Genomic DNA, 72,089 nt, shown 5'->3' on the forward strand with positions numbered 1-72,089 from the left:
TCGTTGATCCTGTTTGCTTCAGCTGAATTCGGATAGTGGGCATTGGTAAACTCCTGAACTGCTTTCCATTTGACCAGGATGTTCTTGATGTCAGCAGTTGGGATTGGTTGATTGTTTGATTGTTGCTCCTCGTTATCAGATGACGCTTCCCTTTGAGCATTGTCCTGTTGCTGGATCAGAAGTGCTTGGAGCTCTTCAGTTGTCAGTTCTTCTTCGTGTTCCTCAATAAGCTCCTCTACATCCTCTTCCTCTACCTCTAATTCCAACCTTTCGGCCACTGTGATGATGTCCTTCACCACTTCCGTGTCATCAACTACTGCTTCTTCCTGGGTCCACGAAGGCACAAGCATCTTCCAAGCAGAAATGAGGGTCCTTTGTGACACTTCTTCCCAGGCCTTCTGTATAAGTCGTATTGCCATAAGGACATCAAATTTTTCCTTCCAAAACTTTCGGACAGTCATATTGTCTCCACCAAACTCGCATTCTTCAAACACCTTATTAAAGAGGGCTCTAGTGTAGAGTTTTTTAAAGTTCGCAATAACTTGCTGATCCATTAGCTGAAGAATGGATGTGGTGTTTGGTGGCAAATACTGCACCTTGATAAAAGGATAATTTTCCTGCAATATTTTCTCTAGGTCTTTTGGATGAGAAGGGGCATTGTCAAGTGTCAGAAGGGCTTTGAGCGGCAGTTCTTTTTCCAGCAAGAATTTCTTCACGGCAGGAGCAAAGGTTTCCAGAATCCATTCGTTGAAGATAACTTTTCCAGAAAAGACCCGTGTTAAGAAATAGTCGACACCGGCGCGGGAAAAATCTGAGACGCTTATAGAAAGTTACTTAAGTTGGGTGATTCGACTGGCACTGTAACGGGACGCATATGATTTAAATCGAGATATTCGCGCATAAATTTACTATACGCGGTCTTGAAGCTTTCATCCCGCGCGAATCTTAACTCGGAACGAGAAAAAGTCTTAACAGCGATCATATAAGAATTTCCCAGTTCACGCGGAGATTTTCGAAATGGTAAACGAACAATAAAACGTCCAGAGCTGTCACGCGAATGTAAATTGACGAAATCTTTCTCACAATCAATTTCGTCGGTAGATAAACACGGCTTAGAACTTGATTCTTCTTCTATCGTCCAGAACTTTTGCATTAAATCCGCGAATTCACGCGGATATTGAACACTGAAAACCATACGGGTTGAAGTTTGATTGTGATTGATTCGACAGTACGCCGGAAAGAATCCATCCAAACGCGGTTTGCTGAGCAATCAAAGAACCATCACTACTTCGTTTAACACCATTTTGAAGAATTTTAGAATATAAACTCACACCAAGAATCAAATCAATTCTTTTTGATGATGAGATATCTGAATCGGCTAACGGTAAATTCAGTAGCTCAATCGGTAACTGAGCAGAATATTTTTGAGGTAAATAAGCGGTTAATTTCGGCAATATTAACGCTTCCTCGTTGAATGAAAGAAATGGATTGAATTGCGAACTTAATTGAACTGTAACAATTCCGTTTGAAATACTTGTACGTTGCGAACCAATTCCGGAAATAGGAATACTTGCTGATTTTCGTGGAAGTTGAAGCTGTTGTACAAGTGACTCGGTGATGAAAGAAACTTCGGATGCTTGGTCAATAAGGGCTCGAACGATGAGGGAATGTCCACGCGATGATTCAATCCGTACTAAAGCTGTAGCCAACAGTACCGGAGCATGAATGTGGTGCGAATGTAAAAGATGATTCGATACGGTTAAGTCATTAGCGGTGATGCTCGGTTGTTCTTGTATGGGCGCGAAAACTGTTCCTGACTTTGAAGGTTCAACTGAAGATTGTATACTAGTTGAAGTTGAGCGTCGTGGCGCGTCGTGAAGAGACGTATGGTGAGATTTGCGACAAACGCGACATCGTTTAGAAACGCGACATTTGTTGACGGTATGTGAACCAAGACAATTGAAGCATAACTTCCGGGATATCACAAAATCCTGCCGTTCTGCCGGGCTTTTTGAAAGGTAAGCCGGACATGAAGAAATGTAATGCGCTGAGTTGCACATAACACAACCATTTACAGGAGAAGAAGCATTATGAGCTTTCACACTAGAGACTTTAGAACCCGTTGAAATGGAATGCACTTTACGGCTAGATTGAAGATTTTCGACAGCTTCCAAGGTGTGAATACGGTTCATCAGAAAGTCCTCAAGCTCATCGAACGTTGACGGATCGCGATGATTTCCAATCGATCTCTCCCATTCTTTAACGGCGTCTGTATCTAATTTTCGTACGATTAAATATACGAGAATATAGTCCCAATGCTGAATCGGACACTTCAATACTTTTAAGGCACCGAAAGCTTCTTTAATTTCCCCGACAAGACGTTTAAGTTCGCTAGACGAATCACTCTTTACGGCACGCGCGGAAAATAAAATCGATAATTGAGTCTCAATTAATAACCGTCGATTTTCATACCGGTCAATCAATATTTGCCACGATCTTGAAAAGTTATTACCCAAGTTATTACCCAATTGGCGTATTTACCGTCGAAGGTTGGAAGATCAATTTTCGGTAAATGACGCGAACGCGATGACGAATAACTGACGTTTGAAAAAACTTTTGTATCAACTTCCGGGGTCGGAGAGAGCGGAAGAGGATTTAAGGGGTCATATACGTTTTTCAACTTAAAAAAAATCGATTTTTTGTTTTATACATATTTTGAAAGTTACATCTTTTACGAACATTTTAAGTCTACAATTGAGTCGATATTTGAATTATTGACGAAGTTATAGCCGTTTGAACAAAACCGGTCGAATAACTCGTTATAACGTTATAACGTGTTACTGTTAAACACCGTGCGAATTTATTTAGTTGGTAATATTTTAGCTTTAGTGCGTGTGTTTTCAATTGATTTCAATCAATTTCAATCAAACGTCAAAAATGCCACGACGCGTAACTGTTGACCGGAAGGGTTCGCGAGCAGATAACAGAAGACCTTCTCGGTCCGTAAAAAGAGTTCCTCCATCAAAAAAAAGAATAGACTCCGAAAAAGCTACGATGAGTGCATCGACGAAAAAATTAAAAGTGGTTAAAGATTGCGAGGTGAGCGTAGACTCTTCTTTCGGCTACCGAATTTTAAACTTTGTCACCGTATTTACGGCTATTAGTGCTGGTGTACAGTGCAAAAAATGTGGTGGTGACGTAAATTTTATGGAAGATGACATTCGGGGCCTTGGATTCAAAATTGTTTTACATTGCGATAAGTGTGATTACGCGTATTCCATCGTGCCCTCAAATAGATAAAGCTTATGAAATAAATAGACGATTTGTTTTTGCAATGAGAATTGTAGGATTGGGGCAATCTGCTATGCGGAAGTTTTGCGGACTAATGGATTTACCAAAACCTGTAGGCCAGTCAACGTACGATGCCATTATACGAAGCATTCACAGTGCTGTAAAAACTGTTAGTTGTGTTTTGATGAAAGAAGCGGTTACTGAAGAAAAAATAGCGACGAAGGAAAAAGGAACCATTGATAATGAAGCTGGAATTGCCGTTTCCGGGGATGGAACCTGGAAAAAGCGAGGCTTCTCTTCTCGTTTTGGCGTGACTACACTTATCGGAATTTTGACAGGGAAAGTTGTAGATATTCTGGTAAAATTATCTTACTGCAAAGCCTGCGAATTTTGGGAAAAAAGAACTAACACCGCTGAATATGAGGAATGGAAACAAGAACATGAGTGTTTCGCAAATCACACAGGCAGCGCAGGAAAAGTGGAAGTGGAAGGAATGCAGGAAATGTTTCAACGGTCCGTAGAACTGCATGCAGTAAAATACCTGCATTATATCGGGAATGGTGATTGTAAGACGTTTAACTGTATTCTAAAAACAAACCCCTATGATATTCCGGTTATCAAAAAAGAGTGTGTAGGTCACGTACAAAAGAGAATGGGAACTCGTCTTCGTGCACTAAAGAAAAACACGAAAGGTCTTGGAGGAAAAGGTAAACTAACGGGCAAATGTATAGACGAGTTGCAGACATACTACGGTTTAGCCATCAGGAGAAATGCGGATTCAATGGAAAAAATGAAAGCAGCTATCTGGGCGACGTTTCTTCATAAAATTTCAACAGATGAAAAACCACAACATGAAAACTGTCCTTCTGGAGAAGATTCGTGGTGCTCCTGGCAACGAGCGTATGCTACCAACACTCTTACTGGCTATAAACATAAGACTGCTCTTCCCCAGAATATCCAAGATGCAATTCGACCCATCTATGAAGATTTGAGCAGAGACGATTTGTTGTCAAGGTCTGTTGGCGGATATACGTAGAATAACAACGAAAGCCTGAACGCTCTTATCTGGAAGATTGCTTCAAAAGAGACTTATTGTACTGCTGTAACTGTTGAAATAGCCGCATACATTGCAGCAGCAGTCTTCAATAAAGGTCACATGAGCCTGTTAACAATGTTGCAGACATTGAATGTGTCTATAGGTAATGCAGCCTATAACATGTGTCAGGAAATCGATGCCCAACGGATTTGCACGGCTGAACTTAGGACGCTGGAAGCGACAAAAGAGAGCCGAATTCGTCGCACACAAAATCGATTACGATTGCTGGACGGTCATACTGTAGATGAAGGTCAGCTTTATGGCGCAGGCATCGCCGATTAGTGGTAAGTAACATTTTTCTACACGTTTACTTTTGCAAAACTTTAAACGTATTTTTCTCAAAACACGACTTTTAAATACGGTGGGCACGATAACTACCTCACCATTTGTCCGATTAACTTCATCTTGTATATACGCGTTCCTCATATGATTCTTTATCGGTTGACGAGAGCTTTTTTTGAAAAGATCAACGATGTTAAATATGATCAAGAAATATAACTCCTTTTTCGATCAAAATTATAACAAGTTTTTCAAAGTACAACCCAAGCGCAATAATTTTTTTTTTTAAATCCCCTCGTTAACCGTGATGTAGGGTCCCAAAGAACAACAAAAGCTCAAAAAATTTTGTTTCAGATCAATTCTAGAAGCTGAACAACACCCACCACTCCTTCCTGCGCGAAAAAGGACGTCCTACCTCAATGCAGTTACAGACGTCATATTTTTCTGTATTTTGTTTTTTGTATGTTTCTCCATTTCTGTAAAACTTAACCTTTGTAATAGAAAAAAAAACAATTTAATTGATCTAATAATTTTCTAAGAATCCTCGGTGGTAGTTATACCATTTTTCAGAATCGATAAACGTATATGACTCCTTAACAAATCAAGCAATGTCCCCTTAGCATCGAAATAAGCTTCCTCACATTCAGAAGAAATGTCCTCGGTGAAATATATCGTATCCGAATACTTGTCGCGATATTGAATTAATTGTTTATAAGCATTATTAAACTCATCCCAATTATAAAAGCTTTGAACAACCCGTTTCATCGGCATTGAACACTTGTTGTGGGCAGTATCCTTCATCCTTAATAAATTTTTGAAAGTTAATAGAGAACTTTTCTGCTTCTTTCTTGTCTTGACTAACGACTGCCTGCAGCGCCTGCGCGAAGCTCGGGCGACTTCGTTGTGTGAAGCGAAGTTTGTTGTATGAATCATGAAATGAACGAACAGGAAGTTCGTTGTGTGCAGCGTTCGCTGTGCGAGGCATCACTGTACATTCATTTTCTTTATAGATGTCAATGAACTCTCTCATAACCTCCTCATATTTTTTTGATGTATTTCGCGACATGTTGAGAAAACTGATGCTTGACTCGAATAAATTAACATACGCATTCATACTTACCTTCGGACTTGCACGAAAAATCATACCTCATCTGATTTATTTCGAGCCGCGCCCGGAACTGAACGCGTGTTACCGTGGTATTTTTTTGTTAAAAGCAGACGGTTGGTTTGAATATGTTTATTTACAGTTATACAGCGTGTCCCGTATCTTCCGCATCAGAGCATTATACGGTTGTAGAATACATTATTCTGAAGCGATCTTTCTAATAAAATTTTTTCGAAATGTTTATAATAACCGCACGGGAACTGTTTAACGACGACCAATAACGGACAACTTTGATTAATCGAAAAAGTTTATTTCTCTTTCCATGACGAATTTATTGGTGAGTACACGTGGGAAACGAGTTATCATCGGCGTAGAGGACCGGCCGAGGGTGGCACCGATTACCTGAGTCTGATTTGCGATCTGCTGATTGGACGAAAAACAGTTCCTTTAAACAGTTCCCGTGCGGTTATTATAAACATTTCGAAAAAATTTTATTAGAAAGATCGCTTCAGAATAATGTATCCTACAACCGTATAATGCTCTGATGCGGAAGATACGGGACACGCTGTATACTAGGGATATTATACTATATACAGATACGGCGAATGACGACCATCAACGGAGAGCGTCGAAGGCAGGTGTCGTTTGAATATGAGACTTGTTTGACGTGTTGGATCTTCTTGACGTTGTACTGTTGTCGCTGTTCGGTTGGAACTGTCTTCTTTTTGCCCTCACCCTTCTTTTAACCCCAAGGGTGGCTAGGGTGAACAAAAGCGCGTTATCCGACCGACGATGGGTTGCTTCGAAAGCCCCGCTCTAATTGGCTGCGACCGATCTCGAACCCCAGGCGAACCGGAGAACGAATTTGACACTTTCTTTGTTCTCCGGGGGTATAAAGGCAGCCACAGAAGCCGTAGCCATCAGTGAAGAAAGAGAAGAGCTCAACAAACAACCGATTACGCCATTTTAATTTCTTTGTATATATTGTATTATAGTGTGTTAAATATAGTTATATTTTAAATTTTTTTATCGATGTTTCAATAATCCGACGACCACTCAAAAGCTCCGTCACGAGTTACTGTTGAGGGTCTAGAGGTAACCTCAGCCGACTTTCCAACCCGGTAACACGCGCTCTCAGTTTTAGGTCCTACACTTACTCGCGAGTTACGACCTGTGCAGCAGGGGGGTGACACGCAATGGTAAAAATTTATTCACGTATATAGTTTTTGTAAGCATTCACAGAGGCGCTGGTAAATTTAAATTTATGATATTTAAAATAAACTGTAAAAAAACAAATAAATGTATATAGTATTAAAAAAAAACTGTAATAAACATGAAATAAATGAAATAATAATAAATAACAATATATATTCAGAACTGTATACTCAACTGCCATCTAGTAGCCCAAGTTAATAGTAATAAATATGAGTAAGATTCTGGGAATACCAACTTCTACGCAGTTTTATAATTGCGTTGTGATTTTATCGTTGTGTTGTATTATCGTGGTGTATTTTATTGTTTGTGCTATATTTGATATTTATTTATTTATTACTTTTAAAGTAATGTCTTTAAAGTCATCGTATGATACATATCTGGTAAGTTTTAACTGGTTTGAACATTATTTAACACCTGTGAAAGTGTTAAGTAATCAAACAAAAAAGGAATACAGGAATAATCTAAAGAATCTTAATTTCCAGAGATGTGCTTATCAGCAATGTGTTACAAATACATTGCCTCCGGAGCAACGTGGAATTATGTTCTGTTTTCCAAGAACGGACGGACTTCGGAGGCAATGGCTTGAAATTTTGGACCGGCGTGAATTTTTTCAACGAACATATAAGCAATTGCTTAACAAAAAGATAAGGGTATGTGCCCGTCATTTCAATGAAAAACAATTTCAGACAATTGCAAAAGAAAAGTTGTTAAGAAACCAATTGCCACATGTTGATAGATTTGGTAAGTTAATATCTCAAGTAACTATTAAAGTACATGTTTATTTTAAATGTTTCTTTAACAATACCAATTAGATGATACGTTAACATCACCAGAGCCATTGGCTTCAACATCTGGACAGATGCCTGATGTAGAGGCACCTACTTCACACCCATGTGGTGTAAAGAGAAAAAATAAAGGTAAATAATATTTTATATTATATTATACATAATATTATAACAATTAAAAAAATAAATAAATAATAAACTGTAATAAACATAATAATTATCTAAAATACATTCCGAATGTTCCCCTAAAATACATATAATTTTATCGAGTAGTATGTAATGAGAAAAAAATTTAATTCTTGATTATTCGTAAATTTATCACCAAACAGATTTTATGAAATAATAGTTATTTATGTACCAAGTCGGCAAAGTGATGCTTTATCGAACGAGTTGAGTTTACGAGTCGAGCGAGCGAGGCGAGTAACAGGCGAGTTCGATAAAGACACTTTGCTGACGTGTTGCATACAACATTTTATCGCCAACCGCAAAATTTTACGATATGCAGATATTCTATTTATCAATATTATGACATATATTATTATCGAAGATAGCAATATGAGTTTCAACAGAAAGAATGCTATGCTTTGGAAACTTAATGAAATCAATTACATAAAGTACATTTGTACAGTACTCCATAAAACAACGGACTGTAAGGGAATATTTGGAAAGAGTTTTAATTTGTAATACTAAATCAAAATTATTTGATATTTAGGTCATTCCGTCCTCAAACAAATGGGTGTGAAGCGAAGGGCCGAATTGTCAACAAAGGAACAAGAGTTCTTGACAAGGTTGACAAGGGCGCAGAGAATTTTAAAGTACACCAGAGGACGTATGCAACAATTGTCAAAACGTCAAAAACTGCTACACGTTGATATCCGTTTTCCGGACACCATAAGTAACATAAAAAACATTCATTGTTTGCCAAAGGTGCTTCGATTATTTATAATAACATTGCTGAGGAATTTTACAAGAACAAAGAAGACTCGGCGCTACAGCAACGAGGAAAAGGCATTGTTTTTGTCAATCTACAAACATGGCCCTCGTTGCTATAGATACCTACAAAAAATCTTATGTCTGCCATCAGTAAGAACTTTGAGGAGGTGTCTCTCATTTTCTCTATCAGCAGTGGTGTTAATGAAAAACTGTTTTGTCACTTGAAGAATATTTCAAGTCAAATGCCGCTGCGTGAACGTTACTGCACACTTATATTTGATGAGATGGACATCGGGAACAATTTAAGTTTGATTGCAACGGACAATAGTTGGCATGTTGAAGGATTTGTGGAGACAGGGACAGAACGAGGTCATAAACTTGCTGATCATGTTTTGGTGTTTATGATTCGTGGCGTTGCGAAAATGTGGAAGCAACCAGTTGCTTTCTATTTTACACATGCAGCTGCGAACCAGTATACACTCAAAGCATTGATCAAGCAAGTTGTACGAGCAGTTCATGAACTTACTGAATTTCGCATCGTAGCATCTGTATGCGACGGCGGCTCGTGGAACGTAGCCGCCTTGCGTAGCCTTTCGGTAGAATGTGGTAGAGAGGGTAATCACTTCGTATACAGTATTGATGGCCACCAAATTATTCATCTTTTTGATGTGCCTCATATGCTGAAAAGCATGAGGAATAATTTGATGACCAAAAATATTGTATTCGAAGGTAAAACAGTCAGGTGGAGCGACATTCATAGGCTGTACGAGTTAGATGGGGATAGTGGAGCATTCAGAGCCACCAAGCTCACGATTGCCCATGTAAACCCTACTAACCGTCAGAAGATGAAGGTAAAACTTGCCGCGCAAGTTTTCAGCCGGTCCACCGCTTCCCTCCTACACATTCTATCGAAGTCAGGCGTTATGGATGCTGCGGGAACAGCGATATTCGTTAAGTTCATGGATGACTTGTTTGATTCAATGAATTCGGTTACTAGCTCCACAAAGCCTTTAGCGTGCCAATTAACTAGAACTTCCCAACATCTCGCATTTTGGGATAGTGCTAGGAGGAAGTTGAATCGTATTAAATTCTATTCCGGTGGTAAGTGTGTAGGAAATCCGCCAACGATCAAGTTACTGTTAGCAACTATAGGCAATGTACGATATTTATGGGATTCTTTAAAGGGGATGGGTTTTGAGCATCTCTCTTTGAGATCTTTAAATCAGGACCCTTTAGAGAATCTCTTTAGTGTTGCAAGAGGGTTATGTGGTGGTAATACGAAACCATCAGCCTCTCAGTTTGTCGATGCTTACAAGACAGTTATTCTTAGTAATACTGCTCGTTGTAGCATTGGGACGAATTGTGAGGATGATGGTGGGGATTTCCTTGTTTCATATCAAATCCTGCTGGACAACGATCCAGCTAACACCACTTCCTCTGACATTCCATCAACTACCTCCGCTCCTTCTCCTTATGATAGCACCACAAAATTGTCAAGCAACATTAAAAGTACCGTATTGTTGTCTGAAGTTGACCTTAATAAGTCAGCTTGTGTTGCAGAGTACTTTATTAAAAAACTATTAAATTATGAGTGTGAGTGTTGCGATCAGTTCTTTCGTTCTGATGGCATATCTGATGTTCATAATTTAATAGTTTTGTCGGATAACGACACAGACGGTAATTTGAATATGAAATATCCTTCGGCGACATTCGTGAATATTATCGCTGTTGCAAAAGAAAGAATTTTTATTAACATTCCAAACATAATCCGCCATCCCAATATTCTATCTCACTTGTCATATTCTGATTTTCCCCAATCCTTTTGCACTAAACATGGTACTGAGATAAGTAAAAGATTATCAACGCATTTAACTTTACTATTACTCAATCACTTTATTAAACTTTGTAATAACAAATTACATAAAACTGACCTTACACCTAACAATGTAGTTGACTCTTTTTTAAAGGATGCTGCTTGAAAGGTTTGAAGGTAGCCTTTATGTATTTTTTTTTTTAATAAATTGGTTGAGTAATACTAAGGATAATGCTTTGAAGAAGGCTTGGGACCATGTTTAATGCAAAAGACTTGGAGTAAACAAAATATGATATGTGAGACAGAATGTTGGAATGATGGATTCTGTTTGACTTTTACATACAATTTTTTCTTTTACAAGAAAGATATTATTCTAATAGTTTAGGTTAATTCACAGGCCGCATGAACGTAAACTCACACGTTATACAAAAAAGCCACCTAAAACAGATAATCAACAATTGGGAGGCCTAAAGGTAGCCTCACTCTGGGACGAACTTCCAGGTCACAGACAAGCGAAGAGAATGATAACTCCGTCGCAAAACTAAACCACAAAGGTTTTATGCCTCAGCAAGGGGGATCTAAGGACGCTCTCAGGTTACCTGACCGGCCATGTGCCCCTAAAATACTACCTCTTCCACATTGAACAAGCTGAGGATCAAACTTGTCGACTTTGCAACGACGAGTCAGAAACTGCTAAACATATACTGTGCAATTGCGTCGCCAGAGGCCGACTAAGGCGCAACATTTTCGGTCAAACTCCTTTGACACCTACCGACATAAACGCTCAAACCCTCAGGGCAATACTAAGGTTTATCAAGGACCTACATTTGCCCTATACCTTTGGAGGGCTAAAGTTACAATAGATCTTATAGGTCGCGCTAACGAGTGGGCCGCTCCCCTCAGCCCGGCAGCAATAATAAATAAGTAAAAGTAGATATACATATAAATTCATTATTTTATTACATGTACAAACGAGCACAATTTATTAAGTAAACTGTTCAATATTCATCTGTTATCTTTCCGATAGCATTTCGTACAGTACATATAAGTTCTTGGTGAGAATAAGTGAAATTAGGGAATAGTAATATGTTTTAATAGTTAACTTTTTATTATATAACAATATATAATGTGTTTTGACACAAATCATCTCATTTTGTTTATATTATCATCGTTATACTACTAATAGAGTATTTATTTTGTTTATGAAACATTTCGTAGAGTACATATGAGCTCTTGGTGAGAATAAGTGGAATTAGGGAATAGCAATATGTTTTATGTTTTAATAGTTAACTTTTTATTATATAACAATATATATAATGTGTTTTGACACAAATCATCTCATTTTGTTTATATTATAATCATTATAATTTTAATAGAGTTTTTATTTTGTTTATGAAACATTTCCTAGAGTACATTTAAGTTCTTGGTGAGATTAAGAAATAGTAGAAAATAGCCATATTTGTTTTTATTGTAACTATTAAATACTTTTTTAATTAAATAAATTGAAATTTAAAAAAAAATTACACCTTGTTTTATTTTTTTTTCTTATTTCAATATTAAATTAAATTTAAATTAAATTTAAAAGTCGTACGAATCACGAATAGTGCCGAACATTCCCGAACATAGCGACACTAGCGCCTCTGTGAATGCTTACAAAAACTATATACGTGAATAAATTTTTACCATTGCGTGTCAGCCCCCTGCTGTGCAGGCAAGTGCTAACACATACCTGCGCGTGTATAGGCCGCATTAGGCCCTCCGCACACGGTCGATTGATTTGCAATCGGAGTTTCAAATCGGTTACAAGTACAACCAGTTTGCAATCAGAAAACAATCCGTGTCCGCACACTAGCGCGACCGTTTCCAGATCAGTTGCAATCAATTGGTATTCTCCGCTTACTAGCGAAGTACATTTTTGTTACGAAGACGGTTTCAGCAAATATGTCAAGTAGCTGTTCTGACGAAGAAGACGTAATTGCTTACAAAAAATTGCTTAAAGGTTATGTCCTAATTTCACTGGATGTAGTTAGTTTGTTCACGAATATTTCTATTTGATTAGTAAAGAGCATTCTAACTGAAAGATTTGATTACATAGTTGAACACTTTGACATAGATGAGGTGGTTTTCTTTGAAACTCTGTCAATCGTCGCCGATAACACGGTTTTCACTTTCGACATGAACATTTACAAGCAAACGTTTGGCGTTCCCATGGGATCACCGATTTCACCCATCCTAGCCCTAATAACTATGGATTACATATTGGATAAAGTTATACCAACTTTGGGTTACCATCTGGATTTTATAAAAAAATACGTTGACGATATCATCCTCGCGGTTCCGGCTGATAAAGTTGATGACATCTTAACCAAATTTAATAATTACAACTCCAACATTCAATTCACAATAGAAAGGGAAAACGAAGGTGGTTGGGTACCATTCTTGGACACGAAGGTGATTAGAAACAAAGATAATGTCATAGAATTTGATTGGTACACTAAACCGACTTTCTCGGGTAGATACATTAATTTTCATTCTTTACATAAAACTAAACATAAAATTAACACCGTACTTGCAATGAAAACACGAATAGAACGGATATGCAATCCGAAATATCAGAAGGAAAACCTGTTAAAATTACGTGATAGATTTATTAAAAACAGTTACCCGAAAAAGCTATTAAATAAGATCTTGTTTTCTATGCTAGATTTTAGGAATGTCACCCAATTGGTTCAGAATAACGACCCAATAAAATACACTAAATTACGGTTTATTCCAGAATTAACAGACAAATTGATAAAAATTTTAAAAGACGCCAATAATATAAACATTAAAATTGTTGAACACTACCCGAATACCGTCAACAATATTTTCACCAAAACTAAGGATAAAGAAGACATAATGTTTACTTCTGGAGTTGTGTACAAAGTACCTTGTAACGATTGTGATAGATGCTATATTGGTCAGACAATTCAATGGTTAAAAAATAGGTTGAGACAACACAAAAATGACATAAGAACAGAAAAAAGAGCGTGTGCGTTAGCACAACATAGTCTGGATAATGAACATCATTTTAACTTTAACGAAACACAAATAATGGACGTAGAACGGAATTATTACAACCGAATATTCCTAGAAATGTACCATATAAACAACAACAAAACTGTTAACTTTAGAACGGATATAAACAACTTAAGCAACATCTATTCTTACATTTTCGCTATTACAAAATAAAAAAAAATTTAATTTTGGTTGAATTGTTTTTGGTTTTTTCAAATATTGTATTTCCTGTTAATTAATTGAATCCGTTGGCGAAAGTACATGTGTGTCACTCGTATTTTATTATGTATTTCTTGTTTTTATTCTTTTCCGTAAGGACTTGATATTTCAATCACTTGTGTCCGCGTTGTCGAACAAATAACATGTGGTGTCGGACAGGTTCTCTTTGTATAAGTTGGCTTATTTGACTAAGTATTATTTTACTCTAACTGACTTTAAACATAATTTTTAATTTGTTAATTCGTTTGTAGAACCGAATCATCCTGAAGAAGAAACAATATAAGTTTCGAAATATAGATGTTTTAAAATTTAGTCCCCTTTTTTTTTGATGACCTTATGACCTGAAGTTAAAAGGAAAAAAATTTTTTTTTTTTTTCTAATTTTCATGTAATTGCTTACTATCAATACCGCAAACTACGTAGAGCAGGACGAAGAAAATATTGGAGCCATCCTTACATACAAAAAAATATGAAGTCTAGGCTCTTCTTAGCAGCAGAGCAATTAAAACAAACGGACAGTAAATTCATAGCTTTCTATAGGATGTCCAAAGAGTCTTACCTGGAATTGGTGACGATGGTTACTCCTTTTATAAGGAAAATGGACACAAATATGAGGGAATGAATTAATAACTCTAAGGTAAGTATGTTTCTTTTCACTTTTGGCAAAATTGTCAGTTAAGGTAAATAATAGCGATGTAAATAGTAACCTTCTGTATATTAGCTTGTGTTATTGACTAGTAATTGCCCTGGTTGAGAGCCTGGCTAAAATCTCTATAAAATTGACTAGTACGTTCTGATGATGGCGCCGATAAATCTTCTAGAGGACCAGCTTCCGTTATGCGTGATTGCTGAGAATTGTACGATGCGTGTGTATTATGGGAATCGCCCGATTCTTGTGATACTTCTTCGCCATATTGCCAATATTGGGATTGTGATGGTGTTGATATATCATCAATAAGACTAAGTAATTTAATTTGTAAATCGTCCAACCCTTCTAATTCAGGGATCAAACTTAGCAAAAACATTTTGATTGCGTCTTTTCTTTCGTTTTTAGAACCACCAGTTCCGTCATCTCTACTTTCCAATCTCGCTTTTTTAACTTTAAAGTACTCGGCCACACATTGGTCTGCGTCTGCAGCTGATTTATTTCGATGAGAAAGGCTTCTTTTAGCACGAATGGACGGAGGCTGTACCTGAAAATTTCCGAATACTGGTTCCTAAAATTATAATTACAAACAATTTCATTCTACTGTTCTACTGGCCTGCTGCGATGCAGATGGTTTTTTCACTATGATTGAACCAGAATATGCCGGACGAAATAGTGATGTATATATTCAGGGCCAGTGCAATGAAATACTGGATGATCAATGGGGGTTTTGAGATCCCTTCGCCCAGCCCTTTGCGATACGACGAAACAAACACTCCATTTCCATACTATTTTGTGGGAGATGAAGCATTCCCACTGTCAAGAAATTTAATGAGGCCGTATTCAAAGAAAACCCTCGACAATGTGAAAAGGGTATTTAATTATAAATTGAGCCGTGGAAGAAAAACTATTGAATGTGTGTTTGGAATGGCGTCAGAAAAATTCGCGGTTTTAAACGGGCCAATACGATGTCGCAATGCAGATATAGTGAATGACATAGTAAAAGCTGCTTGCGTTCTTCACAACTATGTGCGTAAACGAGAAGGGATAGAGTACAGAACTCCAGTAATAGAAGAAAATGAAATGGTGGAAATACCTAACAACATACAAAGTCCTAATACGCAACTGTTCTTCTGCTGTTACTATGAGAAATTATTTGGCAAACTATTTCGTTTCTCATCGTGGATCTCTACCATGGCAATGGAAATACACAGTAAGTAATCCAGTAATCAATTAAAATTTTAATTAATTCATCAAATAGTTAGAATGCTGATTAAAATTCCTGTCTTATAATCACAATTATTAGGACCGATTTCATAGTCAAACATTAAAATTTTAAATTTCCCTTAATTTCCCTATGGAAATAGTGGAAAAATACAATTTAACATAACCTTTAATTTGATTATGAAATCGGCCCTTAATTAATAATATTATAATAACAAAAATAAAGGAATAACATAAGTATTTCACATACCTGACATATTTACTTTAGCCGCCACCTCCTGCCATGCTTTTTCCGTGATGTCTTTCCTTGAATATCCAGAAAGATGGTAATTATAAAGCACTTCATGCTTTTCTAGTTCTTTAACAAACTTAATATTAGTTTCCTGATCCATGCCGAAAATAAAAACAGCGTGAAAGAAACAAAAACGTGTTTACAAAACACGCAACCATACAACTGAAACCGTCTCGCGATACGGAAAAACAGTCGCATGCAACCGGTTGGATACTGATTGCAAATCGGTCACATTTTTATCGGCCCGCGTGTGGATCCCCGTTCTCGTATACAGACTATGTCGCCAAACGGTTGCATTCCCAACCGATTTGAAACTCCGATTGCAAATCAGTCGACCCGTGTGCGAAGGGCCTTAGAGATGTGTAAATTACGTGATTCACGATGGGTCATGCGTGACCCACCGTGAGCGGGCATCAATTTTTGTACCACTCACGTGAGCGTGCGTGATCGTGAGCAACTTTAATTTTGACGGGACCCGGCGTGACCCGATTGGACCGGTTTTTTTACAAGCTATCAATAATCTTTAGAAGTGTTTTTCTCCAAAATATCAAAATGTCACTTAGTGTGTTTTGGCAGTAATCGGACGATATTTATTGTAAAAACATTCTACAAACTAATGAAGAACAAATTAGAATAGAATAGAAAAAATAAATAAAAAAAAAATTTATTTAAATTTAAATTTATGATGAATATGCTAGTTTTTATTATTTATTTTAATTTTATTACTTTTGACTTTTTGAATAAATGAAAGCTAAACAAAACATAAAAAAAATAAACTCCCTGTTAATTCTGTCGCACTCACGTAATCAAACATGATTCACACATTTGATTACGTGAGTCTCGTGAATCACGCGTGAGTCACGTGATTCATATATAATATTCACGTGAGTGGCGTGCGTGACCGGCGTGGGATAGATCGTGAGCGGGCATAAAAAATCACTCACGCGCACATCTCTAGTAGCTATCTAGAGTTGCCTAGTAACTTAAGTAATAGGAAAAAAGGATTCGAGGAGCGATTCTTAATATTCGAAATTTAAACGATAATTTGTGTTTTATTTATTGTATACTAGCTTCTATATATAAAATCAACTCGATAAAGGCGCGATCATATAATTATTACAATATTGAAAAGATCTTTAATTTGCGTGGATTAGATTTTCCTCTTAAATTGTCGGATATTAGTAAATTTGAAAAACAGAATCCTACAATGTCTATTAATGTTTTTGGATTCAATGATGCTTTAGAACTAGTAGGACCATATTATCATACAAAACAAATGAGTGGTGTAGATGCAAAACTCACATTCTCCATTTTCTTAAGATATGGAGTTAAATATATCACCGTGTTGGTCTTGTTAAAGCGAATCAAATTCTGATAGCAGTTTACAGCAAAACTTACAGTTTAACACCACAAAACTATAATGAAAATCGCGTTTTGAAACAAAAGTCACATTATCCAACAGTTGTTCTGCTACAAAATTCACATTCTCCATTCCAACCAGTCACAGACCGTGTAGCAAAAACAAGTAGGCGTCTTTGCCCTCTGTTTATGTTTTCGTCGACCTCACAATTTAAATTAACCTGTTGCATTATTATTACACAAAGTTATATAGTGTATAATGAATGAACTAGTGCAACCATCAACCGGATTAACAAGAAAAAAGAAAAAGGCTCCTGAGAAGTGGAAACGAAACGAAACCAAATTAGCAAGGTTAGCGTTATAGTCCAAGGCTAGTTCAATGTTTTATACTCGGCTCTTTCTTTCTTTTTTAGGTACTTAGCAAACAGTTTACCAGCATTTCCATCTTGCAACCACAACGGCGGAAAATTTCAGTGCTTAAGTGTCCCTACAAGATATAAGGAGATTTCATCAGAACTTCTACTTCCAAAAAGAAAAAATTTGCCAAGACAACTTTATTTTAAAGTTTACTTCATCAGTTGATATTAAGAGAAGGAGATCAACTTCTAGACGCTACAAAAAGCAGTCCTTAAGAACCAAATACTTTATAGGCTCTAAAAACAAATCAATGATACCAGTATGTCTTAATACATTCTTAGGTGTTCTAAAAGTTTCAAGATTTCGAGTGAATGGTATTTTAAATCGTTTTAGACAAACAGGTCAGCTTTCTAAAGAAAACAGAGGGGGTGACAGGATTTCAAATAAATATATACCTAAGAAAGAGAATGTTATGCGTCTTATAAACACATTCAAATGTTCAGAGCCTCATTATTGCGCCAAACATACAGGTAGAAAATACCTTTCTGCTCAGCTAAATGTTAAAAAAATTTGGAAACAGTATAATAGTTCGCTCACAGAGGATCAGAGTGATTTAAAAGTAACACAATGGTACTTCAGAACTATTTTTAACACGGAGTACAATGTTGGATTTGGTTCACCAAGAGTTGCTCTACCTGTCTACAGCTAGATGAACAAATAAAACATACCTACTCCAACATTGAGGACAGACAGAAGCTTATGGTTGAAAAACGTATTCATAAATTGCGTGCTAAAGCTTTTTATGCAGCATTAAACAACAGCGACCCTAATGTTTTTATGTTAAGCTACGACTGTCAAAAGAACTTACCATTACCAAAATTGCCTGACCAAGCCACGTACTACAGTAGGCAAATATATTTGCACAACTTTACTGTAGTTAAGGGAAATTCGAAAAGTAGACTCAATCCAGAAAATGTGACAGCTTACATTTGGACAGAAAACGAGTTTAAAAAAGGATCCAACGAAATTGCTTCGTGTGTTTTTAATACACTGTTAACAACCGAAATGGAAGTGCCCATTGATATATTTCGATTAGTGTGTGATGGATGTGGGGGTCAAAATAAAAACTCGATAGTTGTAGCCATGCTTTGTTTCTGGCATTCCAAACATGCACCAAAAAATATCAAAAAAAGTGGAGCTCTTTTTCCCTGTAACAGGCCACAGCTGCCTTCCCCCAGACCGAGTATTTGGAATCACCGAAAAGGCTACAAGGAAAAAAGAAGTGATTTACAAACTATCGAATACATTGATATTATTAGTAAGCAATCCAAGGTAGTAAATGTTGATTGTCAGGTTTTTGATTGGAAAAAAGAAAAAGAAACTTTTATGATCAAACATGCTAAATTTCATTTTAAACTAGGAGCCTGCAAAAGAATAATTTTGACAAAAACCAATCAAAAGAACGTACTCGTTAGAGGAGAGTACACATACAAATCCGACCTTGGAGTGCCTAAATCTATAGCAAAGCCTGGTAAACAGTATTTAAATATGAAACCAACTATTATCCCTAGGTCAAACGCAATAAAGCAATCCAAAAAAGTTGACGTCAACAACTTATTAAAGAAACATTATGGGGATCAGTGGAGAGAGATTGAAGATTTGGTATTTTATAAAAATATTATTGATGGCGCTGAAGACAATGAAGAAGATGAGCCAACATGTGAGCCGACAGAAGAAGTCAACATGTTTAATATCTAAAAATATTAACTTACCTCTACTTCCAAATTATATTTTGCAATAAAGTTAGTTCATTTACTTCCTTTGTTACCAGTTGATTCCAAGATGTGATACTGTTTTGCTTCAAAACTAACATTATCCATGTGAATTTGTTACAAAACCCACATTTGACCATATTTTGGCTCAAAACTCACATTTTACCAGTTTGAAAATAAAATTATAAAAAAACCTCTTCAACTAAAAGGTTGCGTTCACAACGCTTACTCGATTCACCTAGGTTTAACCCTAGTAGTTCATAATGACATCCATTCCTACACTTTTATTCGGGTAAATCGTTCATGACAACATAGCAATTTAACACCGAGTTAACATTTTCTACACACCTCTCGACGGTGTGTAGAAATAACACCGCATGCGTAGAAACGTGAAGCGATGAATCCTCGCAATAGTTTAGAATAGTTCGAAGTGTCCGAAACCGTTGTTAAACATATTTGTAGGTTATGTATGTCTTTGTTCTATATTTTATACAAAAATAATAAGAAAAAATGGAAAACGACATTGTTTATGACGAACATCGTAATTGTATTACAAATGAAAACGGAGATATACTCGTGCAAGATAAGTCGGGTAAGTTTACAATACTTTGGTTGAAGGTATTAAAATTAGAAGTATTATAGGTATTCAGTTGAAATGGTTGCCAAGAGAATTGTTAAATACTGATCAAACAAATGAAAATAATGATATTAAGAATAATCCAGCTACACAATCCACCACAGAAACACGACGGACATATAATGGTACATTAATGTTGGTTGATGCCTATAAGAAAAATGAGCAATTGTTTCAATCATCAACAATACGCAATGACACAGTGTGGAAAATGATTTCGGAAAAATTGAAAGCAAATAATTTAAACTTTGGTGCTTCACAATGTGAAAATAAATTTAAGAATTTAAAAAGAAGATATCAGAAGAAAAAAGATAATATGAAGCCGACAGCGTCGGGGGCAGCAGTGATAAAATTCGAATTTTATAATGAAATGGAAGAGCTTTTTGGCAAAAAACCAAACATAGAACCACTAGCAATAGCTTCATCAAGCAGAGAGAATATAGTGCAAAACAACTCTTTAATTGAGAAAGATCTAGATAGCGATAGCAGCAGTAGTAGCAAGAAAAGAAAACGTGAGGTAATTACATAGTTTTCAAAATAAATTTTTTTTTTCTGTTTTTAAATATTAACGTCATTTTATATTAAGGGAAGTGAAAATACTAAACAAAAAAAAAAGAAAACAAAATCTGACAAATTGATTGAAGAATTAAACAGAATGGAGAATAATAGAGAAGAAAGAAGAAGGAAAAGACATGAGGAAATGATGAACTCTCAATTAAGAGTTCTAAAAGTGTTTGAGGAAACGATGAACAAACTTATAGAAAAATTGTAGATTTAGACTACTGAGATAGGAGAATTTCTTTTTATTTGAAGATCTCTTTTTCTGTGTTACTAGTTTGTCTACATCTTATTATTTAGTTAATATTTATTTTTGTTTCATTTTATTTATAGTTTATTTTTGTTCAAAAATATTTAATATTGTCTCCTTGACTTTTTTTTATTTAATAATCTCGTTTTTTGTGTTACCATTTTGTTTACGACTGATTATTGAGTTATTTTTGTTAAAAAATGTTTAAAATAATTTTGTGTTATTGAATAAACAAATATTTGTTAATGTTGAAAAATAAACTTTTTATTAAATTACGATTTTAAACAGTACATTAACATAGTCTGATCATTGGCAGTTTGTTACCGACTATTCCACAATTCTTCAGCTATTAGATTTCTCTTGTGTAAACCATTTTGAAGAATTTCTCCATTAAATCCTTCAATGTCACCTACTTGTTGTTGAGCCTCTACTATATATTGTTCAACAAGTTGATCATTAAACATAATGGATATGTTATGTAACACACATGCTGCCAATATAGTTGCGGGGATCAAATCTGTTCGATTCATATAGAGATATTTTAAGCGACGGAACCGTCCCTTTAACAGAGCAAATGCCCTCTCAATCATTTGCCTTGCTTTTGCATGCTGACTGTTAAAATATATCTGCTTTTGTGTCAAGTTTCCCCGGTTAATATACGGCACCAAAAGCCAATTTAACGATGGGTATGCTTTGTCCCCTAATATATGTTCCCCATTTGGAAAGAAGTTTTCTGGATTATTCCTTACGTCTGCATAAATGTGCGAATTTGAGAATATTCTTACATCACTCACTGAACTTGGATATCCCACATAACAATCCATAAATGTTAAAAGAGGGCTACATATTGCTTGTAACGTTATCCCATGAAAACACTTTCTATTGATATAGCATTCGGGATCTTGTTTTGGTGCTTTGATTGATATGTAAGTACCATCTATCGCACCAATTGTATTTGGGATTTTAGATAGGTCACTACATTTTCTTTTAAATGATTCTAACTCATTTCTCTGCGGGAATTTAATATGTTGGGGTGCCAGGTTGCAGAGGGCTTTAACAACTCTTTAAAACATTTGGACAATGTTGATTTACTTAAATCGAATCTTTCACCAACTGATCTAAATATTTAAAAAAAAAACCAAATGATTAAAATAGGTTTCTTCACAGAAAATAAATTTCTACCTGTAAGAATCAGGAGTAGCCAACAACCAAATTGTCGATAATAATTGTACATTACTGGGTACATTTGCTGGACCAGGCTTTTGGCTTTGTAAATGTGGTGACAATTTGGCTAATAAATAGTCAAAAGCTTCGTAAGGTATACGAAAGTGACTTTGAAATTCTTTGTCACTTAAATTCTCTATTACATGGTTTACATAACCACTTATTCGTGGTGGTTTATCACCCTTTTGTGATAAATTGAGTAATATACAATTGATCGTCATTTCATCATCTTCATCAGATGTGTCCTGAAAAATAAAATAAAATGATATATCTTATAACAACAACTGTATCTTTTTACTCTACTTACTTCACCAGTTTTCAATAAATTATATGTGAATGAACTCATTGTAGAAACTGGCAGTTTTTTGCATATTTTCTTATTCATTTTACTTACTGAATAAAGTTAGATAAATATTATATGTTAGAACGAAATCGAGTGTGACGTAATATAACAAATACACTAGGTCGTTCACAACACGGTATGAAAATTACTCTACACAACGAGTATACATGACGTCATATTAACTCTACTCGAGTAATACGTGTGAACGCACCCAAAGGTTTGCAATGCAAGTAAACAGTTTATTTGGTTACAAAATTTAAATTAAAAAAAAAAATTGCAGTAATACAACTTGAACTTCAATACGTCCTAGTTTTTTACGTTTTTCCGAAAATTTGGAAAAGTGGAGAATGTGAATTTTGCATCTACACCACTCAAATAAAAGATAATCATTGTAATTTACTAATTTTGGAAAAAAATAATTTGCATCATTACTGCTTAATAACATGATTTAGCTCCGCTATATTTAAATCTATTACCAAAATAGAAACAAATTGTTTATTTGCGATCGTTGTCTCAACCATTTTAATTCAAAAGATCTACTACATAAACATTCGTTAAATTGTAGTGATCATAAAGCAGTTAAATTAACAATTCCCGAAGAAAATACTCTGCATTTTAAAAATTTTAAAGCATTATTTAGGAAACCTTTCGTTATTTACGCAGACTTTGAATCTTACTAAAAAAAATTGATGGTTGTTCTAATTTAAACTTAATGTCATGCATGTTAAATTATCAATTACATGAAGCATGCAGTGTTGCATTTAACATCGTTTGCTCGTTTAATGAGTGCTACAATAGTTTTAAAATGTATCGAGGACAAGATCCTCAAATATGGTTCGTTGAACAATTAAAACTTTTAAGTAATGAACTTTACTTAATCCTAAAAGCCAGCACCACAAATCGTATGCATCCCATGACGCGAGCAGAAAAGAACGCATTCCATTCCGCAAATAACTGTCCCATCTGTTTTTGCAATTTTACAAGCACAAATCCCAAAGTCAAACATCACGATCATTTTACAGGAAAATTTATATCTCCTTCATGTTCTAACTGTAATTTACAAATCAAAGTAGTCTATAGCATCCCCATTTTTTTCATAATTTAAGCGGTTACGATGTACAGTGACTCACATAAGTGATCGGACACTTATGTATTATACATGAAATATATATTTATCTTCACAATTGATTTATTACCCCTTCTTTAGTGTATTTAGTATATTCTTAGAGATATTTCCTTGAATAATTTAGTAAAATTTTCTGTAAAGTTACATACATTTTGACAATAAATAAAATAAATTCGGATAGACTGTGGAAGTATACACACATAAATCATCGGACACTCGATTTGCTACTGTAATTTAATCAGCTACATATACACAGATGGCACCACTAATTATAAATTTGATTGTTGTTAATGTCAAATACAAAGTTTGTGTGAAGACAACAATATTATTTCTATCTTTGCAACAATGGCACCGAAAAGATCAGAAACGACCATTCAAATAAGAAAATTGGTTATTACCCATCATCAAGAAGGAAAATCGGTTCGGGAAGTTTCTAAAATTGTGAAGATTAGTCGATCAACAGTACATGACATTATAAAGCGCTTCAGAGATGAAGGTAGGATAACAAATAAACCAAGAAGTGGCGCACCAAGTATTTTAAATGAGGCGGAAAAACGAATTATTGTGCGAGAAATTAAAAAGAATCCTCGCTTGAGTGCCCCTAAGATTGCGGCTAATTTAGAAAGTAATGGAGGAAAATGCGTACACCCAGAAACCATACGCCGCGTTATTAGAAGTGCAGGGTATAATGGTAGAAGTGCTCGAAAAAAATTCTTTATAAACGACAGAAATCGCAAACTTCGCTTGAAGTTTGCAAAAAACATAATTGAGAAGTCTATTGATTATTGGAACAAGGTAATTTTTGTAGATGAAAGTAAGTTCAATGTATTTGGAAGTGATGGACGGATAATGGTTTGGCGGAAATGCAATGAAGAGATGAAAAAAGAAAATCTAGCGCCAACCGTAAAACACGGTGGTGGTGGAGTTATGGTTATTGGTTATAATAGAAGGCATAATGGACCAATATGGCTATTTGAACATTTTAAAAAACCATTTAAAATCGTCCGCAAATAAAATGGGCCTTCTAAACAACTTCCAATTTTATCAGGATAACCACCCGAAACATAGGTATTTAAGGAGCTCCAATTTTACATGAGTTGATTTCAAGGATGCAGTCCAACTTAATCCTGGAGCAGTGTAAAATGCTGCAGCGTCTAATCCATAATGATTAATCGTTAAATTCCGAAAATTTTCAAATACATCACGTTTTTAAATATAAAAGTCTCCTAGTGTTTTACAATCGAATGTATTCCAAACATCGAGCGCATGTGAATAATCATCATCGGTTATTCCCTCATTCGCGAGAATTGAAAAGAATTTCTCTTGTTCAGGTAAGCATGTTTCATTGAATTTATCAAAATTGTCTATATAGTCGTAAGGATATACACCTTTCCGCGTAGCTAATTTGAATTGTTGAGGGTTTGGAAACCGTGCTTTAGTATGAATTAATTGTTCCGTTTTCAAATTACCGACAAGCTCACTTAAAGATGCAGACATAAATCTGTAACTATCCAAAAATACAAATTTTATTTGATTAATTTTCACTGATAAAGAAATGTATGTTTCATGGTTAACTGAAAACACGTTGATTTCATAGTTTTTTGCAAGCTCCAAAACAAAAAGATGTACAGTGACTCACATAAATGATCGGACACTAAGCTATAGCACAAAAATAAACAAATATTAAATAAATCAACAAGAACGAAAGATGTTTATTATAGAGAATATGTAGAAAATATACTTATAAATAACAAAACAGCGAAAAGGTTTTATTTATATTATGCCTTACGACACCACATAAACAAAACAAAAAAATAACACAAATTACGAGACACAGAAGTCCTCGGACAGAACTTTATCAAATTATTTAATCGAATTTTAATATTTTGTGGGATTTCCCTTGGCCGATAAAACAGCTGTCAACCTTTTTGGAATCGAGTTGACCAAATTTTGGGTAATTGTGGAGGATATATTTGCCCATTCTTCTTTCAACGCTTTAATGAGCTCTGGTTTGGAGGATATGGTTTGCGTCCTTATTCGACGATTTAATTCTTCCCAAAGATGTTCGATTGGGTTTAGATCAGGTGATTGTGGAGGTGTTTCGATTACTTTTGGGCAGTTGTAAAGCACAGTAACTTTTTCATTTATTAAACATAATGGGTTGGCAGCAATGACATTATAATATACCAACGGAGAAAATCCCGATCTGTCATACGCGCGTAAAGGTTATTTAAATAGTTGGATTTCATAAAAGTGTTTAATTTATCGATATGAGCGGCAAACGGAAAGAAACAACTGCAGCTGAGAGACAAATCATAATCCGCCTACATAAACAAAATAAATCATACTCCGAAATTGGAAAAATGGCAAACAGAAGTATATTTAGCATTAGAAGCATAATAAAACAATTTCAAAACAGCGAACATTTTGAATGTCGAAAACGGACGTCCACGAAAACTTACCGAAAGAGAGGAGATTCAAATTGTAAGAAAAATAAAAAAAAATCCAAAAATATCATTCTCAGAATTTTGCGTCAGAGGTAAGAATGGAATTTAAAAAGGACGTCCATTCAAAAACAATACGCAGAACGCTACATCGTGCTGGTTATAGTGCGAGAGTAGCCAGGCGAAAACCTCACATCAGTGAGATCAATAAAAGGAAGAGAATAGAATTTGCTAAAAATTTCGGTAATAAACCCAAAGAATTTTGTAACAATGTGTTATTCTCTGATGAAAGCAAATTTAATTTATTCCGATCAGATGGTAGAATATTGGTATGGCGAAAACCGAATACTGAATTAGAAGAAAAAAATTTAGTAAGCACGGTAAAACATGGAGGAGGGGGAGTAATGGTATGGGGTTGTATGGCCGCATCAGGTGTAGGCGAATTAGTGTTTATTGACGAAATCATGGATAAGAAAGTTTACCTAAATATATTGAAAGAAAATCTAAAGAAAAGTGCAGAGAAGTTGGGTTTAAACAAAAACTTTTATTTTCAACAGGATAACGATCCGAAACATACCGCCTATGATGTGAGGATGTGGATCGTATACAATATTCCACATATCCTTCCTTCACCTCCTCAATCCCCCGACCTCAACCCTATCGAGCATTTGTGGGAGGAACTAGAAAGGAGAATTAGAAAAAATAAAGTTTCTAACAAAACCGACCTTAAAAACATTTTACAAAAAGAATGGCATAATATTGGGGAGGAAGTTACCAAAAAACTAGTATCTTCCATGACCAATAGACTCGCCGAAGTTCTAAAAAAGAAGGGATTTCCAACAAGATACTAAACAAATGATTTTTTTTATTAAAACGCCAACTGTGCCAATAATTTTGTCTACCCAAAAATAGGGTCTAAAACTTTCTTTTGTTGTTGTTGTTTATATAAATGATTATATTTTATATTTCTATGTAATACTAAGTAGTAAGGATGTTAATTATTATTTTTCGTGAAACAACTGAATAAAATTTTTGTTTTAAATTTACCTAGACCATAATATTATTTAATAGTATCAAGTGTGCCAATACTTTAGTCCATCACTATATATGGTTGGGCTCAAAGCCAATATATGCCTATTAATGAATTTAGCTGGTTATATGATTACCTTTGATTATATATACATAGATAGCTCACCTAATGTTAAAATTTGGAAACAAAGGATCAAGGCGGAAGTATTTAATTTTAGTTGTCTTTTAAACCATTTCAGTAGTTAAAAGTGAAACTAATGGTTAGGTATTTGGCGTATAGATGTAGTGTTAAAAAGTGACAAAATTAAAACGTAATAATTTATTCAGTAGATAGTTAAAAATTATAAATAATTTAAAATAAATGTAAAACTTAATTTTTCTTAAAAGTTGTTGTTAGTTCAAGTTTAATTGCAAGTGCTAAGATACGCAATTAACCGATCTCATGTCTCCCTTCGCCTCAAGCTGATTTCACGTCTGGCTCAGTCAGAGTCAGTGTGGAGCCAATGAGCGTCAGCCATGTCTAGCCATGTCGGAACACCGTTAGACACAAACACATGGTCTTGCAAAAAAGGCATTGTTTTTAGGTAAATACAATATTTTCCGTGTGTTCACGAATTTACAGAATAGATTAGATATTCAAGATCCATTTTTTATGAATGTTAAGATCAGCAGTATGTAGTTATTATATAGATAGTTTTTACGTACGTAATTTAATCTTCTTAGCAAGTTTTATATTATCTTAATTAGGTACCACGCGGTGTTTACGATTTAAAGCCTAGTGTAATTTGATTTGAAATTTAAATTTTTCTAAAAACATATTTACATACTTACATATTTACATACAGTGAATTTCCCCTAACTCGAATCACTAAGGGAGCGGAAGAAAACTTCGAGTTAGAGAAAAATTAGTAGAATTTTAGCTCTAAAGAAAAACATTAGAAATGTACTTTTCTAATACGTATATTTAAAACAGAAACCTTAATAGTATTGGAAGTAGAAAATTAATCAAGTTTTATAAAGTAATCCGTCATTTTCTTTTGGCTTAAAGTGGACAACCGCTCTTTGTCGCAAAAAACGTCTATTAAATATAAAGAATTATGAATATTATTTGGAACATTCTTTCTTGATAATACACAGGTTTCAAGCTTTCTAATATAGGAATAAGCTTCATCAAATGTAGGTCCAGCGATAAGTATTTTATTTTCAAGATTATCATTACCCTCATCTGATTCTGAAACAATAAGAACATTAGGTTTGTTTTTGTTCAAGAGTTGAGTCTGTAGTTTGTAGTTTCTGAGCCTGAGTCTATGTGGTTTGTTTCTGTAGTTAAAATTACTTACAAAACGGATTCGAATATTTTATTCTTTGGTAAATTCGAAGTAAAAGTTGAAGAAATTCCATAGCAGTTCAGTTCGAGTTATAGAGAAATTCGAGTTTGTGAACTTCGACTTAGAGAGATAAGGACACATATGAAACCTAGTCAAACGTTTGAGCTTACGAAAATTATTCGACTTAGGCCCACTTTTACCACCTCTTGATAAATTTAACCGATAGATAATTACCATGGCCAATTTATCAAGAGGTGGTAAAGGTGGGCCTTAGAGGATAATTCGAGATATAGAAGTTCGAGTTAGGGGAATTTCACTGTAATTACATATTTACCTATTTACGTATTTACCTATTTACATATTTACACAGTTACATATTTATATATTTACATATTAACATTATATATTTCTATGTTTACATGGTTAGGTATTTTTAAAAATTCGTATTTTTGGATGGGGTTTGTCTGTGGGTGCAGCTTTTCTACAGGCGTCCTTACATAATTTATATAATTTTTCTCTTACGAGTAAATCAATAAAATAATTTAAATGCTCTGAACATATATTATTATACATGGTTGGAAAACGTTCTCTATTTTTTTCTATCTGTTGTTTAATAACTGTAGAAACATTAGAAATGTGTGGTTTAATGTCCATAACAGAATTTAGGGTAAGAAGACACATTTCTGTAAACATCACTACTTCAAACCTTGGAGATTTTAGGCCTCCGGTTAGGTTGTCGTTCACGTACTGTTTTTCTAAAATTAATAATTCATTCCTATCCACTAACTCAGTATTATTTTTAATTAGTACACTCTCACATTTCATACAGTTAAATTTTGTTAATGTTTTATAACATATGTAGCCCGCATAATATGTTATAGCACAGTCCTCTAATGTCACTCTCTGTCGTTTTTTAATTTTAACAAGAGACGATTGCGTCGGATTTGTTGAGGAGGAAGGTAGATCAGATATGGAAACATCAATGTTATAATCATCACTTGAAAAACAGGAAATATTAGCTACATCTGAGGCACAACTATCAAATTGTCGAAGCCAGTTATCTTCATCTTCTTCGCAATTTGCTGATGCAGGTGGTTTCATTAATAAGTTAGTCATTAGCAAACGGAATGTTGTACGAAATAAGCGGGCGCTAGGATTTCTGTTGTAACCACCTCTTTGACGTATCAAGTTTTCCAGCACGTCTTGATTCAGCCTCCCTTATATGTAAAAAAATGACTATATAAAAAATACACTTGGTAATTATTAGAATTACGTACCTGTCAGAATGTACTCAAATCCTTCGTCAACACAATCTTTATTCAACATTAACGCGGCATTAATTGTCTGTTCAAGGCCGGCGAAACATTTTGGCCTAGTTAATTTATTGTTGTGTAGTTTCCACAAATTTGATACGCACTGTTTTGCATCTAGCAATGAAGACTTAACCAAAGTAGTTTCCTCTGTTAAAGCGCAGCGGTATGGATTGCTGTCAAACTTTTGTGTTAAATTTAAACAATCAAAAGTGTTGTTGAGAAGCTCAACAAAATTGGCTGCATTTAAGCAAGTTCTGTTTTTTAGTTCCCCGGTTTTGTGACACGTTCTAATTGTATTTGCGACACTGCCACTTAATATTTGAACTGCAAGTTTAACAGATTGTTTTTGGGAGGCGTTAGGTTTGATATGAATATCCGTTAATTTTGGAAGCGCTTTTGCTGTATTTGATCTTTTATCAAGTTCATACACGTCAATTATATCTTTAAACGAAATAACTGTTTTTTCATCTATTTTATTGTTCACTTTATACACAAAATCACTATCAATTAAATTATTTCTAAAATTTTTAAATAGATGTGGTACATCGTATATACAAAATACTCTTTTGGTTTTATGTTCAAAATAAGGCTTATCTTTAGAGACATTTAGCTTATCCATTAATGAAGTGTTTCCTGGACCCTGATCACATGTGATAACTTTTAGAAGAAAACCACAATCTTCCACATAATCTATTGCGTTGATAATTAATTCTCTTAAGTTGTCGCTTTTTATTCCTGTTTCTGTAAAGAAGTATGCAATCGGCAGTTTCCATTTTACAAACAACCCACGAATCATAAAGACCATTGCTTTCTTTGCATGTAGATTACGTCGTCCTAAGGAGCCTAAATCTTTTCAAAGTCTTTTCAAATCTTTTCAATCTTTTCAAAATCAACTTTTTAATAACTGTTTTAGATGTTTCACTAATCTCTCTAGTTTTGCAATCTTTTTATCTTTGATAGATTCTATATCGCCAGAATAATTTCTTTTTCTCGAAGGTGTTTCAAATTCGCAGAATTCTTCTAAATACTTTGTTTCTAAGCGTATAGGCGAAGTTGTTTGAGAAGTTGATGGCCGTGGATTTGACCACATTGTCGGAAATTCATTTTTTTTATAAGTTTTTTCAGGAGTATTCATTTTAAAATTGTCACTATCTGCATCAGAGTCTATATGATATTTATAATTTTGTGGTACGGCATTTTTCTTTAATCTATTTCTTGTTGTAACATTTATGAAATCACTATCACTAAAGTGTACTTCACAAATATATTTGTTTTTTAGTTCTTCTATTGTCAATTCAAGTAAGTTTATGTTTCCCACGTTTCTTATCCACTGTTCACACACACCTTCGTTTTTAACTGGAAACCCGTATAATTTAAGTTCATTACAATTTCTCGCATTTAAATTGCAATTGTAATAGAAACATTTTCTTCCACTACGACGTTGATCACTCATTTTTAATAATAATAATAAATTATTAATGAATATTTAATAATTTTAATATTACCTCACTCAAATTTCTACTAACTGAATTTCACGTCTGCATAAATTTAAATTAAATTTTGTTCTATATCGAGATCGGTTTTTATAACTCCGTCTCTTTACTTCTGTGGGAATAAAACGAACAAAAACGGGATTATTCACTAAGGGCCGCATTAAGGAACACACCTTTCGGGGTTCGTAAAGTATTTGTTTACAACCGTCTTTTTTCGTTATAGGACATAGCAGGCGTTATTTTCTATAAACAAATGTGTTTTTAAGTAAATAAATACATGTTATAAACTTAGGCAAAAGATTTAAATGGAGGAGCATATAGTTTAGCAGCCAAAAATTCTGAAAGATTGTTCGGCATATACCGTTCTGTCCGGCGTTCGGTAAAATATTATTAAAGAAAAATTAAAAAATCGGTCTAATCGGGTCACGCTGGGTCCGGTCGAAATAAAACTTGCTCACGATCACTCACCCTCACGTGAGTGGTACAAAAATTGATGACCGCTCACGCATGATCCATCGTGACTCGGCGTGACTCACGTAATTTACACATTTCTACCTATGACCAAAAAAACAAAATGCGCATAATCATAAAGAATAAAAAAATAACATTATGAATTATAATTGTTATTTTATAATTTAATAACCAATTCAAACAATTAATATTTAACAAATAACATTTAATTAAAACAAAATGTTTAATAGCAGTTTTGAGCAGAGACATCTAGTGTTGAATAAAACAAGCTTCGTATTGGGAAGCTATCTATATGTATATAATCAAAGATGATACAAATTTTAATGTATTAAATGTTGCCGATGATTCTGAATATGGATATATCATAGAAGCGGATTTATCCGTACCAAGAGAATTACACGATTTTTACAGCGATTTTCCTTTACTCCCCATTATTACTTAATAATAAATTTTGATATACAGGGTGTATCTGAATGACTGCAACAAACTTCAAGGGGTGGTTCTTTAGTGAATTTTAAGGGTACTTTGATATATGAACCATGGGCGACTTCGGCTCCCCTAAGGAGCTACACCCCTCCAAAAATAGCGGAAAATTTTGGTTTAATTTCTTTTCTCAAAAACCATAAACGCTAGGAAAATGAAATTGACGTTTAAATGCCAGTGGTTTTCTTACTTTATTACTGTTTTCTTTAAAATTTTGAAATGTCGAGTGAACGAACGTAAATGCGATAGAACTTTATTCAAAAATTAATTATATAATATATATATAATATAATTTCGTTTTCCTAGTTTATGGTTTTATGGTTATAACCTCGTTTATGGTTTTTGAGAAAAAAAAATTAAACCAAACGTATAAAACGTATTTTAAAATTTAGACAATCACCCTGGCCAAAGCAGTTTATAGATTTAAATACGAAATTGAGAATGAAGGCTGACAATGAATTCAATAAAAATTTCTTTAAATTAATTATTAATGCACATTTCGGAAAAACTATGGAGAACGATAGAAAAAAAAGGAAAATTGTTATTTGTAATTGTAGTATGTGGACACGACCATTATATGGGACGATACGCGTGATTGAGCTTGGTGAATAAAGACGTTATAAAGTTATCACGTATAATTGTAGTTTTAATTCAACAAATACAACAGTAATAATTGGACGAGTGCTCGAAAATATAAGTTATGGGTTACAGCCGGGAGGTTGTATTTTTAAAAAATAACTTATTTATTTGTTTCGTAATCGCGTACACCAAAAGACCCTTATGAAGTTACCTTAATGAATATTGAATTAACAATGATTTTTATTATTCGGAAACGAACCTTATTTATACTCTTTTCTTATCTGTTTACAAAAAAGAAGTAATATGAGAAAGTCATTCATTATAAAAATACTATTCTACGTCTTATTATTATTATTTGTTTATGACGGGGCACCTGCTACCACATAACTTATATATCAAAACCTGAATTTAAATGTTTAAAAATTTTTAGCGAAAACATCGTTTCAATTGAATTAGAAAACACAGAAATAATTTTTAATAAACCTATTTATATAGGTTTTACTGTATTGGAGCTATCGAAAACATTAATGTATTCCTTTCACTACGATTTTGTTAAACGAATTCTAGATAGTAAATTTCATGTTCAACTTATGTATATGGATACAGATTCCTTAATTTATAAATTTAAATGCAAGCTTAAAAATTATTCTATTTATGATGCTATTCGCGATAATATTGATTTATTTGATACCTCGGATCTATCTTCTAATAACATTTGGAAAATTCCTTTGATGAATAAAAAAGTTCCAGGTAAATTTAAGGATGAATGTAAGGGAGATATTCTAATGGAATTTATTGCATTAAGAGCTAAAGTATACACATTAAAGATTAATAATAAAGAAATATCACCTAAAGTAAAAGGAATTGGAAGAACCGCTTCAAAATTATTAACCTTTAAAGATTTCGAAAACGCTCTATTTAACGATTCAATTAAATTAAGCAATTTTAATAGTATTCGTTCAAAAATGTGTGGCACGTACTCCGTTCTCAGAAGAACGAGAAGATGGCCTTTAGTTTTATATTTTCAGTTGGTGAATATTGCAGGTATAAACAGTCAAATATTATATAACGCCATACACATCGAGGATGGTCACAAATACAGAAGAGTTTTTCTAAAAGAATTGGCGATGTCTTTGATGAAGCCATACCTTTCAGAAAGAGTTACCATAAGGACATTACCTTTGGATATCCAACGTTTCCTGAATAAGTACAAACCTCCTCAAGAGGAACATGAACAAGAGCCTCCAGTAAAAATACGAGGAAGGTGCTTTTGTTGTGGAAGGCAGAAAAACAGAGTAACAACAATTTCGTGCCATACATGTCGCAAACCAGTATGTAAAGAACATGCGATTAGTATAATTACTTGTCCTGACTGCAACATTGCCGATGATGAGGAAGCTAGCGAGTAGTCCTTTGCCCAAACTCTTGTGGGCTTTTGTTTTGTTTTGTTCTTGTTTTCCAGTTTTTAGTTAATGTTTTGTTTCACATATTTCTGTTTTTAATAAATTTTTTATAATGCTTCTTATTCAATAAACGTTTATGTAACAACTCTACCATTTTTTGAAAACATCTGTATTCCTTTTACTATTTTTTCAGCACATTTTGGTGATGGTGTACAAAATACACCGCGCAAGTACTAGTGTTATATTTCAAGGCGCAAGTAGTTAAAGATTAAATTGTAAAACGTCTAAGGAATGTATGATAAATTATGCATAATGTTTGAGCAAGATACGAAACATCAAAAATATGGATTATGACAAGAATTTTATAATTATCAATATAAAAAAGGTAGTAACATGACACAGCATATTTTTAATTTAAAAATTTAGCACATAAGTTAAAGTTATTAAAACAAGAGGTTAACGAAACAATGTTAGTAACTAAAAGTTTATCAACATTACCAGTAACATATAAACATTTTGTTAGCGCATGGGTATCGACGCCTAAAACCGAACGAAATTTAACAAATTTAACTGCTCCTTTATTGTGTGAAGAAAATAGAAATGAAACCGAAGAAAAAGACGATGATGAACAAATAGCGTTTAAAGCTAATGATACCTCAAATACAAATTTTTATTTAATGGATAAAACTTGTTTCAAATGCAATAAAAAGGAGCATTTAAAAAGGTAAAAAAGGATTTTAAATGTATCATCTGTAAGAAAAATAATCATCGGTCAAAAGATTGCTATTTTAGGAATAAAAATAAAAACAATTAGAACAAAGAAAACGTAACATTTTTAACAGAAGTTGGAAGTGGAGAAAATTAAAAAAAAGGGTAAATGGATTGTTGATTCAGGAGCAACAGCACACATGTCAAATGTGGAAGGTATGTTTGAAGAGATAATAAAGTTATTTCCAATACAGAAATTGGAACCGCTAAACAAAACGAAAAAATGACAAGAAAAAATGACAAGGAATTGGAAATATTACATTAAAAGATGTTGTAGATCTTCCGGATTTGAGTAATAACCTTTTGTCGGTAAATAAAATTACACAAAATGGGGGAACAGTAATAGTACAGTAACAGCTTCAAGCTGAAAAGGTAGAGGTATACAAAAAGAAAAACATGATTTTAGAAGGTAAGAAGAATGAAAAAGGATTATATGAAAGAAGAAGTTTATTCGGCAACAATGTACAACGACAAAATGGATTGGCACAGAAGGTTAGGACACGTTGGTGTGGACAACATGAAGAGATTACAAGGGATGAGTGAAGGTTTGAATTTAAAGCCACACGATTTTGATATTCTAAGAAACACATTCTGTGAAGTGATAAAGCTAAACATACGAGGAATCCATTTAATGAAGTACGGCGAAGAGCAACTCGGCCACTAGAAATAATCCATACGGATATATGTGGACCAATAGATCCAATAACATTTGACAGAATGAAGTATTTTATTACGTTTTTAGATGATTTTATTCATTTTACGACAATGTACTTATTGAAAAGTAAATTTGAAGCCACAGAAGCGATTAAAGAATATGTAAATAAATCCGAAACAAAATGGAATACAAAAACAAGTAAAATATGATGAGATGATGGAAAAGAATATGTAAACAGCGATTTAAAAACTTGGGGAAAGAAAAGAGGTAGAAGAATCAAGTGTTGTTTGGCAAACCTAATTGTACGGAAAACTTGTTTGCCGTCTACCAAACGCAACATCGTTTCGTCAAATTTGAATAGTTAATGGCAGTTGACAATAAATACACGAAATTGTAGCACATTATAAAGTGAATAAATTAAAATAAAAAAAAAATAATTAATTTTTTTACTATCACAATGAACCCGTCAAACGATCCGTCGGTTACAACTGAAACGGCGTGCAAATCTAGTAGAACACCAAATTTTACAGCCACTAAGGAGACAATATTAGTTGGTCTGGTAAGTAAATACCAAAAGGTTTTAGAAACTAAACGTACAGACACAACTACAAATAAAAATAAAGGCACTGTGTGGGATAAATTAACAAATGAATTTAACGACAGAAGTGGTGCCGTATATAGAAATTCTAAAATTCTAAAGAATAAATCTGAAAACATCAAAAGACGTACGAAAGAAAAATTTTCTAAAGAAAAAGCCGTAAGATATCGTACAGGGGGAGGTCCACACACAGTTATTTATATTACGCCCATTGAAGAAGAAATTAAGAGTATGACTGGAGTTCAAATTACGGGGCGTGAGTCAAAATTTGATGATGATGCAGGTACTTTCAAATTTTAAATGTTTGTTTTTGGAACATGTGTAAACTGTTTTTAGTGTCAACAAAGTCTCCTTAGGAAACATTATCATTTCAAGATCCTGTTCCACATTCGAGCAGTAAAACAATAGATGATGAAGATATTGACGATATAAACCAGGACCTGGAAAAATCAACTGGTCTGTTATTTTATATTAACTGATATTTTTACAGATAATATAGAATCCGCAGAAGATTGGGTGCAATATACAACGAAAATGATGAAGAAACCACCATCCACACTTATTCTTTTATTGTAGGAAGTCGCCCTCGCAAACCCCTTGAAAATAAATTAAGCAAATGGTGTGAAGAGAAAGAAACTCTTGCTAAACTTCAGCAAGAGTGCTTCTTAGAAGAACACAAACTGAAGATGGTACACATGGAGGATGCACATAGGAGGCGCATGACGATGAAGCAGCGTGTGCCAGGATAGCAATGATGGAGGAAGAACACCGTGTGAAACTAGACTTATTACAAAACAAAAAACAATGGGTGCACAAATAACTGCCTGAATAATAGTGTTTAGATTTTTTAAATTTACAACCACTATTTTCTTAGTGCCTATAACTATTAATTATTTTCATTAAGAAGATTTTGAAAGTACTCATGTACTAAAGCAATTAAAGACCTTTTAAATAAATTTAATATGAATGAAACACGTGCAACAAAAATTCCTTTGAATAAAAGTGACATAATTAATAAACAAAGTAAAAAAAGTGTGGGAGAAAATAAAATTATCCAAATCGTGAAGCAGTGGAAACTTTACTATATATAATGAAAAAAACTAGACCAGATTTGGCTTTCGCAGTGAACTTTGTCAGTCGTTATTTAAATACCCAAACCAAAAATGACATTAATAATGTAAAATATATTTTAAAATATTTAAGTGGACACACAAATTAGGTACCGAAGATGAAACAATAGTTTCGAAACATGTTTACTATTTGAATTAAATTAAACTTATTAGTATTTCTTAAAAAAAGTTCTACTTTTTCCTTTATTATTTTTATTTATTTGAGAAATATGGAGAAATTATTTTTATTATTTACTTTTATATTACAATCAGGGTTACCTATAGTGCTCCGACAACTTTACAACTTAATGGAAAAAGAAACAAATCTAACAACCATATATTTTTCCTACAACAATCCTTAAAATACAACATTACTCCTAAAGCCTTCGATATAAAACTACCACTGTAATAAAGGTTCCTTTTATATTTTTAATTGTCAAAAGTTAAGTGTTCGTTATAATAAAACAAATAACATTTTACTAAAAAACTGTTTATTCTAAAAAACGCAATAATTTTTGTCCACAAACCATTATTAATAATCAAATTATAAATAAAAGTGAATCCCTAGACTTTTATAAACATGCAACTTTGGCATACAAGAAAAACCAAATGGAGTAAGTCCGAGAAACAGATTGCAATGTCACTTTTTTATAAATCGCCCAGTACATATGCTTTTATGTTATCTAAATTAAAATTTGTGCTGCCAGCGATCAGAACCATTCAATCTTGGTTGCAAGTTTTAAATTTGAAAACAGGCATAAAGACTACACTGACGAAGAGATTAGACTGCAAAGCTAAAACCATGACACATTACGAAAAAAAATGCGTGGTCATGTTTGATGAAATTACATTGAAAAAACAGTTGGAATACAATAAGTATCAGGATACAATTGAGGGTTTTCAAGATCTGGCAAATTATGGTAAAGAAGCAAAATTAGCCAACACCGCTTTAGTATTTTATCTTCGCGGCTTACTCCATAATTGGAAAATACCGCTAGGCTTCTATACGTCTGCTGGACCTGTTAAAAGTTCGTCGCTGCATCTTATTGTCAAAGATGTGATAAGAGAGTTATTGAAGATGAACTTCAACCCTCTTATGTTGGTAAGCGATCAAGGTTCCAATAACAGAAGAGCATTACAACTGTTAGGGCTACTGCAGACAATCCAATAATATATATAGATAAGAAAAAAATATTTACTTGTTTTGACGCACCACATTTGATTAAATCATTGAGAAATAACTTTATGAATCCAAAACTAAAATTTTTGGTTCATGGAAAAGCAATTTCCTGGACTGATATTGTCGAAACATATAAAATTGATCAAAAATCTGTAACCGCAAGAGCGATGTTAAAAATTCGCGAGCCTCACATTAAGCCGACGACCTTCCAAAAAATGCGAGTAAAATATGCGACGCAAATATTTTCACACACAGTCGCAGCAGCAATTGCTACCGCTAGAGGAACATCTCAATTACAAAGCAGTACAGCATTAAACACTGCCGATTTTATAGAAAACATTAATGACATATTTGATGTCCTAAACAGTAGAGTTTTAAACGACTCTAATCCCAATAAACGAGCACTTTCAATTTATAACGACGCATCGGAGAATACTTTGTTGCAAGGATTGACTTTGTTCAAACACGTTGATGTTTATGAGATTATTAATAACATTGAAAAAAAGAGAAACAATATCTATTGCTTAGAGGGCTTTCAATGGACTATACGATCTGTTTTACTATTATGGTCAGAAATGAAATCATTAAATATTAAATATTTAATCCCACACCTACCGTGCGCCAATTTCGAATTGCTGTTCAACACAACAGCAATATCAGATTGCGAATGGAGGTCGATAGCAGTAATTGTATAGCTGACGAAGCTAGTGTACTCATATTATCCGGATCAGACAATGAACAATTTATGGACAGTGAAAAAGAAAACCAGCAAGTAAGAGAAGAAAGTAGATCCAACGTGACAACTTTTCAAAAGGACGACGATGGTGACGATGTTGAAGATATTCCATGTAGTAGTGTACCAAAAGAAATTACATTAGAAACTTGTTCAACAGCGTACGTAGCAGGTTATTTAATTCACAAAATTTTAGATAAAACAAATTGTGAACAGTGCCGATCCGATTTGGTCAAAGACTCTAATGAAGCTTTTCAAGAAAATGAATTATTTATCTTGAATAAAGAATATAGTTGTTCTAGCAACATTAAATTCTTGAAAAGACCTTCTGGGAAGTTTATTAATACCACCACTTGGCTTTTAAATAAATTTAATATTCTCTATGAACAATATAAACTTACCGAAAATATTGTAAAGAAAATAGAATCTGATATAATGGAAGAATTGCCCTGGGTGCATGAAATACCGAATTGTGTGGACCATAGAAAACAAGTGATAAAACTACTTGTTAAGATGAAAATATTTAGAAATTTGAAATGGCAATCCGATTGTGCTAGCAAGACAATGTCGACATCATATTCTAAACCACATAGGAAAACGCGAATATTATCTAGTGTATAAGAGGGTTAATAAGAGCATAGTTATTTCTTAGTAAGTGTTTATTTATGTAATATGTTTTATTTCATAAATAAGATTCCAAATTACCAAAATAATGTTAACTAACTAGTTAAGTTAGATTACAGCTTTCGAATATTTAGTATACGTAAATATTTGACACTTTGTTAATATTAGTTTTACATTAAATAACAATAAAACATTATCCACCAAAAATAAAAACAAAAAAAAATAGAAATAAATTAATAAAATTAAAAAGAACATTTATTAGTTCTTATTTCTCGTGGTATTTACAGTTCCTCGTTCTACCAGTGCGGTGGTACTACTTCTGCAGTGGGGAGAGGGGAACGCAGTTACTGGCAGCGACGTTATTTTGCCTATGCATTGCGTGTCTTGTTAATTTTATCAGTCAACGCTTAAGGTACCTTTACACTATTCGATTCGATTCGATTTTACATTCGATTTTCAATTCGAGTTGAATATGAGCGACTTCACATTCTCCGATTTTCAATTCGAGACATCCGGTCCGAAATAACTTTCGAGATTCGGTTCGATTTTTGAACAATAGGACGGTGTCTATTTTCTTCCGAGATCTCATTTGATTTGCTGATATGAGCATGCGCAGTGGAGTCTATTTCAATAGATAGCGTATTTAAACTAAGATTAGAACTAAAACTAGAACTAACACTAGAAACTTTCGGGTTTTGCCGTGCGTCTTTTAATAAAAGGTTTGACGTTTCGGATGCCATGTTGCAACCTTCTTCAGAAACTGGTTCGAAGTGGTTCACTTCGAACCAGTTTCTGAATAAATAACCGTAACCGAATCCGAAATAAAAGTTTCGGATAATATCGGATAGGGGCGGAGCCTAATTGAGACACGTTATGACAAGTTGTTTTGATCGGCCGGCCGCTGCCGCTGCCAGTGCCGACACACAAGCCGCGCGCATTGATTATTCTTTCTTCTTTTGTCATCATAACATTCTCGTAAATAACTGACTTGTGAATTTGTGACCAATTTTACAACGGCAAATAGTTCGACAAATGTGTTGTGTTACGAAATCGATTGAATTTGTACAAAATGCGTCCTAAATCGAGTGTAATTTGGTCATTTTTTGATGAAATGACGGTCGATTCCGCAAAATGTATAGTTTCCGATATTTCTGGTGGTTTTTATGACTTAATTGCAGTCATATAACGAACAAACATGGGGTTGTATACAGGTAGTTTACGAACCCCAAACTCTGGCGTGAGTTGTTCAGGTCCACATTAACGAAAATTTCAATAACATAATATTTAAAAACTTAAATATCATTACTTTGTGTGAAAATACAACAATTTATTTAAATCTATCTAAAAAGTACATTTGCTTAAATAATTTATGATTATTATTATAAAATTTATTATCTTTTCACACTAATTCTAAGATAATTATAAAAAATATGTTTTAATTTTTATACATTGTTGGAAATAATTCACGAGCACACCCTATATAATCTGAACGCGTGAAGATAAATCCATAATATTTGCGGAGCACAAAGGTTTACTATAGACGAGTTTATTCGGGGAGTTTCGAGTTGTTCCGTCGCGGCATTGTTGACTGAGCCGCCCTTCCAAGTGGAACATTCCGTCGCTATGGAGACCCAAGTGGATGGAAAATACCGGTCGTTTTTAGTGTGGTGTGAGGGACCACAATGTTATCGTACTCTGTGCGCAATGGATAGGCGATCGCGCTCTTATATGTCCCCAGCACACGAGGATTGCGCTCTTGTGCTCAGCGCTTTAGCGTCGTGTGTGTCCTCCTCAAGGCAACTTGGAACTGTTTGGCCACTGGCAGGGGAAGGCGCACTCACTACGCGAACTGTACGGCGGCGTTTGGTAGATAGTGGACTGGCGCGCGCGTCGTGCAATACAGCGGATTCCAGTAACACCCGAGCACCGCAGCATACGTCACGAGTGGGTCGACGCTAGGCATTGGTAGGTTGCCGAGTAGAGGGACATTTTGTTTTCCGGCGAATCAAGATTCGAATTGAGCACCGGTGATGCGCAAATTTTAGTTCGTCGGAGCCGTGATGATCGTCTACTCGAGCAGTGTGTGCAAGAACGCCCTATCCACCGACAACCGAGCATTATGGTATGGGGTGCGATTACATACGGTGGACGTACACGTCTGCTGCGTGCATAGCAGACCATGACGGGTCAACGATACGTAGATGAGGTGCTACGGTCCGTTGTGCTTCCCTACGTTCGGCGGCTCCCAGGTCTGCTGTACATGCATGACAACGTACGATAGCACATCGGGCGTGTTGTACAGACCTTTGTGGAAGAGCACCGTATACGAATGCTTCCATAGCTAGCTCGGTTTCCGCATCTGAATCCGATCGAACATGTTTGGGACATGACTGGTCGGATACTTCTACGTTATCCGGCTTCCTCGGCTAACGTTGAGGAGCTATGGAGACGAGTTGAGGTGGCATGGTTGGCCATCCCTCTCGCTACAATATAGCGACTTATAGACTCCATGATACGTCGTGTAGCGATGGTACGCGAAGCTCACGGGGGATACTCTCGCTATTGATGTTTCTCCTCCCAGCAGAGTTGTGCCGTTCTCCATGTGAGAGTAAGTTATACTACTTTAGTACTACTTCCATACCAAATTTTATTGCGTTAGACACACGCGTTTAGATTATACAGGGTGTGCTCGTGAATTATTTCCAACAGTGTATTATGAATTAATACTTGCTTTTTTTTGTAAAATCATTTAAGTATAAGTAAATTTATATTGTTTACTACATTTCTGTTTTATTTTGTTGAATTAAAAATAAAATAAAAAAGAAGTGCGTCCCTGGACCTAGTTCCCTAGGAGGACCTATCATAAATCATGTCCAGGTACTTTTTCCGGGTGATAATTACTGCCACTACTGTTTCTGAGGGTCATAAAAACCACCAGAAATATTGAAGACTATAAACAATGTGGCAAAAGCTTTTCACGGAAAGGAGGTGGGACTACATCGCTAAAACTTCATCTTAAATCACAACACAGTGATAAGTACGAAGAACTTTTGCTACTGGAAAAAGGTAACCAACAAAATAAACCACAAACAGCCAAGCAGCTGACACCTTTACAAGAGTGTAAAAAACAGTTGACACTAAAAGATTCTTTTAAAAATAAAGGTGCCTGGGATGAAAGTAATACCAAACAAAAAGAAATTGATAAATTAGTGGATGAAATGATAGTGTTACAAAACTTGCTATTTAATTTTGTAGAAGGTGTGGGATTTCAAAGATTAGTGCAGGCAGTCTTACCACGTTATAATCTTAGAGGTCGACAGTACTTTACTAATTTACTGTGCAATGATATCTACAATAAAATGAAGTTAAAAATTCTGGACTTATTGAAACAATTTGAACAGTTATCATTTACTACAGATGTGTTGTCCGAGCCCAGCGCAAATGTCTCGTTACTTAGTCTTACTGCTCATGGCATCACAAATAATTATGAAAAAGTTTCTATAATACTCAAGTGTGAACAATTAGAGGGTCGGCACACAGGTGAAATTATAGCGAATCATTTAAACAATTTGAAAGATAATGTCTCAAATTTGATGGTGTTGGATTCCTTGCCTCGGATACATTCTCATTGCCAACTTTATCCATATCTATGTCATTGACAATGTTTAACTCCGGTTCTTCATTTTCTGATTCTCGAAATTCATATAGTACGCCTTCTTTTTTCCTAATAAAATTATGAAGTACACAAACACCGCGTACTATATTGTTGATTTTATTTTTATCTGCACAAATTATTGGATTTGATAGAACACGAAATTTTTTGCACATCATTCCAAACGTGCACTCTACAGTCTTCCTGGCCCTGCTGATCCGGTAGTTGTAAATACGTTTGTTATTGTCTAGAGTTCTTCTTGGGAAAGATCGCATTAAACGAACTTGCAGTGGGAAAGCTTCATCACCAATAAAGTAGAATGGGAATTTAATTCCATTTATGAAGTGGAAGTTGTCTTGGAAGTGGGAAATTGCATATCATCCCGTTTTATCCATTGCCCCATTTTCGATTTTAAAGATACCGCCGTCGCTATTTCTTCCTTGGAATCCAACTTGAATCATTGTAAAGCAACCATCTCCATCCGAACAAGCCATTAATACGACAGAATGATAACCTTTATAATTAAAATTTGATGAAGCTGTATTCGGAAGTTTTTGAATTCTAATATGCTTTCCATCCAAGGCTTCTAAGCAATTTCCAACATTCCATAATTGATAAAATCGATCAGAAATAGCTAACCATTCATCCTCATTCGGTAGTTTCATATAAATTGATTGGAGTACGTCCCAAATTGCCTTGGTAGTGGTTCCAATTATTTCATTGATTGCGCTGACCCCTCTCATAAAATATAGTGATAAGTCTGAAAATGTACTGCCTGTTGCCAGATACCTAAAACAAAATATTATAATAATCAACCGATTAAAATTTATTAAAAACAATAAATTTAATTTAAAATTAACATAATTTTTTTCCAGCTGCCAATTGTAAGGAGAAGTGGCGAAACATTCGAACTGTGTTTACAAGAAAATTGAAAATTCCGAAGAGTGGATCTGGGAGACAGAAAAAATACTATTTAATGGACTATTTGCAATTTTTGGTGCCTTTCTTAGGAAATAAGAGTAGTATTTCTGGAAATGTTCCATCCCCCCCGGAAAGCCTATCAAGTACCGAACCAGAATATGAGTTGTCTGAACAACTTACCAATGAAGATGGCTCTTCAAATAATCCTAGTGAACAAGGAGATCTAGAAGTTCCAGGAACATCTTTCAAAAGACTCAAGCAGCAAACGAACAGAGTTGATGATGCTTTTGTTAAATACTTGGAAGAGAAACGCAAGCAGCCCAAAGAAGAGAATCCTCGAAGAATGTTTCTGTTGAGTTTGCTTCCTGACGTCCAAAAATTAAGCGAACAAAAAATGCGTCAATTTCGAAGACAAGTTTTGGAAGTCTTGGACTCATTATTAGATGATACACCCACACCCACATCGTATGTCCAGCACAATGCTCCTCCTACCCCATCTCAACCATACGGTACTCATGTGTACACTTCTACTCCATCTGACCGAGGGGACACATTAGCAGACTATTATCAAAATTTAACTAATTTGTAAATTGTTTTGTATCAAACATTGTGATATCTTCTAGATTTAAATGTGAAAAAAATATATTTTAATAAACTTACCTCTGCGTTATTAGAAGTTTTTCATCTGCTGTAATGCACCTCCTAAAACTGGTATCCCTTTTTTGTATGACAGGAGTAATTAGCTCAAGTAGTTCTAAGAAGGTTGTTGGACTCATCCTATACATAGATTTAAATTTAACCGGGTCATGGAGTTCCCTTGCAGCTACAAACATTCTTCGTTCAAAATTTTCTACAAAATGCAGGTGCACCCAGAAACGTCTTTCATTTCTCCTACGAAAATACCAAGAAATAATAACATACTCATCTTCTGACGACTCCATTTTGACTAGATTATAGTCGCATCGATTGTACAACAATGTGAAAACATCGATCTCTTGCAACTAGTTGGTTGAGTCGGTCGTGTGAGTTGCGTTGCAGTAGTGTGTAAGCTGCCTTAAAGGATTTACCAGAATTGGAAATAAGAGATAGTGTAATGGTAGAGTTAGCAGAAGGAGATACATGGCAACCTGGAACAATAACGGATATTCCAGAAAATGATCCTAAATCGTACATAGTTAAGTTGCGTAAAAACAAGAATTGTTATATTAGAAACAGAAGGTTCTTGCGTAAATTTGATTATAATAATTTTGACGACATTCAATTCGATGAAATATTAGATTCATACAATCATGAAAATGATTATAATGATGATGATAATGTAAATAAAGACAAATCGTATTATGACAAACATCCTATCTCAATCCTAAGACCTAAATGTAATGTTAGAAAACCGAGTCGTTTCAATGACTTTGTAATGAAATAGTTTGATTAAGTTTGTTAATAACAAAATAAGAAATAGAAGACAATGTAAAGTTAGTTGTATATTCACATGCGGATAAAATGTACGTGTGAATATGCACGGAAGTCTTTAACGGTCCTCAATAAAGTTGACATCGAACCATAACAATGTGTTTCATCGAACAATTATAGATTATTGTTCATCTTAAAATGTATCAAGGGTTAATGGATTAAATATATCGTCCTTTTCTATTCCGAAGGACGAAAAAAACTTACGTAGATTTTGACTTTAAGAGTGCAACGATGGCACTAAAGCTACTACTGCACGAGTTTGTTGATTATATTTCCAACCAGATAATTTAAAACGTGACCTCCGAGCAGAATTATTATATTTGAAACCCAGAGTGCCTTTAAAAAAAGTAGCTGTACCCAATATGAAGTTGAGTATAACCCAAGAAAACATAACATATACTACTGAGCACACTGAGCGATATAAGTCGCCGCAAACGATTTCGGAGAACGATTTCAGAATGACTTCAACTCTGTTATCCCAATTAATCCATAAAGTATACGAGATTGGTTTTCAAGTAGTAGCTTGCATTTCAGACTGTGGACCCTCAAATATTGAATTTTGGAGAGAATTATGTATTATTAATTACGAACATCCATATATGTTGCATCCAATGACCAGAAAACGAACGCTTCAAACATTTCAAAAATGAATATTTACTTCAATTAATTCGTTAAAACGATTGTATGAAGATTTAAAAATTATAATATAGACATTATAGACTATGTATTAACTAATCGGTTGAACCAAGACGTTCTGGAAAATCTGTTTTCACAACTGTGGACAAGAAGAGGATGATGAAATGATTATCCTACTCTGTTAAGCGCTTTGCAAAAACTGCGGATTATTGCATTATGTAAACCTGCTTTATTAGCGCAGAAAGCTAATATAAAAGAAGAAAAACAACGATTTTATTGTCGGAAAAATATTCCGTAGTGTAGACATTGTAATTGATAAGCACACTTCATCTTTATCTGATGCAAGCTACAATCCAGATGAAAATTATGTTAATAGTGGGAATAGTACAAGAATCCGTTCTGAAGAGGACAGACTTGCTTACATAGGAGCTTGGATTGCTAGAAAACATAAATCATTATATCCTGAATTAGGAGACTATTCTCACTAGCGTAAATGCGATCATACTTATTGAGCACCTTCATGGTTGGAAAGGTTATCGCTTGGTGGTCTTACCATCCCTTCCGACCGTTTAAAAACTTATTATTTGATTTAGAATCAGAATTTAGAATAATTATGGGGAACGGGAGTAATATCAAACACAACAAAAAAATTTCGAGAAAAATATTTAAACAGATATTCACTAAATTTGATGAAAATTATCACCCGATACTTCGAATTTTCATTCGACAAAGATTATTCATACGTATTAATTTTTTAAACTGCAAATACGAATCGTTAAGATAATGTTTTTAAAAGAAAACTATTTAAAATCAGACAAATATTAAACAAAAAATAACTAAAAATTTTATACAGTAAATACATCTTTTTGATTCATTTCAAATATTTTACTTCTTTCAAATTTATATATCACGTCTTCGTTGAGTTTCTATTTGTAACGCATAAACAGAAATCAATTTTTTTTGTGTGCTTTAATTGGTGTTTAATTAGGAATAATTAGGATATTTATAAATTACATCATTCCAGTCTCTATCAGACCGTCACCGTGGACTCGTTCCTCAGATCATTACCGAAGGACGTCTTCAAGTTGAACTCAACGATCCTCTAGCTGTTGATTCTGTTTTTGTTTGGATTGTGATGGGAAGGTCTTCGTTTTTATCTACTACATCATTGTCAACAACTTTACCAACCACTGAGATATCAATTGACAAATCCATTCAGCCATTTTGGGAGAAATATGAAGAAAATTGATGCAAGAACCATTTTAAAAATAATTATCAACTAACCTCAACTGGTCGCTTCATGGTTTTCTTGCCTTTCAAAAAAGAATAATATTGCTGCTTTAATAAAAAACAACATGGAATTTCGTCAACAAGAAGATAGGTAGAAAGAAAACAACTCTTGAAGGAAATCGATACTCCCAGTGATCCCCTATATGATTTGATACTCATACAATGACACGCATGGTAGCAGTCAGCAGACATGCTACCGGTCTTACTCCGGCACTCCGTCCCTTTGTTCTTCCTCAGATCAAAACTCAATGATGGACACTACTGAGGAATAACCACACAATATTTTGGCAAACCTCATTACCACGTTTTCTCACAACACTAATTAAGCTATTTTTTGCTTAAAGTTTTGTTATCTTTTAATGAAGACAACAACAAAATGTTCGTATCATCATCGTCATCACAATCACTTTCTGAGCTCAGATTAATAAGCATCAGCACTTTTTCAACCATTCTAGAATCCATTATTACACCATTTTTAGTGAACAACTTGTTTGATAACAGCTCCGTGGCTTGCGAAATTAGACTTACTACTTAAAGAAAATGCAGATCTACGTTTCAATTTGCGTTTGGAAACTGCGCGAAGTTTTCTCCTGCGGCGCGTCACCCTGCGTCACCTCTGCAACCCGCGTTTCTATTTGCACCTGGCCTTAAAGACCCACTACTGCGTGAAACGGCGTTGGATTTGAGGAAAGCGGTGAACATATGCAAGGCGGCAGCGTGTGGAAAAGTTTGTAAACAATGTGGTAAGAATAATCATTTTGCTAGATGTTGTCGAACAATCAAAATAGTTCAAAGCCTTAAAAATAAAACAGGTAATGAAAATTTATCGGAAGGATATAGCAATGAATTAGATTTATATTCATTAAATTGTAACTTGCTAACAGTTAATGATTGGCACCAGAATGTTTAGATAATAGACCGTGATAAGTGGATTATCTTTAAATTAGATACAGGTGCACAAATAAACGTCATTCGTTTATTTGTAGTTACGTAGTTAAAAACTGTGGATGTTCACAATTAGAAATAAGCGGCTCTTGCATTTTGAATGAGACACCGGAAATTCGGCTTTTGAGCAAGGGATACTAAAGGAGGGGGACACTGTTCCAAAATATTTTCCGACAACAGGCTCCAAAAACTAGCAGAGACAGCAGGGTCCACATACGACATCGAATGGTGTTTTAATCCTCCCGGAGGACCTCATTTCAACGGATTGTCTGAGGCTGATATTAAATCAGTAAAACATCACCTTACACGGGTTATTGGACAACAAATACATACCTGTGAAGAATTAACTACTGTGCTGGCAGAAATCGAAGCCGTTTTAAACTCAAGACCACTTTCTCCACTGTCAGGTGATCCAAAGACCTGTTGCCCTTAACCCCGTCGCACCTTTTTACTTTTGGGGTCTCTGGGGGCACAGATTCCGGATCCAAATGTCACCGATCAGCCTCTCAATCGCCTGGATCGTTGGACCTTGCTCTAAAAGATTGGTCCAGGACTTTTGGATGCGATAGCATCGTGACCTTCATACACTCCAGCAATGCAATAAGTGGACGAAGATAATAGGGCGCGTGTGCGAATTACATCCCGGAGAAGATGGCCGAACAAGGGTGGTAACATTGACCTTCTGTAGTGCGGTGTGACATTTCTGTCACAAACTAATTCTCTGCTACCAAAATTTAAACATTTTTTCAAACCCATTTTGAGTCAGTGTAACTTATCTGCAACAAACCGATGTATCGACTTAGTTGAACACAAAAGATGTAGATGGCGTTAGTGTTTTTTAACACATTCAGTGCCAAGCCCTTTCTTTGAAACTATCCAAGTATGCTGGGACAGATGTATTTCTTTGGTTTCGTACATCCACTTGGGTGGACATGTAGAAACGGTACAATACTGCTATATAACGACATCTATAGTTTTTAAGTTGAAAGTTATCGTGGTTAGGAGTAATGACATTAGTCCAAACAATATTTAGGTAGTAAAACCCGTATATCTTTTGTCAACCCATTTGGGTAGACGGCATAATTTTCGTAACATTAGTTTTTGCGATAGTACCGATTAACTTTTTCGGATATTTTTCGGTAAAAATATGGCCGACCGGCGGAATAAGAGAATATATAAGAGCGATTAGACGTGGAGAATAGAAAACCGTTATCCAATAAAGAATTGGAAGGCTATTGGGAAGATTATACTACTAGTAAGGAAGAACCATTTGAAGATAGTGGTAGTGAGTATGAAGTAAGTGGGATCAGCGAAGATGAAAGCGATATAACTAGTGAAGAAGAAACTGAAGATGAAGAAACGACGAATAACAACAAGTACCACATACCAGACACTAATGAATTTGAGATTGACTATTGAATCTGAAACCAATAAAAATACTAAAAAATATATATATTTAAATACGATCAAAAGAAGTAGCCGAATGAGCATATGGAAAGATGTTAGCGTAGAAGAGATGAAAATCTTATTAGGAGTTGGAATTTGGATAGGATTAGTACAATTGCTTTCCAAACATTTTCAAAATCATATATACGTCACAAGAATCCAAATCATTCTACGATTTTGGCACGTTGGGGACGATGTGGAAGGGGACAGGTTAAGTAAAATAAGACCCCTAAAGGACTTGGTCGAAGAAAAGTTTATGTCCGTAAAAGTTCCTGGACAAAATTTGGTAATAGCTGAATCTATGGTTCCATTCAGAAGACGTCTAAATTTTAGACAGTATCTGCCTGGTAAAGCCCATAAATATGGGATAATTTTTAAACTTTGCGATCAAACTGTCTATACATATCGAACAAAAATTTATGCAGGTAAAAATGTCACTCAGCAAACACTTTATAATGATTACAATGACCTGACTACAAACGTTGTAGTGTCGTTAATGGACCACTATTTGTCTGCGTGAGACGTTATTGTAAAAACTGTTACGAAACGATTACTGTATCTTCAGGTAGGCAAGAAGCAAAAAGCAAGGCAAAGAAGGTCTCGACAAGATTTACAACATCTTGTCCCGGTAAACCGTTTTTTTGTGTGAAGTGCTTCGAAAAAGTGCACACTAAAAAACATAGTTATTCGGTATGCAATATTATAATATATAAAAACAAATAATAAAAAATAAATGCGTTATTAAGGAAAAATTCACAGTCCTTAAGTTCACTTACAACCTATTGCTTGTATACCCAAATGGGAAGACAGTGCTTCTTCTACACTGCATTATCGACATGTCCAGCCACATGGGCAGACATTTTTTTTAACTTTATTATATTCTACATGCTACAAACAATTTGTAAGCTACCTATAAAGGTTTCGTAGATGAATGAATAACAAAGATATTGCTTTGGCAAAATTGGAGAGTTTCATAAAAATAAGTTGGCACAAAACACAAGTAAGCTGCCTACCCATATGGGTACCCCTGGCACTGAACGTGTTAAAAATAAAAAAACGTTAATACTGTGTGATTTTCGAAAATATACAAGGTTAGTACATGTACTTTATGGTGTAATGTGGGTTTTTATATAATTGAATGGCTTCGATGGTCTTGACTTTCTGTCATGTTTGTAACAGAAATGTCACAGTGCCTAACAGTGAAACTGAAGAAAAATAAAGAAAACTAAACTTAAACTGTCTTACGTTTTTCTTTCAGAAAAACACTTCTGTTTATGAAATTAATGAAAAACTTTTGAAAATAGAAATTTTTGGTAGAGCTCATTGAAACAACATGAAAACTGGTATACGAATGAATTTATTTCTAAAAGAAGACAAGGTGAGGTGACAATACAAGCTTACAGACCGAGGTCGACAACGAAGACGAAAAACTAAAACACGTAAACGAAAAATACAAACATAATAATAAAAATTAAACTTTTAACATTTGCCAAAGAATTCATAAGGCCTTTGCCTTATGACGGAATGAAGGGTTTGCAGGATAAACCTTTGAACTTAGCTGACTTTCGACTTGAAGTTGCAACAACTTTATGTAAGCTTGGTGTGCCATCAAATTTGAAAAGCCGTGAATCTATCGAAAACGAAATTCAAGCAAAACGACACAAAGGTCCAGCACAACATGTTCCTCCAGTGGCAATCAGGCAAGATCAGACAGGACATTGGCCTGTTTAAATAGAAAAGAGAATACGCTGCAAATTTCCTAAATGCTCTGGTGTCTCACAAACAATGTGCGAGAAATGTGGCGTCGCTCTGTGCTACAATAAACACAACAATTGTTTCAGACTATTTCACCTAAGTTAAGTTACCGTTTTGATGGAGTGTGACATTTCTGTCACACTCCCATAGATCTTTCCAGAAACACGTGTATTTTTATTTCTCTCGATTAACATTTTTCACAACTTATTTTTAAATTTCGATATCTTGCGCTACAGAGGGTAAGGCTAGGCGCAAATTGAGACACGTGTGATGCATGCGACATAAAGCCGCATTCACATGGGTCGTGTTTCACGCGCGTGGCTATTGTTAAGCGTGATCACGACTAAAGCCGCGTTCCCACGGGGCGTGATACGCTAGCGTGCGGCACGCTTTCGAGCAACACGCCCCGTGTGAACACAGTGTCGTTAGCTGCTGACGTCACAGGCAAGCGTGGTGCTCACGCCTCGAATCAAACTGGTTTGATTCTTGTCGTGAACTTGCTTGCGTATACCCGTTCAAGATGGCAACAAGTAGTGGAATCAAAAGTCGTGTAGTGAAATTACAAGACAATGAGACTCTGCGATTTCTCGAATTATATAGTGTTGAAAAAGTGTTGTATGATGCAACTAGCGAACAATATAGAAACCGCGATATGAGAATGGCAGCAGCTAAAAGAATTTCGGACGAGCTTAATATTTCAGGATTTGGATCAAAAGACGTAATATCAAAATTTAAAAACTTAAGCAGTTCCTATTGTCAAGAATTGAAAAAAATAGCCGACAGTGAGCGGTCTGGAGCCGGAACTGACGACATTTACAGGCCAACAATTATCTGGTTTGAGCTGATGAACTCTTTCATTCGCCCATTCGTTCAGCAACGACCCACACAATCAAATCTGGTAAGTGTAATAAAAAATCATATTCTAGTTAAAAAAACCGCATTTATTTTCCCATTGGTACTTTGATTACATAATAATATATATTAATAATATATTGCTATGTATGAACTACCTTATAATTAAGTACATTGAAACAGAATGGCATTTGAAGCTGATATCGTGCAAGGCAATTTAACACAATCAATGTTGAGACTGACGTACTCTACAGTTCTGCATTTGGCATATCCTTCAGTAGTTGCCTTTGCCAGGGTACGGTTCCTTCATTATTGAAATAATCGCGGTACTTATCGCGAATTTGTTGTGCCTGTCGTTGTGGATGTCTCTGCGCAGTTGGCGGAAGAGTCTGTAAGCCAGAAAAGTTTTCTTGGCGCCATGATCCAGGGAATATACCATGATTTTCGTCCTCATAATCAATTAAACCTCTTGAGATGTAGGTAGGATTTGTTTTCCTCAACCAATTGTGCAAAGTGCAGCAAGCGAGTACTATTTTCTCCAACGATTGTAATTTTAGAGATATCGCTTTTTCAAACACTCTGAATTTACTCACAAGTATGCCGAAAGTATTTTCTACCACTCTTCGTGCCCTTGAAAGTCGATAGTTATAAATTCTTTCTTCTTGGGACATGTTACGCCGACTATACGATTTCATCAAATACGTTTTCAAGGGAAACGCATCATCTCCAACAATCAAAAAATCATTTGGCATTGCAAAGTAGTTTGTTTCGAAAGCTTTGTATAACGAGCTGTTTTGGAATATGCCTCCATCAGAACCTCTTCCTTTAGCGCCAACATCAACATACAGAAAGCAATAATCGGAGTCGACTAAAGCCATTAATACAATACTGAAACTATTTTTGTAATTGTAATAATCGGATCCAGTAGCGGCAGGGGCACGTATTACAATGTGTTTGCCGTCCAAAGCTCCTACACATCCTGGGAAATTCCATCGTTGCCTAAATCTAGATTCAACGTTTTTCCATTCATCTGAAGTTGCCGGCACCTGAAATAAATTATTAATTAATGTTTTTACTGTAGCTATTACCAACAACGGCAACTGAGGAATCTCAACAGGAACAGTCAAAACTGGACGAGTCACAATCACCATCTCAACATCAAAGTTCTGTTGACCATCTCAACGAGAAAGTGTCATCCACACCACAAATCACAGCTGGAACTGAGGCACCCAGAAGAACAGTTAAACGACAAATGCCTTCGACTGTGTCCCAGCCATCATCATCAAACAAAAAAGCTTTGCTCGACCCCCAAATAACTTTCATGTCTGGTGCCATTGAAAAATTAGAAAATATTTCAAATCGTGCTGCACTAATTACGAAAGAAGATACCTATGATCATTTCGGTAAATATGTTGCGTCAATGTTACGTAGTATTGGACCTCCAACCGCCATGAGACTTCAAGAAACAATTACTTCTTTCATAATTAATGCAATGTGCCCACCACCAACTCCATCCAATCAGTCAGCAGACCTAACAAGTGGAATAGAGTCAAACATGAGTGGTTTTTCTGAAGAATTTTTTTTTACAAAGTTATAAGTCGAGGTAAGTAGTCCTAATAAAAATACAAAAAATACTTTATTTGTTAGTTACCTTTACCTACTATAATAAAATACGTAAAATAAGAAAAAATGTGCTTTCATTTACTTACTTGTATAAATTCTCTAAGTGTCTTGTGGATAGCTTCGCAGGTCTCGGGTATGAATTTACTAATTGTGTTTTTTGGAACACGAAATAAAAATTCCAAACTTTTGAAAGAGCTCCTGTGGCTAAATATCGCAAAGTCACCGTAAGTTTTGTTTTAGCATTTACTGCTTGTCTCATATTTGTATCTGATTTTGAAATCAGTGGTGAAACGCGTTCCAGAAGGTAATCAAACTCGGCTTCAGACATTCGTAACAAGTTTTTAAAATCCTCAGTGTAATTACTTCTTAGCTCTCTGTCAACCAAATTATGTGTCCCCGATTTCCTTTGAAGTATCCACTTTCTAACCCACCATCGTCTTTTCTTCCGTTTTTCTTTCGATTTTGCCAACCGATTTATTCTTTGTGCTAACATAGCACCAAAAACCGAACTGACCACAGCACAAGTCTCAATAAGCAGCTCGTTCATAGTCGACTTTCCGCGATCAAGTGAATCACGTTTTCGTTAATACGAAAGTCAGTGTGAACGGTCCACACTCCACGACTGGTAGGGTCCTTCCAGCACATACACGAAAGCAAGTACGAAAGCGTGATACACGTTCGTTTTCACGCTCCGTGGGAACGCAGCTTAAAGCCGCGTTGACATTGGTAGTGAATCACGAACGTGAGCTACGCTTTCGTAAGCTACGCTCCGTGTCAATTACTAGATTCGTGAAATACGAAGCGTAAATACTTTTCACGAACGGAAATAATTCTGTTTGATTTTTGTATCTTGTGGTCAGTCGTGAGCAGAGCAGGAGGACAGTAAATTGTTAAATTATAGCTGCTCATATTTTAAGAATGAACGATGCAGACACCAATAAATTTCTGGAACTATATCAAAATGAGCCAGTTTTGTGGGATCCGACCAGGGAGGACTATAAAAAACGAGAGTCTCGTGCAGCTGCAGCAAGAAGAATTGCAAATGCATTGGAAATCGTTGGTTTTACAGAAATCTATGTAATAATGAAATTTAAAAATTTACGTAGCTCCTATTTGCAAGAAAAAAAAAAGATTAGGCAGAGTATGAAGTCCGGGTGTTGTTCTGATGAAGTTTATACTCCCAAAGTGAGATGGCTCAAAATAATGGATTCTTTTCTCAAGCCGCACGTAAAAGCAAGAGAAACCCAATCAAACTTGGTAAGTGTTTATTTTAATTTAGAAGTAAAATATATATACAGTGTGTCCCCGGATAGGTGAAACGACTCTTATAAAATGTAAATTTTTTTCGATATTAGCTGTCATCTTTTGGGGTTCAGGCCTGCTTGATTAAAGACTAATTTTGAACATATTTTAAAATTTTAAAAAACAAGTGAGTGTTGATACTGAAGCTAAAACTTCTTGTGTGTCAGGTAAAGTACCTTTTCTGTTTACAGTATGGTAAAATGTTACTAAAAAAATTTATTCAGAATGAAAAGTTATGGCCATATGCAAATTTTCATCAGCCTACTTTGATAAAACCCATTATTTATTATTTTCGTTAATAGTACTTTATTACGACTTTTTGTTTTGAGATTCAGATATTCGAGAGAAATAAACAAAGCGTTCTGAAAATCTTCACAAGAAATTAAGTGTGTGTTCGCCCACAAAGGAAAACAGTTGATCATAGTTAATCAGTTTCATCATAATTTTTTTTTCTTAGAGTGAATACTTCCTGCTGTAAGAAATCTTTTGATTAAACGCCAACAAGTACTTCTTTTAATTCCAGTATTTGGAAATTTTTCACAAAATAAAGCAATAATCGGTTTTTTCCCGGTTCCATAACACTGAATCACGTAAACTTTATCCTCTAATGTTAACATTCTGTTTAAAAAACACTTTAAGTTTACTAAATTACAGTTTGAGAGATTAACAGTGACAGGAAAGCAATTTTGTTTTTCCATGGCAGTCTTTGTTAGAAATAAAATTGTTTGATATGGATTTTTCAAAGTAGGGCGATCAATCCGAAAATTTGCATATGCCCATAGTTTTTTATTCTGAACAAAACTTCTTAGTAACAATTTCACGTACTGTAAACAGAAAAGGTACTTTACCTGCCACAAAAAGAGTTTTTCTTTCATTGTCAAGGCTCACTTGTTTTTTAAAAATTGATAATATGTTCAAAATTAGTCGTTAATCAAGCAGGGCTAAACCCCAAAAGATGACAATTAATATCGAAAAAATTTTACCTTTTATAAGAGTCGTTTCACCTATCCGGGGACACACTGTATATATATGTATATATTACTAAATCTAACCAGTATATCATTTCCTTACACATTTTCAGAATGTAATGTGGTACTTTTTTTACTCCTCAACAATTTGCCATTGCCAAGGAACTGCTCCCTCATGGTTGAAGTAGTTGCAATATTCATCTCTTTTTACCAATGCTGATCTGTTCGGGTGTCTATCATGTGTCGCAGTAATGTCTATAAGACCAGAACTGCTTATTTGCCGCCAAGTTCCCGGAATTACATTGTAGTTTTCGTCTTCAGAATCAATTAGGTTAGCTGGCACATAACAGTTACCAGTTTTTCGAAGCCAGTTATGTATTGAGCAGCAGGTTTTTACAATTTTATCAACTTTTTGTAAATCTGCGGCAATTGGCCTTTCAAATATTCTAAATTTTGATGCTAGTATACCAAATGCATTTTCAGAAATACGTCTTGCTCTGGACAGCCTATAATTGAAAATACGTTCAGCTCTGGATAATTTTCGTTTACTGTATGGTTTGAGTAGAGATGTTGTTAAAGGAAATGCATCAGCAACAATAACTGCATTTGGAGGTATATTCAGTATGTTTGCCTCCATAGCTTCATTGAGGCTACAGTTTCGCCACACACCCCCATCTGATGCCCTGCCTTTAGCTCCTATATCCATATATGTGAAACAATAATTATGATCAACTAAGGCAAGCAAAATTATGGTGAACGATTGTTTATAATTGAAATAATCGGACCCAGTTTTATGCGGCGCTCTTATAACTATATGTTTGCCATCTAGTGCCCCAATGCAATTTGGGAAGTTCCACTTAGTTTGAAATCCATTAATTATATCTAGCCATTGATTTTCTTCACTGGGCACCTAAAAACATATTAATGTATATAATATATTTATAATCAGAAAAATGTTAAATTACAAAAGGGTGGGCCTATATAATTTTTTTCTTGTTATAGGATATTACTGTATTGATAAATGAAAAGCCAGATTCACCTGAAGATAATGCAATAGCATCTCAACAATTGAACGAAGAACAACCATCCACATCTAAAGAAACGCAATGCCAAAACGACTCTTTAAAAAGAAAGTTTCAACACACTTCTACAACAACACCTCGTAAAAAGAAGCTATGTTCGACACCTGCTGGTGACATTAATTCTGCGATAGACAAACTAGATGATATTTCTAAAAGAGCTGCTAATGCCAGTGTATCAAAAGAAGATTGTTTCGATCATTTTGGAAAATATATTGCTTCTCTTTTACGAACTATACCACTAGGTCGATCATCACAACTACAATCGGAAATAGTTTCTATGATTTTGAAACCGACAATTCCCACATATTCAATACTCTCCAGCGCGTACTCACAGAACTCAAATTTCATTACAAATTCGACTACAAACTCGGAAAATATTCAAAGTGGACCACCATCGATTGAAAATATTCAAAACTGGACTCAAGATTCTGTTTTTTCAGCTGCAGAAGATATACAGGATCATTTGATCTCTGAGTTAACTTCGGCCATGCGCAATTAGCAAATGTACTTACAAATAAACATACAAATACTTCTATGTATTTGCTTTGGGAAATATATGTTTTGCAAACCATGACTTTTTATTACCTCTCTGTTTAAAATATTTTATAGTTTAAATGTTCCCCCCATGAGCCTACGAAAACTATACGAGAATTTAGAGGAAAGTCTAGTTGCCATACCAATAATAAGAATACCGTTTGGAATTAAATAACGTTTTTACTTACCTTGATAAATTCTTTTAAAGCATCACACACTGCATTTAAAACTTCTATAAATTTACTTATCGATGATTTGGGTACTCTAAATAAATATTCTAAACTTTTAAAAGAGTCTCCAGTAGCTAAATATCGAAGTGTTATTTGCAGTTTCAATTTGGCCGATAGAGCTTCTCTCATATTAGTGGATTTTCTTTGAATTTTGGGGCTAACGAGTTCCAATAAATAATTAAAATGGTGTTCCGACATTCTAAGCAAATTTTTAAAATCTTCAGGGTACTTGGAGATGTCTTTCATTAAACTAGTATGACTTCTTTGTACAATCCATTTCCTTGTCCACCATCATCTTTTCTTTCTTTTTCTTGCCAAATTTTGTGAAATCCTGTCTGCTATCACACCACACAAAACTTGACATGCTTCTGCCACCAAGCACTGCATATTCGCGACTGAAGCAAATACCTACCGTGTAAACCCGTTTCACGAAAGAGGCATGACCACAGTCGTGAAATAATTACATTCGTGTTACCACGCGGGTGCCTCTTGTTCGTGATTCACAACCCATGTCAACGCGGCTTAATGTGAACAGGGTAAAGCGTGGCGCCACGGCCCGATAGATTGTTTACGCCTGATGCGTGTGAAATCCAACTTGGCTTGATTTTCACTCCTTGCTTACGCGTGATTCAAGATGAGTGGACGTAATTTAAGGTTAAGTGAAAGCGATACAATCCGATTTATCGAATTGTATAGGAATGAAGAGCTGTTATTCAACACCACTTTAACTACCTACAGAGATAGAGATCTGCGGTCAGCTGCAGCAAAACGTATTGCTGACAGTTTAGGAGTAGAAGGTTTTGGACCGGCGGAGGTAATCACAAAATTTAAAATGCATATTCTCAAGAACTGAAAAAGATCAGCGACAGTAAGAAGTCGGGTTGCTCTCGCGACGATATATACAAACCTACGGTGTGTTGGTTTGAAACCATAAATGCCTTTTTAAGACCTTACGTGACTCAACGTAACAACACTTAATAACCTGGTAAGTTTTATTTCATGTAAATGTATTGGAAAATCACTTGTCTTTTTTTTAGAATAAACCTGAAAAAAGAAAACAAGTTTGTGAAGAAGTAGCTGCCGTACAGGAGGGGTTGACAGAAACAATTGATTGTAGCGAGAAACAGAATGACCATGTTGCCGTATAGGAGGGGTTGACAGAAACAATTGATTGTAGAGAGAAACAGAATGAACGTGTCGTTGAAGAAGAAAGAACAGAGGAGAATTCACGAAAAAATAAATATGAAAAACGACAAAAAACATCTTCCTATTCTTCACATGTAAATGACGCATTGGACAAGCTAGCAAAAATACAAGCAACAGCCATAGCAGTTACACAAACTAAAACTGAATTTGACATATTGTCCACAAGCCTTGCTGTTCAATTGAACAACATGGAATTAACTAGAGCTCTGAATCTACAACTAAAATACAGACGACCCAACTACCAGAACCTTCACCGGCAGAAACGGTGAGCAGCATCATTTCATCATTTATTTCAGATAACGACAGTAATGTATATTAATATCTTTTAATAAATTTGTATTTAGTTCTTAAACACTTGTTTTATTTAATTAAAACTCACTTGTTACAATATCGATCTTTTGCCACATAATAAAAAAAGTACATTTTTATTTTTAAATACACATACATACATTTCAGTACAATATGTATAAAATATTTATGATACCATGCTGTCTTGCCAACTAACGGATCCTTCGCCATTAAAGTATTGACAATATTTGTCCCGAATCCTTATAGATTTTTGACTGGAAACATGGTAATAAACTAACAGTAAACAGGAAATTGGTAAAAATGAGCAAAAATAATGCTAATAAGTGTTTACCTGTATAAATTCTTCAAGCATTTCATATATAGATGTTAGAACTTGTGGTAAAAATGCACTAATTGTGTTTTTTGGAACTCTAAACAAGTATTTTAAACATTGTAACGAATCTCCAGATGCCAGGTATCGCAGCGTTATTGACAACTTTGTTCTTGCTGAAATAGCTTGTCTCATATTTGTATCTTGTTTTGTAATACGAAAACCTACTCTGGTTAATAAATCATTACAATGTGTTTCTGACATTCTCAACATATTTTTGAACTCCTGTGGAAATTTTGTTAGTTCATGTTCGATGAACGTTGATGCGCCTTTTATATTGCGTTTTAAAATCCAATCGCGTGTCCACCAACGTCTCTTCTTTCTGGTCTTCTTTGATTTTTCATTATTAATTAATTCCGTAACCATTAAATCAGCAACAAGAGCACAACGAACCGATACATTTTGACTGTAGCTAAACTGTCGTGTGAATGCTTTCACGCTATCGTACCTTAATTCGAACGTGGTAACCGTCAGACGAGCGTGTAGCGCGTGAGACACGACCCATGTGAATGCGGCTTAACGTGACACGATCGACATGACGCGAACACATGGCACGCGTAGCGTTGACATTAGCAAATTGCCACGCAGTTTCTTACGGCTCGCGATCACTAGCAACGCGGTTTTAATTTAATTAATTAATCTTACAATAAACGAGAAGCTAATTAATTAAGCTCTGAATCTGATTCAGACTCGAGTGCTGAAGGGGAAGAAGTATTATTACTCATTGATGAAAAAAAAAAAATGTAGTGCCCTCTTAACTTTTACCTATCTAAAAGAAAAACTCATGGGCAATTTAAAATGACTTCCGAGTTTCCGGATGATGTCTTCACCAATTACTTCCGTTTGAACCGAAACCAGTTACCGAAGTACAATTTATTGATGCAGATGGATGTAATGCTCAAAAGCCGATAGGGACCAAAGAAAAACTTGGAGTATTCTTGAGGTAAGTAATATAAAACAATTATTCCCTGTAAGTTTCAAACATTACTTTATTTAACCTCTTAAGCGCTTATGCCGTATATAATCGTCATGACGAATGTCGCTGCGAAGTGGGTATGCCGGTGTTAAAAAAGTTCATTATTATTTTTTTTACAATTAATTTTATCCTACGTTTAGTTTTATTTTTTTTTATATATAATATATTAATTTCAATTTTATTCAATTTAATTTTTAAATTTAATTTTTCTTCGTGTCGTTTTTCTCGTTCCTGTTTGGGATGTATAAAAGTCTTGTTCTAAAATAAATGTATCTCTTTTGTCGTCGAAATTTCGTGCGTGTCATTTCAAAAACCTGTTCCAAGCGTTCATTCCAATTTCACTTTAGTTTTCGTTGAATTTTTCGGGAAACTATTTTCCGATTGTCGTGAAACTTTCATAATCTTAACATTTTCTGGTCCTTCGAGCCGGATTCAGTTTACGATCGGTAAAATAATTTTCGAATAGTGTTACGCGAGTGTTCACCATCTTTCATTTCGGAAACGTGTTTCTTCAAATTTAAGTGTTCTTCATACGGTGAACTTAAATTGGAACTTCGTCTCTTCATTTCAAATTGGAAAAAAGGGGAGAAAGAAAGAAAAAATTCAATTGAATTCAACTTCGTATATTTTTTTATTCTTCATTCCTCGGCGCTCCAAGGCCCCCGAAGAGCCCCTTCACGCCGAGTCTTCAAGGAGATTACATCCGTCCAGCGTCCTGGTTGGTGTCTTCGTCAGCACCAGGAGCATCGCCGTGCATACGTCGAGTGGATCCTCTAGGTTCTACGGATTGACAAAAAAAACGGTGACAATTTTCAATTTATTTAATTTCATTTCGCGTCGGAGTGTTAAAAATTAATTTTTTTTAAAAAAAAAAAAAATACCTTTACAATTTCTTTGATTGACATTTTCGTTCGTTTATTTTTTTGTTAAAATGGCTCAACCAAGTAAAGACTTAGAATACATTTTCGAACGACAAAATGAACTTTTCAGTTTCATTGCAAAGTCCGAGGATAATCTTCGAAAATTGCCGCATGCGCGTCGTACGGTCGGTTCAATTAATACGCGAGTTGAGCGTATCATCGATAATTGGAATGAGTTCAAACAGAACCATTTATTACTAAATCAACACCGATCGGATTATTCGGAAACCATCTATTTTTCGGATGATTTATTCAGTTCGTGCGAGGAAAATTACACCAACGCGAAAGGTCTAATGTTGGACATGCTGAGCGACATCAGTAAACCGGCAACTCGTTCGGAACCGGTTCAGGCAGCACCAGAGGTCGTGATTCCTCATCAGCGACAGCTTCCGCGTATCAACTTACCTAAATTTAGCGGTCGTTGTGTTGATTGGACCCAGTTCCGCGATTTATTCGTTACCATGATAAAAAACGACACTTCATTAACTGACGTCGAGAAGTTCCAGTACTTGAAAATGAGTCTGGAAAAAGAACCGGCTAGATTAATTAAAAATTTATCGGTAACACATGACAACTTCGATGTTGCATGGCAAATTTTGGAGGATCGGTATGATAATTTACGGGTGATAGTTGAAGCGCAACTTACCATTTTATTGTCTTCGAAATCTCTTCGCACGGATTCGTCTGAAGAGTTGAACAGCTTCATCGGCGAAATTAACGAATCCATCGGCGCGTTGGAAGCTCTGCAATGTCCGGTCGAACATTGGGATCTTGTCCTCATACACATCCTCGTTCGTAAACTCGACAGCGAGACGAGTAAAGAGTGGGAACGATCGATAAACAATCGAAAAATTCCATCGACATTTAAAGAGTTTACGGATTTTCTTAACAACCGCGTATTGACACTTGAAGCGATCGAAAGACTTTCCACCAAAAAGAAAAGCTTTTCAGTTTCGTCTGGGTCTGCTCAAAAACCCAGCTCGTTTAAATCCCATAACGTGTCGGTGGCGGTACAGAAATGTTTTATTTGTAATGGTGACCATTCAATATTTCGATGCGATAATTTTCTTACAAAATCTCCGAAACAAAGGAGCGAATTCGTAATTCAAAATAAGCGGTGTTTTAATTGTCTCGGGAATCACTATCTTCCTGACTGTCGTGTAGCAACTCGATGCAAAACTTGTTCAAAACGTCATCACACCATTTTGCACGAATTTCCTCCTGAAAAATTAAATAAAAGTTGCAACTCAAATTCTAACAAAAACAACGAATTTGTCGAAAGTAAAGTAAGCGTCCCTGGTACCTCAACGAGTCACCAGGTCAACACATTTCATCTCAGTTCCTCGGTTCTCCTAGCTACAGCTTTGGTGCGGGTAAAATCGGTTCGAGGTGATTCCCTTTTGGTTCGCGCCTTGATCGATCAAGGGTCGGAAGTTTCTTTCGTGAGCGAGGCTCTTGTGCAGCGTCTGTCGTTACCGCGCAAAGCCACATGCGTACCAATAAACGGCGTTGGATCAACACAAACGTGCGTTTCAAACGGTACAACGTCGGTTAATATCATTTCCAAAAGTGACAACAACGTTTCCATCGTCGAAGAGACTCTCATATTACCAAAATTGACTTCCTACATACCGAAACAAGAACCAAAAACCATTCCGGTTGAAGTAAATTCTTTGGATTTAGCCGATCCAGAATTCTATTCGAATCGTCGAATTGATTTGATTCTCGGGGTGAAGTTTTATTCGCGAATTATTTTGAATAATATTCGGAAATTTAACAACGGTTTTTTGGTAGCTCAAGAGACTCTTTTCGGATGGATTCTTTTCGGTCACGTTTCTTTTCCAAGTGCAAATTCGGAACGGTTCGGTTTCCAATGTTCCGTTGATCGGGAGTTGTTAACCGCAATTCAAAAATTTTGGAAAATCGAGGACGACACTAATTCAACTCAAAAACTTGCCTCAGACGATCTTGAGTGCGAGAACCATTTTATAAACACTCATTCGCGAGACGTAAACGGACGTTTTGTAGTGCGGCTTCCGTTTAGACGACCTTCATCGGATCTCGGTTCATCGCGTCACGTCGCGGTTCGTTCTTTCGGTCGTATGGAGCAACGTTTCGCCGTTAACGAAAAACTTTTTCTAGCCTACCGTGATTTTATGCACGAGTATTTGACACTAGGGCACATGAGTTTGGTGTCGTTAAACCCAAACAATACGAATTATTACCTTCCGCATCACGGTGTAGTACGCGAATCAAGTTCCACGACAAAACTCCGCGTAGTTTTCAACGGTTCAGCTGTTACGTCATCGGGCCTTTCCCTTAATGACTGCTTACACGTCGGGCCAAAACTGCAAGCCGAGCTAGTTGACGTTCTCCTCCGATGGAGACGTCATAAAATCGTGTTTTCGTGCGACATTGAAAAGATGTACCGTCAAATAAACGTTCATCCGAATGATCGATCTTTTCAAAGAATTGTTTGGCGCGATAGTTCGGATAAAGTAATAGAAAATTATGAACTTAACACTGTTACTTATGGGTTATCGTGTGCTCCGTTCTTGGCTATCCGGTGCCTGCACCATTTGGCTGATCAGCACTCCACAATTCAACCTTCCGGATCAGTGGCTCTGAAAAAAGACACGTACGTAGATGATATTTTGTCGGGCGCAGAGACCATTGAAGAAGTTAAAACTCTCATTAATCAAACAAACAGTATACTTACGGCGGGCGGTTTCCACGCGCGGAAATGGATTTCGAATCAAGCTTCTACGCTTGAAAATCTACCGCGCGATGACGTTTCCATGAACGATACCATAAAATTTGAAGACGAATCCGAATTTCCACGCGCATTGGGACTTCTGTGGAATAATAAAAAAGACGAGTTTTTATTTAATTTAAGTGTTACTCATACCGATGAAAATCTTACCAAGCGATCTGTTCTTTCATTCATCGCGAAACTTTTCGATCCCCTCGGTCTTCTTTCTCCGTTCATAATAACGGCAAAAATCTTCATGCAAGAATTGTGGGTGCTTGGTCTTGATTGGGACGATGAATTACCGGAAGATCTCGCGAAACGGTGGCAAAATTTTCAAAAAGACCTTCTAAACGTTACTACCATCAGCATTCCTCGATGGTTTGGCATCGATAACAATAAATCCAACATTCAAATCCACGGTTTTTCTGATGCATCAACAAACGCATACGCGGCGGTTGCGTATATTCGGGTTGAAACCTTAGCGGAGGTGCGGGTTGTGTTGATAAGTTCTAAAACAAAAGTGGCTCCGTTAAAAGTTGTTTCGATTCCGCGCTTAGAACTGTGCGCGGCGGTAGTTCTATCTCGGTTGGTACATCGGATTCGATCAACGCTAGAATTCGAAAACTTTTCAACTTATCTGTGGACTGATTCCACTGTCGCTTTGTCATGGATACGCAGCCATCCCAACAGATGGAAAGATTTCGTGCGTAACCGTGTCATAGAGATTCAAGAACTATCACAAGCAAAGTGGTCTTACGTGCCTGGTTCCGATAATCCAGCTGACTTAGCTTCCCGTGGTGTGCCAATAAATAAACTTCAACAGCAATCGATATGGTGGTCCGGTCCATCATGGCTTCAACTTCCCTCATCAGATTGGCCTTCGTTAAAAATTGCTGACTCAGTCGAAGCCGATCGTGAAATTAAAAGGACATCTTCTTCTCATCACATTGCGATTCAAACCTGGAATTTAAAAGAAAAATATTCTACATTAAACAAGCTTATTCGGGTCACTTCATGGTGTTTCCGTTTTATAAATAAATCAAAAAATTCAAATGTTTCAGGCAATTTAACTCCAGAAGAACTCGAAAAATCTTTGTTGTTTTGGGTTAAAGAGGTTCAAAAAACCAGTTTTAGAGAAGAAATTCAAATTCTATTAACCGGAAAATCTATTTCAAAAAGTAGTTCGATCTATCGACTTACCCCTTTCATAGACGGCCATGGACTTCTACGAATTACAGGACGTCTACAATTTTCCGTTTTGAATTGGGACGAGAAACATCCTATGATTCTTCCCAAGGACGATCCCTTCACAAAACTAATCATTGATGCTCATCATCGTCGAGTTCTTCATGGTGGAACTCAGCTTACATTATCTTCCATTCGTCGACGATTTTGGATTGTTGGTGGAAGATCTCCAGTCAGATCCTTCATACATCAATGCATCGTTTGTGCTCGTCAACGTGCAAAAACCAGTCAACAGATGATGGGTCAACTACCTCCGTCACGAGTAACCCCATCGAGACCGTTTCTCCACTCTGGGGTCGACTATGCTGGGCCATTTATTCTGAAAACACACAAAGGACGAGGTCACAAAACATATAAATCTTATTTAATTCTATTTGTATGTCTAGTTTCATCAGCAATACATTTAGAGATTTCCACTGACTACACGACGAATGGATTCATTGCCGCATACAAACGATTCACCGGACGTCGTGGTCTTTGCCAGTGTTTATATTCGGATTGTGGTACCAACCTTATTGGGGCAGATAGGGAACTACGATCCCTCTTCAGCTCCGCCTCCAAGGAGTGGAATCATTTAATCAACGTCCTCAGCAACGATGGAACCCGTTGGAGATTCAACCCCCCTTCAGCACCCCATTTTGGAGGGAAGTGGGAAGCTGGAGTTCGCTCCGTAAAAACACATCTTCGGAAAATTATGGGTTCCACCGTTCTCACTTACGAGGAATTCACTACTGTCCTCATACAAATAGAAGCCGTCCTAAACTCCCGTCCTCTCTGTCCTGTTTCCAATGACCCTACTAATTTTGAATTTTTATGTCCAGCTCATTTCTTGATTGGGTCGTCGTTATCTGTGGTTCCAGAACCATCTCTATTGGATGAAACCATCTCACGTCTCAACCGTTACCAGTTCCTCCGACGTTTGATAGAAGAATTCTGGAAGCATTGGAAAGTATTTTATCTCCAATCTCTCCAAAACCGAAACAAGTGGCATCAAGAAAAGAACTTACCTAAAGTTGGTAGTCTCGTTCTTATCAAGGACGAACGGCTTCCCCCGTCCAAGTGGACCACTGCACGTGTCTTGGAACTTCACCCTGGGGCTGATAATCGTGTTAGAGTGGCTACAATAAAGACACCGACTACTACTCTAGTTCGACCAATAGTAAAATTATGTTCATTACCTGGCTAAGATAATTTCCGAATTCATTTTTTTTTTTCTTCTTCTTCCAATTATTACTGTGTTTAATTTCATTGTATTTAATGCATTTACATACAAAATATTGTTTTCTTTTTTTTTTTTTTTGTGTTGACATCTTGAGCGTCTTCGTGAAGTTAGCTGTTTAGCCTGTTTAGCGTTGTCATGCTTTAGGATACGTTCAGATATTCCGTTTTATTTTATTTTATCTTCAATTATTATACTTTTTTTTTCGTTCATATTGAAATTTCTGTTTATTTCGTCCCGTCGTTGTTAGTGTTCATTGCCGTTACGGCAAGGCGGGCGGAATGTTAAAAAAGTTCATTATTATTTTTTTTACAATTAATTTTATCCTACGTTTAGTTTTATTTTTTTTTATATATAATATATTAATTTCAATTTTATTCAATTTAATTTTTAAATTTAATTTTTCTTCGTGTCGTTTTTCTCGTTCCTGTTTGGGATGTATAAAAGTCTTGTTCTAAAATAAATGTATCTCTTTTGTCGTCGAAATTTCGTGCGTGTCATTTCAAAAACCTGTTCCAAGCGTTCATTCCAATTTCACTTTAGTTTTCGTTGAATTTTTCGGGAAACTATTTTCCGATTGTCGTGAAACTTTCATAATCTTAACAGCCGGATATATTCGCATCTTTGAAATTAATTTACCTGCAAGTCAGGTGTACAAATACGAGATCTCACTAAAGACAATCCATTGCAGATATTTGAAACATTTTTCACTGATGAGCTTATAAATGTTATTGTTATTGAAACTAATCGATACTCCTCCCAATTTTTAGATAGAAATAAGGAAAATTTAAAGAAAAGGTTAAGATCACACGCGTTTTTAGGACTACTTATCTTACAAGGCATTTGTGCTAAACCTCAATCTAAAATGTACTTTTCAAACCGCGAGAGCGTTGCAACGCCTTTTTACAAAAGAATAATGTCTGAAAACAGATTATGTATAGAGAATATAAGTAATAATCGAAAATTAGTCAAAATTGCTCCTATTTTAAATTATCTCCGACGTAAATTTATGGAAATTTATAAACCTGAAAGGAATATAAGTGTGGACGAATCGTTGATCGGATGGAAAGGGAGACTAAGCTGGAGACAATTCATTCCTTCCAAGAGAAAACGATTCAGAATGAAATTATTTTCCTTATGTGAAAGTGAATCGGGATATGTATATAATTTCATTATATATACTGGTGGAGATACGTTATATGGTTCTCATTACCCTGATCAACCGATATCTTCCAGGATAGTTTTAGAACTTACACATTCACTTCTGGAAAGTGGCTACTGTTTATTTTTAGATAATTATTACTCTACTATTAGCAAAATGTAATACTGACTGTGTAGGAACTGTCCGATCAAACAGAAGAGGAATCCCAGCAAAAGTTAAAAACACAAAATTAGCAAGAGGTGAACAAATTGCACAGTTTAGAAAGAAACAGATCATATTGAAACGGAAGGACAAAAAAGATATAATAATGGTAGGTAAGCTCCTTCCACGACAATGGCACTCAAGATGTAATTCTGAAAGGAGGACATACTGTAAAAAACCTTTAGCAGTTGTAGAATAGAACAAAGGCATGGGAGGTGTAGACCTGGCGGACAATTATTTACATTTTTATTCCTCTGCCAGAGACTAAAAAAATTTTACATGAAAATATTCCGCCACTTTTTGGACATAACTACCATAAATTGTTACCAAATTCATAGAAAACTTGGTGGTAGAAAACATCCGCTAAATTTTTTGATGGACTTGGGTGAAATGCTTGTCGAAAAATATTCTAAAGAAACAAATCTTTCAGAAGGCCGATCAAGAGCACCAAGGCCTTCTCGGCTACTAGAGCGACATTTTCCAGATTTCATTCCACCTACAACAAAACGATGCGTCCTTTGTTATGAAAACAAAATTAGAAAGGAATCACGATACTGGTGCCCTGATTGCAAGGTGGGGTTATGGCCTGCTCCTTGTTTCAGAAAGTACCACACCAAGCAATAGACATAGAATTATATACCTAATTTTCTATATATCTGAAGAATATATTATTTTGTTTTTTTATGAACAAATAAAACCTTATGTTAAACTTTTGTAAAAACTTATATAATATTTATTATTATTATTAAATATAATATTTATTTCAGTTAAAAATGTGTATTATGTTGTTTTAATATTGAAATAAACCTAATAAGAAGAAACTGTAATTATTTTTTTTATGCGGTGGACATGACGATTTTAAAAATTAGATATTGGTTGTGACGAATTTGTTCGTATGCGGCAAAACGAATCGCACACCAGATTGTCCACATACGCTCAACGTAAAAAGCGCTTAAGAGGTTAAAACTAACAACACAAAACATGTTTTAAAAAAGGTCACACTACACAAGGTACTTAACAAATATAGTGTTAATTATAATTGCGAACTCATAATTGCAAAAATAGTTAGACACAAACTCTTGGGTTCAGTAGAGGTCACTGGAAGAACTTTAAGCTCCTGTTCTATCTGAGGTGTATGGTGGTTTGGTATTAAAGATGAAGCTTGCGGCGATAACTGGGAGGTGGTTGGATTAGGAGGATGGAAAGTAGTGTTATTTGCACTTGAGTCATAAAAGGATGAGCACGTAGAAGGTGGCTGCCTGGAAAACTTGCGATCTGACCCTATGCTGATAAAGGGGAGAAAATGAAAAAGTTATAGAGGGGATCGTCCGTGTTCGCGTTTTCCTCCAATAGTTTTCTTCTATCTTCCGTTCGTTGTCGTACGCGTTCATCTCGCTGTTGAATCGATCGACTCATAATATCACAGATGTCGACAGTACCGTGTTTTTCCTTTTTCCGCATAGTATGTGCTGTTAAATTTGGAGTCTGAGGTGATGATACTGTTGCACGCTTCCTTTTTCCATTACCATTATCTCCAATAGAACCTAGGGGTTGCTCAACGACAGTTCTTTCATCATCGATTGAAAGTCTTCCATTGCAATCCTTCTTCCTCGTCCTGACTTTCCACCAAATTTTCACTCCTTGATGGTTCTCATGGAGGATGAGAATCGCAACCACACCTTCACGTGGGCCAGTTGTCATAAACGGTTCAAGGAATGACATCTGTTTTTGAAACTTCCACGGCTTGACGTGCTGCGGAGCAGAACCACTTTTATAACATTTTTGCTGCCGTCGTCGAGCATCTCGAAAGCTGCATCTCAATTTCAGCCAAATATTTTTGGATTCTTCTCCAACAAGTGTTTTATGATTTCTTTACTTATTTATTATATTATTTTTAAGAGAAATAGTTTTCAAATATTTTACTACTTTTCAATTTCTTTCTTTTCAGTACTTAATATCTTTTTTTAGATATTTGGCCAGTGGTGACAGCTATAAAAGTATGGCTTACAACTACAGAATGGGAGATCGAACGGTATCTAATATTGTAAAAGAGGTAGCTGTCGTTATATGGCAACGTATGCAACCAAAATACCTTCCAGAACATACGGCAAACGTATGGGAGTCAGTTGCTACCAGATTTGAACAAAGATGGCAATTTCCGCATTGCGTTGAAGCAGTGGATGGGAAGCATGTCGTAATCAAAAAGCCTGCAAACAGCGGTTCTTCTTACTATAATTATAAACACACCTTTTCTGTGGTTTTATTAGCTACAGTTGATGCGGACTACAAATTTATCACCGTTGATGTTGGAGCTGATGGGAAGATTTAGTGATGCATATTTCAAGCAGTGTGCTAGGCAGAAAAATGATGAAACGCACTTTACTACTTCCGTCGCCGGCACATCTACCTACGATTACTAACTTAGTACCGTACGTTTTTGTAGGAGATGAAGCTTTATCAGAAAATCTAATGAGACCGTAACCAAGAAGATATGTAACTGGTAATTACGCTCATCAAGTTTTCAATGTTCGGCTTTCCCGAGCTCGATAGACAGTGGAATGTGCGTTTGGTGTACTAGCTTCACGGTTTCGTATTTTTAGAAGACCCTTTGAACGTAAAATTGACAAGGTAACTGACCTTGTAAAAGCAGCTTGTGTTTTACACAACTATTTACGATCGTCAGTACAGATCACAAATGATAATGTGGATGACATTGAACGATTTCCAGACAATCAATTACTTCCAGTACGTGGTAGCAATGTTAGAAATACGTCAAAAGCGTTTAGAGTAAGGAAACAATTCACAGAATACTTCAATAATTGGGGAGCTGTCCCATGGCAACATCAAACCGTTATGCTTGGAAATTACTAACATTACACACAGTTTTGCAATTTTATACAGGGTGTTTTAAAACAACGTTTAAATATTTATAGGGGTAGTACTACAGTCGAAAACAAGTCGAAAAGTGTTAATCAACATGGGTCCGAAAATCAACCGTTTTCGAAATACAGGATGTTAAATTTTTTTGGGACTACGTTTTTTCTTTTAAACTATAACTATTACAGATTTAAGACTTGGCAAATCGATACAGTATGAAACTGTCTCTTTTTGAGAATAGTATGATGTTTCCATTGCTTCCGGTTGAACCGGAAGTGAAAATAAATACCACTATTTTTTAGTTAGATAGCTTAATTCTAAACAATATTAATTCGAAAAAAAAATTTGTACTCCTTAAG

The 72,089-nt window shown here is 35.4% G+C and overlaps 8 protein-coding genes across 10 annotated transcripts; 5 read left to right on the forward strand and 3 right to left on the reverse strand.

Moving 5' to 3' along the window:
- Nucleotides 1-1,166: 1,166 nt before the first annotated feature.
- LOC139431814 (uncharacterized) lies at nucleotides 1,167-2,741 on the reverse strand. The gene is made up of 3 exons (XM_071200002.1): nucleotides 2,727-2,741; nucleotides 2,525-2,680; nucleotides 1,167-2,405 (listed from the first exon to the last, which is right to left on the reverse strand). Exons 1-3 carry the CDS (start codon nucleotides 2,739-2,741, stop codon nucleotides 1,167-1,169), a joined length of 1,410 nt encoding a protein of 469 aa, XP_071056103.1.
- An 11,450-nt stretch (nucleotides 2,742-14,191) lies between these two features.
- On the forward strand, nucleotides 14,192-32,259 carry LOC111420402 (uncharacterized). 3 transcript variants are annotated; one of them, XM_071200079.1, is made up of 3 exons: nucleotides 14,192-20,034; nucleotides 20,085-20,593; nucleotides 20,663-32,259. In XM_071200079.1, exons 1-3 carry the CDS (start codon nucleotides 19,953-19,955, stop codon nucleotides 20,846-20,848), a joined length of 777 nt encoding a protein of 258 aa, XP_071056180.1. In that variant the 5' UTR covers nucleotides 14,192-19,952; the 3' UTR covers nucleotides 20,849-32,259. The 3 variants fall into 2 exon arrangements, 1 of the variants encoding a protein (XP_071056180.1); XR_011641897.1 differs by having other exon boundaries at nucleotides 14,192-20,593.
- LOC111420404 (putative nuclease HARBI1) lies at nucleotides 21,205-22,493 on the reverse strand. Its single transcript, XM_071200003.1, has 4 exons — nucleotides 22,416-22,493; nucleotides 22,067-22,353; nucleotides 21,977-22,002; nucleotides 21,205-21,935 (listed from the first exon to the last, which is right to left on the reverse strand). Exons 1-4 carry the CDS (start codon nucleotides 22,491-22,493, stop codon nucleotides 21,205-21,207), a joined length of 1,122 nt encoding a protein of 373 aa, XP_071056104.1.
- A 3,741-nt stretch (nucleotides 32,260-36,000) lies between the features above and the next one.
- On the forward strand, nucleotides 36,001-36,717 carry LOC139431818 (myb/SANT-like DNA-binding domain-containing protein 3). Its single transcript, XM_071200007.1, has 2 exons — nucleotides 36,001-36,424; nucleotides 36,632-36,717. Exons 1-2 carry the CDS (start codon nucleotides 36,001-36,003, stop codon nucleotides 36,715-36,717), a joined length of 510 nt encoding a protein of 169 aa, XP_071056108.1.
- Nucleotides 36,718-43,355: 6,638 nt separating this feature from the next.
- LOC139431651 (uncharacterized) lies at nucleotides 43,356-47,319 on the reverse strand. The gene is made up of 2 exons (XM_071199685.1): nucleotides 45,021-47,319; nucleotides 43,356-44,228 (listed from the first exon to the last, which is right to left on the reverse strand). The coding sequence occupies exons 1-2, from the start codon at nucleotides 45,299-45,301 to the stop codon at nucleotides 43,817-43,819; spliced, it is 693 nt and encodes a 230-aa protein (XP_071055786.1). The 5' UTR covers nucleotides 45,302-47,319; the 3' UTR covers nucleotides 43,356-43,816.
- Nucleotides 47,320-55,295: 7,976 nt separating this feature from the next.
- Nucleotides 55,296-58,300, forward strand: LOC139431650 (uncharacterized). Its single transcript, XM_071199684.1, has 2 exons — nucleotides 55,296-55,634; nucleotides 57,650-58,300. The coding sequence occupies exons 1-2, from the start codon at nucleotides 55,296-55,298 to the stop codon at nucleotides 58,226-58,228; spliced, it is 918 nt and encodes a 305-aa protein (XP_071055785.1). The 3' UTR covers nucleotides 58,229-58,300.
- Nucleotides 58,301-62,285: 3,985 nt separating this feature from the next.
- On the forward strand, nucleotides 62,286-67,457 carry LOC139431819 (uncharacterized). Its single transcript, XM_071200008.1, has one exon. The coding sequence runs from the start codon at nucleotides 62,286-62,288 to the stop codon at nucleotides 67,455-67,457; it is 5,172 nt and encodes a 1,723-aa protein (XP_071056109.1).
- A 3,395-nt stretch (nucleotides 67,458-70,852) lies between these two features.
- Nucleotides 70,853-71,182, forward strand: LOC111419654 (uncharacterized). The gene has a single exon (XM_023052497.2). The coding sequence runs from the start codon at nucleotides 70,853-70,855 to the stop codon at nucleotides 71,180-71,182; it is 330 nt and encodes a 109-aa protein (XP_022908265.2).
- The last annotated feature ends 907 nt before the right edge of the window (nucleotides 71,183-72,089 follow it).

Source organism: Onthophagus taurus, chromosome 11 (assembly GCF_036711975.1).
Source record: "Onthophagus taurus isolate NC chromosome 11, IU_Otau_3.0, whole genome shotgun sequence".
Lineage (NCBI taxonomy): Eukaryota > Metazoa > Arthropoda > Insecta > Coleoptera > Scarabaeidae > Onthophagus > Onthophagus taurus.

Bases quoted from the DNA above. Each gene is read 5' to 3' on its own strand.
- LOC139431818 (XM_071200007.1), top strand. From the start codon at position 36,001: ATGAACCCGTCAAACGATCCGTCGGTTACAACTGAAACGGCGTGCAAA. The intron at 36,425-36,631 runs GTACTTTCAAAT...ATATTTTTACAG, and splicing joins AAAATTTGATGATGATGCAG to ATAATATAGAATCCGCAGAA.
- LOC139431651 (XM_071199685.1), bottom strand. From the start codon at position 45,301: ATGGAGTCGTCAGAAGATGAGTATGTTATTATTTCTTGGTATTTTCGT. The intron at 44,229-45,020 runs GTAAGTTTATTA...ATTTTGTTTTAG, and splicing joins AAACTTCTAATAACGCAGAG to GTATCTGGCAACAGGCAGTA.
- LOC139431814 (XM_071200002.1), bottom strand. The intron at 2,406-2,524 runs GTAATAACTTGG...CGTGCCGTAAAG, and splicing joins ACGGTAAATACGCCAATTGG to AGTGATTCGTCTAGCGAACT.
- LOC111420404 (XM_071200003.1), bottom strand. From the start codon at position 22,493: ATGAATAAGAAAATATGCAAAAAACTGCCAGTTTCTACAATGAGTTCA. The intron at 22,354-22,415 runs GTAAGTAGAGTA...TTTATTTTTCAG, and splicing joins ATTTATTGAAAACTGGTGAA to GACACATCTGATGAAGATGA. The intron at 22,003-22,066 runs GTAGAAATTTAT...TTAAATATTTAG, and splicing joins GCTACTCCTGATTCTTACAG to ATCAGTTGGTGAAAGATTCG.
- LOC111420402 (XM_071200079.1), top strand. From the start codon at position 19,953: ATGGAAAACGACATTGTTTATGACGAACATCGTAATTGTATTACAAAT. The intron at 20,035-20,084 runs GTAAGTTTACAA...GAAGTATTATAG, and splicing joins ACTCGTGCAAGATAAGTCGG to GTATTCAGTTGAAATGGTTG. The intron at 20,594-20,662 runs GTAATTACATAG...TTTTATATTAAG, and splicing joins GCAAGAAAAGAAAACGTGAG to GGAAGTGAAAATACTAAACA.
- LOC139431819 (XM_071200008.1), top strand. From the start codon at position 62,286: ATGGCTCAACCAAGTAAAGACTTAGAATACATTTTCGAACGACAAAAT.
- LOC139431650 (XM_071199684.1), top strand. From the start codon at position 55,296: ATGAACGATGCAGACACCAATAAATTTCTGGAACTATATCAAAATGAG. The intron at 55,635-57,649 runs GTAAGTGTTTAT...TTCTTGTTATAG, and splicing joins GAGAAACCCAATCAAACTTG to GATATTACTGTATTGATAAA.
- LOC111419654 (XM_023052497.2), top strand. From the start codon at position 70,853: ATGGCTTACAACTACAGAATGGGAGATCGAACGGTATCTAATATTGTA.